The sequence below is a fragment of the Equus przewalskii genome, chromosome 17 (assembly GCF_037783145.1).
Source record: "Equus przewalskii isolate Varuska chromosome 17, EquPr2, whole genome shotgun sequence".
Lineage (NCBI taxonomy): Eukaryota > Metazoa > Chordata > Mammalia > Perissodactyla > Equidae > Equus > Equus przewalskii.
In genome coordinates, this window is record NC_091847.1 from 54,704,760 (window position 1) to 54,776,848 (window position 72,089).

General features: G+C 40.9%; 2 long non-coding RNA genes and 1 pseudogene across 3 annotated transcripts; 2 read left to right on the forward strand and 1 right to left on the reverse strand.

Annotated features, from left to right (window-relative positions):
- The first annotated feature begins 5,935 nt into the window (after positions 1-5,935).
- On the forward strand, positions 5,936-50,873 carry LOC139076711 (uncharacterized). Of its 2 annotated transcripts, none has more exons than XR_011528600.1 (4): positions 5,936-6,159; positions 25,500-25,616; positions 48,963-49,011; positions 50,707-50,873. It is a non-coding gene; the product is annotated as an uncharacterized lncRNA (long non-coding RNA). The 2 variants fall into 2 exon arrangements; XR_011528599.1 differs by lacking the exon at positions 5,936-6,159 and adding an exon at positions 9,661-9,799.
- A 60-nt stretch (positions 50,874-50,933) lies between these two features.
- On the forward strand, positions 50,934-55,967 carry LOC139076712 (uncharacterized). Its single transcript, XR_011528601.1, has 3 exons — positions 50,934-54,039; positions 54,477-54,587; positions 54,667-55,967. It is a non-coding gene; the product is annotated as an uncharacterized lncRNA (long non-coding RNA).
- Positions 55,968-58,238: 2,271 nt separating this feature from the next.
- Positions 58,239-59,510, reverse strand: LOC103554409 (tissue alpha-L-fucosidase pseudogene; annotated as a pseudogene).
- Between the last annotated feature and the right edge of the window lie 12,579 nt (positions 59,511-72,089).

Here is a 72,089-nt window from a genome sequence, read left to right on the forward strand (position 1 = left end):
CCTCCCTGCAGGATCATCTGAGACTCCTTGTAACCTCATCAACTTCCCCTCTGCACGGTCCTCCTTCCCTCACTCCCTTACAGGCATTGCTTCTTAGAGCACTCATCACTGAGCCCTCTCCATGTAAATTACTGTCTCAGAGTCTCTTTCCCAGAGAAGTGGACCTAAGACTCACCTACATTTCCTATGGCCTCCACTCCACCGTTCTGCCCCAGGTGAGCTATAGGAGCATCAAAAGGGGACTATCACAATAACTGTACCAGGCAGATCCCTGGGTGAACCTCCCTTTTTCTTGGAGGGACTGAGCAAGGAATTAGTCATGTAGACACACAGCAAATTTGCTCAGAAAGGGTCTCTAAATCCTGCTCTCGAAGCCCTGGGGTCAAGAGCTGTCCTGCTTGTTAGCTTCTCACTGCCAACAGTCTCTAGGGGTGCAAATAAAATGAGCACTGGCGTCAACCCAAGCTCCAAGACTGACTGACTTCCTGGACTTCAGAGGCCATGGGATGCACTCACAGGTCAGAGCTGAGGGTTTTTTGCAGTAGCTGCAGATGGCAGTAGCAGTGGTAAAACAGAGCTCTCTAGTTTAGGATGGAGCAAAGACACCACTTTGTAGGTGACCCTCTGTGATCCAATGCTTTTCTTTGGGGCTGGGCTCCACCATTAATCACATACAAGAAATCACGGGATTGAAACAGACCCTACCTGCTCTGGGTTTGGTGATTGGGTAACTTAGCATCCTCTCCTGGATTTGCAAACACTCCTATGAAGCCCATAAAAGCTGACAAAGTTAGAAGGATAAGATAAGGCCTCAGAGGACACCACAAAGAAATGTGTTATCTCTCTGTAACAACTGTCTTTGTGAAACATATACTGGAATAGATTGCAGCAGGACAACTTGGTCGATAAAGACTTTGAGATTTAATGGCCCACATAAGGGAACGTTTTCTTTAAAATTAGAGTCAGCTATTTTCCCCAGTAGTACAATGATTGTTACACATTTGTAGACTCTGAGAACTCCCTCTAGATGGGATCTGCTAACCACTGCCCACTCTAATGCCAACGATTGATTGACTCAAGTGAAAAAGACTCCAGGAGAAAAACCTTTAAATATCGTCGTGAATGGTGGGTTCCTATCCTGCTAAACTTGTTTCTCTGCTTCTCAGATATCATCTCCTCACTTCAGCATTCAAAAAGAATTTACAGAATGAAATCATTCCATTCAACTGGTAAATCAGTGTTTCATGGAGACGGACTATGTAGCAAACTCCTCTGGTTAGGCAGGATGCAGTGCTGCTCAAAATCAAACCATTAAAATAACTTTTTTAACTCTTGCCATTAACATTATTTTTGTCAAAATTAAAGCAAAACTGTAAAACTTCCCAGGTTGCCCTCTTGCCTTGACTACTAGGAAACTCAGAGCCAAATTATAACAATTCTCAGCTTAGGTTTTCTGACACTATCTCTCTTTCTTTCCCACCCCATCTTCATTCTCTCTCTCCAACACACAACTGCAAAAATTTTTAAAAACATTTTTAAGAGTTTACCCTGGTAAAAAAAATGGAAAGCCAAGAAACATTCTGGAAACTGTAACTATTTGTGTCTTTTTGGTCCAATATTTTCAGGCTTGTATGGTGGGGGCAGATAAGTCATATACAATTAATAAGTGGGCAACAAGGAGAAGATGTCCAAGTTCAATATCTTTCCAAAGACCAAGAATTTGAGGATGAGTGGCCGAATATGGATTCTATCTCCACCAGAGAAAGGAAAACAGTCTCTTTAATTTGGAATCCATTTTCCGAAACTGGATAGATCTGCTCCTCAAGCAATCCCATCAGAAAAATTGTGCCCTAAATCTTCTTTGAACCACTGGGTTTAAATCAAATTTAGATATAAAAGGTTTCATTTTACATAACCTATATTTAAAGCACCTATTGAGTCTTCAAAATGATTTGCTGCAATGCCTGCGTTTTTGGTGTGAGTCCAACTTCTTAACCTGTCTAGAGTTTCAGTGATAAAAGTTCATATTAACTTACGTAACATGCCAGCGTTGAACGTTCTCAGGCTAGTTATCAATGTTCTCTGTGTCTTCAGCATATTCAGATAAGATGAACTGAATATTTATAAAAAGTGACATTAATTGGTATGATTGCCTATATCAATACCTCAATCAACTTTAAAATATCCTTCCATATTCTATGTATGCTGGAATCCGAGATAAAGGAATGTACATGTCAGGATGGCATGGGCTCTGATGTGGTCAAATGTAACCCTGCACACCTAGTTACTTGACATAATAAAGGTTTATTTCTTATTCATGCTAAGTCCCAATGTGAGTCAGCTAATCCTTCAGGGTAGCTGCCCTCCAGGCTGTGACACAGGGAGTCAGGCTATTTGTATCCTATAGCTCTACCATCTCAATACATCCTCTGCTTTGTAACATGGCAGGAGAAAAGAGAGTCAGAGAGTTGCTCACTGACTCTTGAATGCTTCAACCCTGGAGTGACACTTGCTCATGGCCCATTGCCCAGAGCTAATCACATGGGAGCACATGGATATTCAGTGCTCGTCCACGTCTCTGATTCAGGGAGTTTTCAACATTCTAAGGGAGTGTGCAAACGTGTTGCACCTGACTCTGTGAAAATGTGGGTTCTATCAATGTCACTGTTTTCAAATAAGGTCTTATTTAATGGGACGTATTTGAATGAATATATAACATCCATGCTTATAATTATATATATAAAAGCAGAATATAATGTTGTTTCATAAAATAACTCCTTCTCCCTTGGAGTAATTCTTGTGTGGATAGTAAGATCACTTTTTGTAAAGGCTTTGTTTTATCGTTTGAGTCATAAGAATTGAAGACATACCCCATGTAGGCAGGAAGTAAGGTTTCACTCAAATAAGAGGCTATTCATAGTGCCAGGCACCAGAATTCTAGCAGTCTTCTGAGAAAGAAGCAAACCTCTCCTCTTTGAAGGGAAACCAGCATTGAGAGGCATTGCTCAGGGAGGCAGGAGAGTGAGAATGCTCTTCTCAAAGTGGGTAACACTATCAAGAGATTATCTCCTGCATGTTGGGAGGAAGGACAGCAATAAGCAGACTAAAGGCTAGGGAGCATGATTCCAAAGCAAGGGACTATTAGGATGTGCTGACCCTTTAGAATAAGAACATAAGAGTGAGGGGGAAGACTCTAGGGCCTGGGACCTTGCTCACTACCTCAGGGTTTGGAAAAGACTCTGAAGATCTCAGTCAATCTCAGAACTCTTGAGGGAACCAAGGGCTTGGTTTACCTTTCAGCCAACTTTTAGAAAGGAAGCATAAAATCGTGTTAATTTGGATGGAGATTGGAATAAAGGAAGTGAGAAGACCCCAATGGAAGGCTACACTCTAGGGGGACAACAGCAGTGTGCAAGTTGTTGAGTATGGTTGTAATATTTGATGCTCCAGGAGGAATCGGGGGAGTGGGAGGTGAGGTTGGGGAAATGGACAGTAGCCAAATCATAGATTTGCTCCCAAAGTCAATGTAGAGACATTGTGGGATTCTTACCAAGACAATATATGAATACTTTGTCACCTTCGAAACATCAGCTGAAAAGCTATCATAGTCTATTAATGATTTGGGGAATTACGGCAGTGGTGGGGATAGAAATCAAATATTTAGTGATAGGCCACAGGACTTGGTAAACTATTGATGATGGGGTGAGAGAGTTGTAAGTGAATCCTGTTGACTTCAGATTTGAGAGACTGGGTTTCAGCCTTGAGAGATTGGGTAATGATAGGGCCATATTTACTGGGAGAGAGCAGAAGCAGCCTGCATGTGGAGGAGGTAATGGGCCAGTTCTCTGCCTGGTGAATTTGAGCTAATTGTAGGATAGAGCAGATACTACACAGTCGTTGTTTGAATATGTGAATTAGTTACTCCTTTAAAAAGAAAAGTAATGACTATTTCCCAAGATCTAGGCTCCATACAGAAAGAGTGCTGAGGTCTTGTGAGTAGTGTTATGTATCCGTTAGAAATTAAAATAGCAAAGGCTCAATTTTTATTGAATGTTGTCCTCCACTAAGAGTTGGAGGCACTCCTTATTACTCAGATCTTGATGCAGTGTTCTGCCCTTTGGGTTAGACCTCCTAGTTTTGACTGCTTAGATCATAACTGAGTTTCCTCCATCCTCTGGACTCTGTGCCCATACCAGCTCCTATAAGCTGGGTTTAGCACCCACAACATCCACCCAATGAGAAGGTCTTTTACCTAGGCTCAGGCAGCTTCTCATCTGTCCCACCTAAGATCTTGCAGCCCTGATAATCATCTGACTGGCTTCCTATAGCCATGAAAGAGACACTGCCTCTGGGTGTTCACAAGTAATCATGGTGTGGTTACAAATCACTCCTACTGAAGTAATGTTCATCAACTACATTAGGACTCTCAAAATAAGTTATTGTCCTCCTCCCCCAAACTTCAGTGAGTCACCTAATTCAGTGCTGAATACATGAAAAACACTTAATGTTTGTTGAACGAATGGATGGACAATAAATAAATTAAATGGGAAGCCATCAGAAAAATAAACTTCCTACTACTCTGTTAATACACCTTGTGCTCACATACTTGTGATTTCTCAATAACCCCCTTGCTGACGATGTGTTGTTGTTATGTGTTGTCAAGTTGCCTCTGACTCCTGTTGACTCCACGAATGAGTGATGTCCTCAATGTCTTGTCAACAGCCCTCCTCAGCTCCTTTAGACTCATGCCCATGGTCTCCTTTATGGAGTCAATCCATCTCATATTTCATCTTCCTCTTTTCCTGCTGCCGTCTACTTTTCCCACCGTTATTGTCTTTTCCAAAGAATCTTGCCTTCTCGTGATGTGCCCAAAGTAGTACTGCCCCAGTTTCATCATTTTTGCCTCCAGCAATAGTTCAGGCTTAATTTGCTCTAGTACCCACTTGTTCACCCTTCTAGCAGTCCAGGGTATCTATAGAGCACTCCTCCAACACCATATTCCAAAAGAATGCATTTTTTTTCCTGTCAGGCTTCTTCACTGTCCAACTTTCACATTCATACACAATAAATGAGAATATAAGCATGTGGATAATCTTGGCCTTGGTCCCTACTGACACTTCCTTACACTTGGTGATCTCTCCTAATTCTTTCATTGTTGCCATTCTGAGCCTCAGTCTTTTCATGATTTCTTGGCTATAGCCTCCATTTAAATTGATGACTGAACCAAGATAAACAAAATCTTTAACAATTTCAATGTCTTCGTTGTCTATGTTAAAGCTGTGTAGTTCTTCTGTGTGTGAACTACATGCCAATGATACATATGGCTTATCTAGTGACGAACACAAATTTAGTGATGAACACAAAGTTAGTGGTGAACACAATTTTCACCAATAACTGACTGGAAATCACCAAACTCGTCATATGTTTACAGCCTAAGAGTTCCACATACACGTGTCAAAGGAGAGGGACAGGCAGGTCAACAGCCTTCTCATCTGTCTCACCCAAGATCTTGCAGCCCTATTTGTCATCTGACTGGCTTCCTACAGCAATAATACAGACACTGCCTCCAGGTGTTCATAGGCAATCACTGGGGTTGACAGAACTTCCTGAAAGAAGTACAATAAAACATCTTTTTTACAGACATGGAAAACACAGCAGGAAAAGGAACAACACATTTTTAATTGGAAACATTCAGATTTACTCTTAATTTAATTCAGCTGCCCGGCAGCCATGGTTAGATTTGCATCATGATGTATCTTCAGTACTATCTATTTTCATAAATGCAAACTTTCCTGAATATGTTTCTGATGGATCTTGACACTTTAAAATATGTCCTATTGTCCTTTTCTGTGCAGTAGACCAAGCATAGAGTGTTCACTCCTATATCATTGTCACGGTACTATCAGACCAGATGGCTACTTCATCACAGAATCAAGAATTAGGGATAATTTATGCTGTTCCTTGCTCTATCTAGAATGTGAAAATAGAAAGCATTTGCTGCACACATACTCATGAAGAGCAGCTCGACCTGGCAGTAACCACCTGGTCAGAGGACATTTGCTGCTCTCGCTGCACTGCCCTAAGCAACGTGATTTCATCCCACGGAGCCTAAGCTCTCAGGTCAAAGCACGTGAGGCGTTGCTTGATCCAGTAACCAAGGTAAGTCTAGAGAGCCTCTTTGTTAAGGAAAACAAGTTGCAATAAAATAGTTCTAAAATGGGAAAGATTATATCTGAACTCTCCATTGTTTCGTATTCAAGGATTTCTCCCCTTCATAGGAAAAAAAATACGAATGTTGGCTTAATATTCAGAGCAGTTGTTTTTGTGTCTGTGAACATTAAATGCTAGAAACGGAAGAGCTGTTTATCCTCAGCCTGCTGGAGAACAGTGGAAATTTCTCTCCATTGGTCTATAAATAAGCAAAGTCTGAACACACCCTTTATTGGGAGAAGAGCCACAGCGACTCATTACACATACCAAAAGGCTCCTCGGGATTCCTTCCTGTGATATTACCACATGCAGATGAAGGCACAGAGAACAGCTTGTCCTCTCAAATGATCAAACGTATCTAACCCAAGGACCAACTGCATTCCTTCGGCGAAAGAAAAATGAGTATAAAATCATAAGCATTTCTGGTTAACAGGTGATATTGTTTAGGAAAAACTAGGTGAATCAGAGAAGTATCATTTAACACAGGCTCGGAAGTGACAAATCAAATGGGCACAGGTTTCTTTGTTGTGTAATCACACATCATCAACAAAGAAATGTAGGGCTTTTGGGCTTTGTCTACACAGTACCAAAATCAACTGGTTAATTCAGTAAAAAATAAAAAAAAAAAAGGACTCCCCCAAAATATCAGTTAAGATGCCTGTTTGAATTCTACAAACCAAAGATCAGGTTGCATTAATTTTTTAATATATCTATTATTTGTGGTTATGAACACGTAGAAAAGCCATTGAAAATGTTTCAATTATATGGGCAATATAATCCATCCTTTCTATTTGAATAGGTTTAATTTGTTCATGTGTATTAACATTTTCAGATTCAATATCCTGCAAAAATGGACAGCTAGACAAGGGGAATTTAGTTGTGTAGGCAAAATTAAAAGGCATCAGTGTGAAAAGTAAGAGTAGAAAGAAAGCTTAACAAACTGCAAGAACAAGAGGCAGCTAGCAATAATCGTGTTCCCTTTCCAAAGAAAGAACTGTATCTGCTATTCCCTGGGCATGATTTGGGGCTTATACTCATATAAACGATGATACCTCTTCCATCGATATCTTGGATTATTACCTGTGTCTGGGAGAAATTTTATTGGCTGCTGCAGTTCATTGAAAATTAATTGATATGACACACTTACTCTACATGAACTTGGAAAAAAAGTCTATTGAGTGAGTGATTTAATTCATTTTATGTTAATTATGAATTATGCCAGGAAACACTATTATGGGTGGACTCATCTCCAGCCCTCAGACTGCGTGTGCGAGCAGTTTGTACTTCCGACGTTCTGGATACCCTGACATTGACTGACTGGCTAACACCTGAAGAAAGGCGTCAGGCTGGCCTCCTCACTAATATTTGCAATGTGGCATGTTCTTAAACAAATTAGGCCAGGAGGAGACCGCAAAATGGCCCACTTATCTTTATTTGTAATTTAACCAACATTATGAGAGACGACCTCCAAATTGGATAATTAAAAATATTTACTCACACTCTGTATATTTTAAATAGTCTCCTAAGAGTTCCATAAAATTGAAAGGAGGCGGGTGGGGGCCCTGCTGCCAAATCAAACGGAAAATGAAAGATTACTTTAGAAAGAGAAGGTAAAGAGTTCCTGGCTGCACGTTAAGGCCGCATCCTGAAGAACTCTTTATTTTCATTTCCTGTTCAATACCGCTGATGAGCGCACACTAGTACTTTTATTAAAAGGAGTCCATCAGAATGCGGGTAGTCGTTATGCAGGAGTGGTAACTCACATAATGGGGGATGGCATTTCTTTCCACCGTGCTGCTCGGCTGGTTCTAATAGCAACCTGGAGCTCAATTTCCTCCTCAAGAACATTGCATTTCATGTGGAATGTCAATTATTAAAATGCAGTGTCCCGTGTCTTACTTCGCACTAGATGAATTCATTTGCAAAACTTGCTAATTTATGCAAATGTCCTTAACCTGTAACTGCCTGGAATCTATTTCATCCTTTCTAGCTTTTGGCATTTGGAGCCAAATGCAGGAAGGAAATCCATTAATGTCGAATTTGTCAGTTCTGTCATCATTATATTGGTTATCGAGTTGTTTAAAAAAAACACACACACAACCACTACCACCAACAGATAAAATGTGTTATTAAGTGGAAGCCAGGCAATGGCTGGAACTGAAAAATCTAGAGATTAAATTAAAGATAAACCGATATGAGAGGATCTTGTACCTGCATGTCCTGACATCCTGAGTAATGTGAGACGCTAACGACCTCTTTTCTGGGAGAAACTAACTGGTTAATAACCCAAGGAAGGTCTATCAGCTACTGACTAAGACAGATACAGATAAGTAGTCAGATAAGAATTTCTTCTTGAGAATAAAAACCAAACCGGCCTTGGTTTTAGTAAAAAGGAACTGTACACAATTTTTAATTTTTGGCCATGGCTACATGTAAGACAAGGTAGCAGAAAAGGGATGTTTGTCAAGAAGTGGATTGCTGTGGGTGCACGTGCATGTGCACACATGTGTGTGCATATGTGCACGTTCAAATATGGGGGTACAAGTGTGCCTGTGATGTTTCTGTGTCTGAATATGTGTTCCCACAGATACCCCATACATCAGGCCTTGAGGTGTTCCCCAGAATGAGTTGGGTTTTGTATGTTCTTACATCAGTGGCACCATATTTTAATCAACTCTTCTGAAGACACCCTGCCAGTGTTTGCTGCCACTGGCCTGATTGACAGTTACAGTCACTTTTTATGAACAGTGTTGAAAAAGAACCTTCTGCAAACCTCAGAGCTGCTTTTCCTTTTCCTTTTTTTGAGGTCAGGGGAAGGATTCAGATTCCTGGCCTGGCTTCTGAATCCACAGGAAATGGACACATCACATCATTTTTATTCAGTGTTCATTTCAGCAAGTTTCCACAGGCCATTGAGCAGTTGAGCAACCTGGATTGGATTACCCAGGGAGTCTTGACCGGAAGCAGACGATCACAATGTGTGTGTGTGTTTTTGCGTGTTTGTGATATGCACAGGTGAGCTCTAGTCTGGACCCCCACCCTGGGCCATTGATACAGGATCTCTCCATCTAGCAGCCCCTCCAGACTCCTGCATCACACAGACCACCCTCCATTGTCCTCGCTGATTTCTTTTGTGTGGCCTCTGACTTACCTGAATCCATGCTACACATACATGATCACAAACTGGCCTCATAAACTGCTCTTCTGACTTATGGGTTGTATTTTCCTCTTTTGAGTATACCAGTAGTTGCAAAGAGGCTACGGGGCATTTGTGGTGGATATTGGGATGAATTCTTTCATCCATAATGGATTCCAAATAAAGAGAAAAAAAAAGAATCTGTTCTCGGCAAAATGGACAATCACCACTTCAAGGAACCTGTCCAAACTCCAGAAGAATAATACAAGAGTACATATTTAATCGCTCACTTTGCTCCTGCTCCTTTCAGAACCATGTCTCTTTAAATCTACTGAGGAAGATATTCCTTCTGGCCCACAGGATGCCAAAATGACTTGATGATTTATTTACTCAGCACTTGGCAGCCCATAGTCCCCATCGTGGCTGAAGCTGAATTTTATGAGCCTTCCCCTAGTGAGTATATTTTAAAGTTATATTAAAAATATGTTTTTTGAAAACCTCACTCATGTTTGGCCCAGCCTCAGGCCCCGAGAAGACAGTGATAGAAGTAAGGAATTAATATTGCTAAGGACCTAGCTGGTGAAATTTTTATTGTGAGAAATTAAAAAAGTGTTAAGTTTTCATTGGGGGAAGGAAAAAATGATATTCAGACCTAAATGTGTTAGTGATATTAAATACGACTTTTTCTATTTGTAGCAATTCACCTGGTCATTCAACAATTTATGGGGCTTCTACTAGGTTCCAGGAAGTATTCTAGGCCCAGGGGACTTTGGTGAGAAAGACAAGCACTGCTTCTCCTCTTCTGGAACAGGCAGAGAAGGGAGATGAATGATAGACAAGCAAATAAATACTGTAGGTGAACAGAAGGGTTTCAAATCACAGGAACAGTGTGTCCCACATAGTAAAGAGGGCCTCTGAGCTGAGACCTGCCTGAGGTGCAGTGAGTTTATGGGTTTCCCTGAGAGGATAGCTTCTTTAATGTCAGAGGACCTGGCGAAACAACTTCCTGGAGAGCTTCACTTTGGCAAAATCCAGGTCAAAAGAAAAATACATTGTCAAATTCAAATAAAGGGGTTTAGACCAAGAAATGGAAATTAAGGAGACCAAGGTGGTCAGGCGGTGTGGTTCTAGAAGTGGCTTTGTAGTTTGGCACTGTGGATTTAAACTGTACGTGATCAGTGATTAATTGTTGTGAAGGAGGCCCAAGTTTTACGAGGTCTGAAACAAAGCCAGAGGGGAAGGGGTTTTGTCAATGGGTAATAAAAAGCGACACTGCAAGGATGAGAATCTAAAATCCCGGTCAATCTTCATCAAGAATTATTAACAGTGATACTTCATACTTGCATGACACTTTATGGTTTTCTGAGAGTACAATTCAAATTTTTTTTATGTCCTTTGATTTCCATGAGATTCCTGTAAAGTATTAGAGTAGTCCCCTCTCATCCACGGTTTCACTTTCCCTTTACCCACAATCAACTGTGGTCCAAAAATATTAAACGGAAAATTCCAGAAAGAAACAACTCACAAGTTTTAAATTGCACGCTAAGTTTCATGATGAAATCTCGTGCTGTCCCTCTCTGTCCCCACTGGATGTGCATCATCCCTTTGTTCAGCATGTCCACGCTGTATATGCTACCGGCCAGTTAGTTACTCAGTAGTTGACTTGGTTATCAGATCCACTGTCATGGTATTGCAGTATTTGTGTTCAAGTAACCTCTATTTTACTTAATAATGGCCCCAATGTGCAAGAATAGTGATGCTGGCAATTTGGATATACCAAAGAGAAGCTGTGAAGTGCTTCCTGTAAGTGAAAAGATGAAAGTTCTTGACTTAATAAGAAAGAAAAATATCCTATGCTGAGGTTCCTAAGCTCTACAGTAGCTTCTATTACAGTATATAGTTATAATTGTTCTGTTTTATTGTTAGTTATTGTTGTTAATCTCTTACTGTGCTTACTTCATAAATTAAACTTTATCATAGATATGTATGCAGAGGAAAAAATATAGTATGTATAGGGTTCATTACTATCTGTGGTGTCAGGCATCCACTGAGGTTCTGAGAACATATCCACTGTGGATAAGGTGGAACTACTGTACAATCTTCCTGGTAGGTGAAGAAACTCACAGAAAAGTCATACAGCTTAAAAATGGTGACACTGTTCTCTCTACCATGGTAAGCCATTCACTCATAAATGCAGATCACAATTTTAAAGGAAGTTTTCTTTGCAATTACATTACACTCTGCGCCTGTAGCCAGTTGAAAATGAAAACTTCTGGCAGTCTATTATTTTGTTCCTAGTTCAATCCATTTTTATGTGGATTTTTAAAACTGAAGTTATGTCTTCAAAGTGCGAAAACAACCACTTAAATAAGCAAATTGGCAGGGAAAATGCTCAGATTAGTCCTGTCGACCGAACAAGCTATTTGAAGCCGTGGTTTGCTGTGGAGTCAAGTAGGCAAGGATTCAAGTTCAAGACGTAGTCTGGCTCTTATTGCGGACACAGTGAGCTAGATTTTACTTCACTTAAATTAATACTGAAAAATAAAGTCAAAGAGAAGCCTGGGATTATGTCTGAGTTAGGCCAGAAGTTATCAGGGGCCTTGTTACTCTTAAAAACTGTAGCCAAGAACAACCACTAAAGCTGAGACTCACATATGAACAAATGCAATCTAGACCTTTGCTTAAGAACTACTGGCCAAGGAATGAAAAATTAATAATTCAAATTAAACTCACTTAAATCATATTAATATCTCTTTTTGGTAAACAAAGATCTTTTCTCCAAACATAAAATTGCAAGGAATTTATCACTCATAAAGGAGTAGATGTAATTATTATCATATAACATTAATCGTGTGTCAAAAGAATTTTAGTGAATTTATTGGGTACTAATAATGTACAAGTCTCCGGCATAGAACATGAAATTAGACACTTTCCTGCCTATTTCCTACTGACCATAATTCAACAGATAGACACAACTCAACACTCTTAAGCTGAGTGAATCATCACCAGTCAACTTACGAGTGATCATCTTTAAAAAAGTTCATTACTGTAACTTCTCTGCAACGTGGTCTTCGATGCCCAGGCCCGCTAAGTGAGATTATTTCATGAGAGAATTATGTGTGTGCTAGTGTACATTTCATTGAAGGTACTCAAGCATAAATTTGAGTTAGGATTACACATATTTTGTTGTCCAAAAGTATCAAGGGAGAGAAAGTTCAATCTAGTGAGAAAGGTCCCTTCCTAACTGTCCTGAACACGACTATATGCTATATTGAGCTGTTAAGGGAAATGTGGGTAGGGGCAGACCCCACATTCTTGAGAATGTGGAAAAATTCTCCTGATCTACTTCGGTCAGGGTTCATGGTACTCCTTCAGGTGACAACAGATAGATTGTGGACTCCACTCACACCGTGACTCACACTCTGAAGCAATCTTGGATACACAGCTGCATCTACCTTCCGGAGGACAGCTCCTCAAGTGGTTGAATGTCTGGATCTCCTGGGACTTTATAAAAGATGTTCTCATATGGGGCCAACATCCTTTGATTCGTTTTCTACCCTTTGGGACTATACTGAATCAGTCTCATCCCTCTTTCACATGATGGCTGACTTCTTTGGTTGTTCTAGAAGATTCTAAGTCAAAGCTCCAGTGGGGCTAGGAGTCTTAAGCAAGTGATACCATAGTATTGATGGGAAGGTCTAGCTTTGGAATCAGCTAGAACTGGATTTGAATCTCTCAGCCTATCCAATTTCTGTGTGAACTTAGGCAGTTATTACACTACTCTTTGAGCCTCAATTTCCTTATTTATAAAATGAGAATGATCAGGCCTACATTATAGGACGTTATGAGAATTAAATGAGAAAACAGCCCAGTACTAAGTGCTCAAAACCGTGAGCTCCCTTACCTCTGGACTCTCAAGGACATTGCCTTATAAATATACCTTGATCTCATATTTCATGTCAGGTCACAGATATGCAAAGTGGATTTTATGCCTCAGTTTCCTCTTGCTGTGTATTTCATCTGAAATTTCTAAGTACTTCACTGGTATAGTGAAGTCTTCTTCCAACATCATCCTCGGATTTCTTCCTCTGAGCCACTGTATAGATGGAAATGTGTAGAACAGTATTAACTTCCCTCAAATAAGGGTTAACTTGAACTCACTCATCTTATCCTGTAGCATATGGCACACTGGGGAATGGGCCACCATGTGTTATCCTCCAAGGTGATATTAAATTCCATTTTGCAGTTAAGACTTAGGATCTTTGTCACACTAAAGTGCCAGTTCAAAAAGGAAAAAATTGGGACTAACAGTTATGAGTTCTGTTGTTTATACCATGGAAAATAATCAAGTTGATTTAATTCATTCATTATTTTCCCATCCAGGGCAGCTTTGTCACTTCCACAGGGACAAGGATTTGCTCTCTGTGATTCCTATAGCACGGTGTCTTTGCCTAACAGTTCTCTAGACAGGATCAGTGTGGTTATACTCTCGTTATACGGGAGTTATACAATGGAATAGGGGGGAGTTATAGGTAATCCCTTCTTTTGAACTAGCTTGAAATAGAAATTAAATGGGCCTTGAGCGTTTGTGAATTGCAGTGTTTCATTGGGGCCATGGAACACTAAGTGAGGCTCAGAAACAGGGTGTTAATTCAGGCCTAATCATTTAATTCCACTCTGTTATGTGCCGTATTTATTGCCCTCCTGGATCTGCTTTCTATGGGCTGATAAAGAGACAGCGATTCTCTGAAGCTCAGTCAGGGACCATTTTATTTATATCGTTAGTTAGTCCAATAAAAGCACTGGCTTCAGATTCCTGCTGTTATTTTCTCTTTTGTGGCCCTGTCATTAGCTATGAAAATGCTGATGGGGTTTTCATCTCCTGGGCTATAGTTGCTTTACAGTTGAATAGGGGCTTGTAAGGAGAGATGATGGTCAGGACCAGATTGACGGTAGAAAAGTCAAGTTTGGTATAACCAGATACAAATTGACTGGGAGTCAACTCAGGTTTGAGGAGCAAACGTGAACTTTTCCTTTAAGAGTGTTGAGGTGAAAATTTGATTGACATTTTTTAGTCTGAACTTAGACCCTTTTAAGCTGCGATTCTGTTTGTGAACAGAGAGGATTTAATCAAAAACTTGTTGCAGCTCTTTCCAAAGTGAAAATAGTTCTAATTTCACACAAAAGGAAATGGACGCAGCTCTGAAGTTGCTTATGTATGTCAAATGACGATGGAAAACAAACCAACGAAATGCAATAGGATCGCACTTCAGATCCTCTTTTTTTAAAAATAGCTTTAACTGCATAGTTTAATTGATTAATTGATTGTTTGCCTAACAGTCTTGTAAAGTGTTGTAAAGAGGCCCAGAATAAGGAAATAATGGGGAGAAACAGAGCTACGGAGGTCACTTGAGTTAATGAGATGGCCATCAGAAGATAACACAGGTGCATTGACATAGCATCCTGTGTATCACCAGTGCTTCCAATGGAGTTACTGTGTAGTTATCCGTGTAATAACAGATATTATTTCATAGTAGATAGGCAAGCTCATGTCTTCGGTGTGTAGTACACAAATGAAGCAAATCATTATTGTTGGTTCCATACTGAAAGATGAAGACATTTTGAGGACTAGTGGACCTCTTGATTGCATCATTTTAAGTTGGTCTAAAGTATGCATTCAGCAAGTAAATGTGGAAAGTGTTAATGGCTGCTGGCTCCTGTAACTACGCAGGTGTTCAGATGTTTGGAGCAATTAGCTCCAGAGAAAGTTGTATTTGAGGAATGTGATTGAAATTACACGAGCAAATTTGTTTGGAAGTATAAACATCAATATCTAGAAGTTATCACATTCTCGCTGAAAGATAAGAAATTCGTATTCATTCATTTTGCCAACAAAGATTTATCAACTGCTTTCTATAGGAGATAGACAGCTAGAGATTTAGGCCATGCCTCTAAGCACTGGATAAAACCTGACGATCTAGAAATTTTACCAGTTCCAACATGGCAGAAACAGGTGGCCGAAATTTCACAACCCAAAAAGCCATCTGAAGTAAATAAAAGGAGCCATTTGTCTAATTCTCCTAAATAGATATATAGATAGACCCCTGAACTGTGGAACATCATTACTAGGTTATTTCCTAAGTCCTTGTCTGCTCCACTTTAATGCAGTGTTCTTTAGCGTTGTTGGGGGGTGGGGGGCGTGCAGGAAGACGATGCTGTGTATGGACCCACCTGATGAACAGTAACAACACTTAGTACTTTAGAATTTATTAATCACTTTCTTGTACTTTTTCACATTTGATGTTCAAAACAAACTTGTGGAGTTCGTAGGCCAGGGATCTTCATCTTGCATATGTAGTAATTGAGTCTCAAACAGCCCGTGTGGCTGGCCCAAGGTTGCCTGTTGAGAAAATGGTAGAGTCAGTTCTCATCCGTGGTCCAGTGCAATTCCACTAAATCAAAATTGAGAGAAGCTGTATAAAAGGATGGCAAATCGCCCCACTCATGTCCATCACGGTTCTTTTTCTGTGCTAAGTGCCAAATCATGGATTTTAGAGGGGAAAGGAGCAAGGGTAATCAAAACAGTCTCAAAGAGGATGTGGGGAGTGTGTGGGAGGGGGTCAGGAGAGCATGGGAGAGACATTGGAGGCTGATGGAATGGGGAAGGGGGAGGGAAGTGTGGTGGATGGATGGTGCAGTATCCTGGGGGTCAGAGAGTATGTCAGGCACAGAGGGTTTGCAGAAGGTAGCACTGGGAAATATGTACTGAATGGTAGGCAGTGCTCAGATGGTAGAGGCCTTGAACGCAAGCTCAAGAGTTTGTTTGAAAGAAAGCAAATAATCACTGAAAACTTTGAGTAGGAGAACGATGCCATAAAAAAAAAAAACTTTGAGTAGGAGTATGAGGATTAGTCCAATGGTGTGCAAGAAAAAGTAGCTATTGTTGGCAAAGACACAGTTATGACACCACAGAATTGTCCAAGTATGCGGAAGAAACTAACACTGCTCAAGAGCGTGTACAACCACAAGGATTAATAATTCTCTGGTGATTAGAAAAACGATTTTTCAAACGTTCTGAAGTATTGACATAAATTAGTCACAGCTGCTCCCCCTTCTTGAGAAATAGCTCTAAATTAAACTTGGCTTTCAGCAGACATGAAAAGCAAAATTAGGCGATCATCTAAAATCCATGGCAATGCCCTATACTTAATAGGTGCTCAATAAACTTTTCTTATAATTGTGATGAAAATATTACCCAATTCAATTAAAAAATCATATTCCTCTAGATGTTCAGCTTTTTCAGATGTCATTACTTTTGTTAAAATATGATTTCTAAGGCTGCTTTAACTCTCCTATGTATGTTTTATTTTATTTCTCTTTTCTGTGTATTTTAAATGTATGGGTGTAGATTAAATAAATGCTAAATTTGGAGGCAAATAAAGGATTTTTTTCTTTATGAGCTGAGTGACACTGAATAGGATAGTAGTAAGAATAAAGGAACAAATTCAGTATTTCTAATTGAGTCTAGAATCTTTGATATAGAACTTCCATAAAACATCGGTATTTGCTAAGGGTCACAATTTCAATTAATTGAACCACATGGCCTTAAGATAAGCGAACACTGCTATTCCTAGAGAGCCTTGGGCTAAATTATGAACGAAGATAAATGAGCTTTTAGAGGTACCTGACACTGCAGTATCAATTGTCACCCTGGCTGGGTAAACTTGGTGAGCACGTTCCCTAACATCTCTGGGCCTGTTTCCTCATCTGGGAAATGAGGATGATAGAAGTAGTGCTTGCCCTCACACATAAACTGTACAAAGGTCCGTCACTCTTATGGTTCATTCCCTAGTCCCCTCTGTGTGCCCCCTGCACTCTACAGTGCCCAGCACCCTCATGATGTCTTCTGGGCAACTCTTCACACTCCCCTTGCCCATATTACAGGTTACCTGTCCTGAGTTCCACCTCATCCTACTCAGTGCCCTAATTTTGGCCATGTTGATAACCTGTTGCACACCAAGATGTTAATGGATGTTAATATACCTATTTACCAGCCTTTCTAGACAACGTGTTTGCATTTTAACAGGGCTTAAAAGCCATGAGCCATACAGTGAAGATGGCATTAGTTTTAGGTTCTTCAGTGGGCCAGAGAGGAAGATTCTGGAGGAGCAAGATGGAAAGAGGGCCTAAATCACACCTACACATAAGGGAGGCTGTGGGGGAGCCTGAATTCCTGGCGGTCTCTTACTGGCTCCATAATCAACACCAACGTTGTAGCTGCTCCAGCCATAAGCCAGTTTCCCTACTGAGGTCAGTCCTCTGCACCAGGAGTTCTTTTCTGGTTAATAAAATATGCTGCCATCCCTTTCACATTCAGCAAACGTGAAGGATGCCCTTGTTGGATTCAGCTTCTACGCTTCCTCCCGGCTTTATAGCAAAGAGCTGCAGCGTCTAATGTTCCACATACAATAAGGGCTCACTGGGTCCTCCTCCTGCGTTTACAAACACAGGCATTTAATCTGCAGGTGTGCTTCCCATTGCTGGAGAAGGGGGCTGCCCTGCATCTCTGCCTGAGGGCTCTTTCCACTCAAACCAATTGTGGCACTTGCTTCCCTCGGCCCTGGAGCCTACCTACAGCTGTGCTTACTCAAGTGAGACTGTAATTTGCTACAGCGTGCCAGACTATTAATAGACAATTATTTATTGCAAATCGGAACCATTTATACTGTTTACTGGCTGACACAATGTAAAATTTTGATCCAAATGTTAATGTGTCCATGACATTGCATAATTCTGTTCCATGCCACGCTTTTTCTCTTCTAAATGAATCGAATTTGCAGTACAAGGAAATGGCATTTTTAATGGATGAATGATTTACAGCCTCAAACTTATAAGGCTATTATTTGTGTAACTAAGGGAGAATTGACTAATTGCAATAACACAGCAAATTAGACAAATTTAGGATTGTACTGGGAATAAATTCTTAGGGAGAAAATGAAAATAACTCACAAAGTTCTTAAAGGGTAACTGAATAAATCTCAGTTTAGCTTTACAGGGCAATTGTATTTGGGGGATAAGATCAGGTAGCTTTGAGGCCAAACAGACTTATAAATATTCAATTGAGTAGAACATAGATAAAAATTACCTCTTCATAAAGAACCATATGTGTAGGAGAGAGCACTTCCAATTCTCCAAATGTTTACTGAAATTGCCTACACAAATGTTTTCAGCAGTTGGGTGAAAACAAAGAGTTTAATAGTCTTGTGGATTTCATAAAAAGACACCAATTTTAGCATATTTACCTTCTATTTGTTGAGCATGCAACACAATGTCAAGGAAGAATGATTTCCTAATGGAGGTCTTCATGATTTTTCAAAATAAAAAATGTGCATCAGCAAAAATAATATTTCTTTCTTTCCTAGGTATTCCTCTTGGGTTGTTTATATCGATTCCTGTTATTCTGTTACCTCTGCCCGCAGAGAGATTGTTAAGATAAAAAGTGCCTCAACAAGGCTCTAATTAAATCTTTGAGAACTATACTGGGATGCCTGGACACAAGGACATTCAAAGTGAAGAGTCCGTCTGTGTTTCAGTCCAGGTGGCTCCCACAAATTAATGATGAGAGAAAATGGATTTGTGAGGTACTCTAAGAATAATAATAAAATATTTGTATGTCTCTCCAAATTATATACAAAATGGCCTTTTCTTCTCCAGAAGGCAAGACCCTTCCCTCACTGGCTTTAGCAATCACTATCTTGGGTTTTTATCTTGCTCCCTGCACTAGTCTTATTTCCTTCCAGTCTGTTCTCCACAATTTAGCTTATGATCTTTCTAGACTGTGCTCTTGTCTTGCTTCTCCCCGGCTGAAAACAGTCTCCAGAATGGTCAGGATAAAGCACAGGCACTTTAGTATGGTGCACTCGGCCCTTGTGACCCTCATACCCGATACCTCTCCACTTCCTTTTCTACTGGTCTCCCTCTGCCTCTGTCCTCCCCTCCCACAGCAGCCCGCTCACCCTACACATGAACCACATGCTCCAGACGACTTGCAATCCTTGGAACAGGACGTGTGCTTATCTCTAACAGGGGATCTTGGCACATCCCATTCCCTCTGCTTGTGATATCCTCCCACTCTCTTTGCTTAGCTCTTCCTGATGCTTCAGGAGTAGGTTCAGATGACATCTCTGGGAAGCCTTTGCTGAGCCCCTGAGCTGTCGGCTGCCCCTGCTTCTCCCATCACAGCTCTTCCACACCCAGCTGAGAGCCCTGCTTCTTTCAACCACCTTCTCCACTGGGCTGGAAGCTCCTGCAGGGCATCAGCTGTCTTCCTTACTGGACTTGGCCACAGAGTAAACACTCAGTAAACATTTGAGAAATAAGTGAAATACCTACTGAATATCTCCTTTGTCCCAGGTGCTGAACAAAGCCCTGGGAAGAATGCAAAAAATTGATTTGCACATGGTGTCTTCTCTCAAATAGAACATTTTATAATTAAGTAAGGGTGATATAAGAATCCTAGAAATAACAAAGTAGAATATGATAAGGGCCACAGGAAAGGCAAGACTTGCTATAGGGTTTTAGAAAATTAAGATTCTTCCTTGAAAAATCATTATCTTGTCTTTGTTTCTCTCTCACTCTGAAATCAGGCAGACCGGGAATTAAATCCTCATTCAGCTACTTACTAACGATGTGCCCTTGGACAGTTTACCTTACCTAAGCTTCAATTTCCTCATCTGCAAAATGAAGATAATAATATTTACCTTACTGGGGGCTGTGAGGATTAAGCGAGATTGTGCAAAGGGCCAAGTGCACAGAACAGGCCCAGCAAATGGTGCCGGGAATAGTATTTCAAGAGGATGTTCTCTCAAGCCTGTTCCCCTGTCCTTCAGGTTTTATTATTCAGCACCTCATATTTCAGCTATGAGGAGGGTATCTTAGAGTAGGAGCCTTATCTTCATGTCACCAATAGCTTGTTTTCAAATTAGGATGCAATATACTCAGTTCCGTCCAATATAAATTGTAAATTAATACTTGGAAGGGCTGTCCTGCTACTAACAGGCTTTAATTTGGGTCTTTTTGAAATTTTAAAGACTCGAGGACATAAACCATAGCTTACTCTCTGCAGAGAGTCAAAGACTTGTTGAATTTGAATCGGAGAACTTAAAAAATCTTATTTATTTGTTCGGCACATATTTATTGAGTTCTTGTATAGACCTTCTTGCTGCATCCATCTTGTCTTCCACAGACCTCTATCTAGACTGGAGAAATGTCGACGGGAAATGGGAAGCAGTAAACAACTACAGCAATTGTAGACGACAGTGATGTAATGACTGGTTGAAATTGGATCAGACTTTAGTACTAATTGTACGGCCCATGTCAGATTGAAGGACCAAACCCCATTACTGTAACTTATACGATAATTGGAGCCAAGACTATTGTCTACCATATTAATAGTAGACCCACGGGTATACAGTAGTCAAGAATTTGGGTTGCAAAATTAGACAGATCTATACAGCTGTGTGATTTTGTACAAATTACTTAGTCTTTTTAAACTCCAGATTCTTCAGCCATTTCATGGGGATTATAAAACCTACTTTGGTGGATTACCTTGTGGGTCAATTGAGATAATGCATACGAAACAGTAACACAGTAAGACCTCAATGCATGGGGTTTTTTTATTATCATTTTGAAGATAAGTCATGACATCTGTGGCATTTCAAAATACATTAAGTTAAAGAAACTTGTTTGATAGAGAAGATTTTTACATTATTCTTACTTAACTGAATGCCCAGCCCATAATCATGGCATAGCGCGATCTTGCCTTCCTCCTCACTGCCAAAGAATGGGTCAGGTGTTAAACACACAGGCAAGAAACAAGATCAGTGGACCCCAAAGTTCTAACTAAATCAATTTACTTATAAATAATCAGCTTACTTATAAATTTCACATTACTTATAAATAATGAGCTACCACCTTCAGTGCCTGTGACATTGCTTAGTCTTGCTTTCTTAGTTATCAAGCAAAACTGGAATGCAGAAATTTTTTTTTAAAAAAAGGAAAGAAAAATTTCTTAGGCTCTACCTCAGAGAAGCCAGGAGAGCAGTTTGGCTCAGGCCTCTGAATTCCAGAAGAGCCTCAAACCAGTTTTTGAGCATTTTTTCTATTCTGTAACCATGAAGACACACTGACAGGGTTTAAAGAACACACATATCAGACAAATTTCAACCTGGGTCCCCATATTGGGTCACAAGGCTTGCAGCACACTATTAAGAAATGTTACTTACACATCATTTAAATATCTTTGGAAAAACACAATTATCTCATCTGAAATATTTTGTGTTAAAGACATTAAATTTGTTAATTTTAGTAACTGAAAATATGCCATAAGTTTTGTAACTCTGTTTAGATGCTTCTTCACTTTTTAATACTTAGCGCCTCTAAAAATAGAACTATCTTGGCCACTGTCTTAACATGTAAGAGATCACGCCCTTTCTAACACACTTACCTGGTTAGCACCTGATTTTGATCAACAGGAGGAAACTACCCCCTTTTCATATTAAACATATTTATTTTGCTTTCACATCTCATTCAAGAAGAGAAACTGTAAGCAGAAATATATTGGTTAAGAGGCAATTTTTAATTGTGTCCAGTGGAAGAATTCCTTGGGAATTGAGTAAGGCTGTGTCACTGATGTATGTCAAGAGGAATTCAGATTTTATATTATTTGTTCTAAACCAGAGCATTTTGCTTATTATTCATAATACATGTTGAAAGCAGACACCAAAATGGCTCATTTGGAGCCTTTTTGTGTTTGCCCGCTAATGCACATTAATGCCAGTACACATTCTGTATTACAGATCCATAAAATGCATTTGCATAATATTGAAATTATAATCCCAAATGTGTAGTAAAGACCTTTATGAAAAATTGTTACTGCTCAGCTACTATACAGTGGCTAATTTTTAATCTTTAGCCTCTCAGCTGCAAGTAAAGATGGGGTATTCTTTAAATAAAAATCTCAGGAGTAGGAGCCTGGAACTTAACTCTCCCCTCTTTCGAGTAGAATCTTTTTAGGTGGAGGAATATAATATCTAAAGTGTTGAACAGTTGCCTTTACAGTGATTCTGGCCTTTTGTGGACGTCTTGACTTTCTAGATTAGGTTGAGAAGTATCTCTAATTTAGCCGCCTTGTATCAGCAACAGGATGAGTGTCTCTTTCATTACGCCACTGAGGGTCTCTTCCCAGTCAGTGAAGAAGCCTTCTGGAAAAGAATCAAAATGTCTGAGGTGGCAAATATTTTAGCCGAGAATACCACTGGTCACTGTTTCTTGAGTGCCGTCTCTGTGCTCTGTGCTCAAAGAACTCTCATAATAATTCAGGGAGGTTATATATATATATATATATATATATATATATATATATATATATCCTTTATGATGAAACAGTCTAGAGAGGTTAAACACTTGCCAGGGTCTCTCACCTCTCATACCTGTTAACTCCCATCTTCCAAGTGCTGCCTCCAACAATAGTGTTAAATACAGAAGCTTGACTCTTCAAATGATTCCACAACTGTGTTTTCAAGTAATTTTCAAAGTTCCAAATGAGGCCTTCCAGAGTTAACATCACTTAGTTATATTTCTATCAGGTCGTATCCACACAGATCTTAGTAAGGGGAATCCCAATGGTTGGGCTGAGCTTTCACCTTGTGCTCAGTGGGGCCCAGAGGATGGTTCTGGATTTCCTCTATGGAAATGGTCATCTCTTGGCAATGGGCCCCTCTTGCCTTTTCCCACGGTCCTAGGCAGAAGTTTACCCTCTGTGCAACCTCAGGGGGTTCTACTCAATTCACATCTGCAACGTGACCAAATTGTGAAGCAAGGACGTGTTCTCTGGTGCCGTCTCACCAAGCTCTACCTCCTTCTTCCTCTTTCTCTCTTCTGAAAAAGTTTACAATTGCAAGAAGGAGAAGAGAAAACCAGAGTCAAACAGGCCTGTCCTCGCTGGATGGGCACCTTATGCTAGTGATTTTCTACCAAGGACCGAGAGAGAATAAGAAATAAGACAAAACAAATCCTCTACTTTATTTAGGGGATTTGGTCTGGAAAAAAGTTTTCTTATTTTCCTAGTCTTTTATTTTATTTTATTTTATTTTATTTTATTTTATGGATATTACACGTAAATTCAAAAGGTATAATAGTTCAAAAGTTCCTTTTTTTACTGTGGAAAGTAAGTGTCTTTTCTACTTCTTCAAACAAACAGTAGCATATTATACATGATATTCTGACTTGATTATTTTCATTTGTTAGTGTCTTAGAGATTCCTTTTACAAGGGCACATAGAGCTGTCTCTTTCTTTGAACACATCTGTGCCTTGACTTATTTAATTAGTCTTCTTTTAACAGATATTTATGCTTTTTCCAATTATTGGCCATTACAAACATTGCTACAATAAATCACGAATTCATAGGTTATTTTGAAATGTGAATAGATCTGTAAGATAAAGTCCTGTGAATGTTACTGAAGGGACTCAGGGTTTGTGAGCTTTTAATTTTGGTAGATTTTGAAAAACTTTCCACCATAGAGATTGCACCAATTTATACTCCTCCTCCTCCAAGCCACCACCAGCGATACAGAGAGAGTGACGTCGTTGAACCCTTTTGGTCAGGGGTTTATGGTAAGGAGTGAGTAGGACGTGAGAGAAGACAGATTCAGACGAGTGCTGGATAGAGCCCTCATGGATGGCAGCTGGACTGCTAGCCTGTTCCCAGGCATGGGACAAAATGAGAAAGACTGGGAAACTCTTGACGAGCCCATTCTCCTCATTTCAAACTACTCTGAAATAAACTCAAACATATGGCTCTCCTGTCTGCTGCTAAAAATCTCCAGGAGGTAAATTCCACAGCCTTCTTGGGTAAACTATTTGGACTTCTCACAACTCTTCTGAAAGTCAGGACATTTTTCCTTATGTCTAATATAAATCTTTCCTGCACACATCCACTTGCGAAAAACGTGTGCTAACATTTCCCCAAAGCAATGCAAGTTCAACTAGCTAGACAACATGATGCTATAATTTCATGGCTAAAGTATGTACCCTTCTTTTTTTTTAATAGCATACATCCCCTAAATCATTTTGGAAACCTTTAATGCGTACCCAAGGGATAGCATGAGTGTTTTCATTTTACCCCATATTTGACTTAGCTATGGACTTCATGGAGACTATGTGTGTATACTTTAAATTTTTGCCATGCTTTCTTGTTTTATTCTTATCATGTGTTATGATCATAGAATTATGATACTTTCTTATTAGGTTGCTGATTAGCATCGCTTTCTTAACACCACTTCTGATATCAACTGCTAAAGGAGACAATGTCACTGTAACTGACAGGCTTGTAGGTTATTTCTGAGTGTATCTTTCTTCTTCCGTCTAGATACAGTAACTATTTTAGGAACATTTGGCATCCAAAAAATTCCAGCATTGTGCAAATTAAAACATCTGCTTATACTTTGACACCCTCATTCTTCAAAGGTTAGTTGGATTTGCGGTTGCTTTGTTCAACAAGCCTGCTCTTAGAGCCCAAGGATGCACATTTAATTATTGGGAGGATATGTTTGACAGAGCTGTGGGGGAAAAAAATTACCCTTCATATTCAGACCAGCATTAACATTTTTATAGAATGAGATTGCCTGAGAGTCAAAGAAGGGGAAACTCCAGGAAAATAAATATGAATCTATTTGGTCACTGGTCTTCTTTTACTGATTTACACGACACCAACCAACGACTCTTTGCTCTGTTGCCTAGAACTCATCAGTTTGCTCTCAAACTGGCATTTCTGATTTCTGCTGAGGTTAAAGACAGCAAAGTAAACTCTGCTTCCAACAATAAATAACAGAGGGAGTTATTCTTTTCCTTCAAACAGGCTTTAGATCACAGCAGACAGCTACAACCAGGTGCATTTAGCTACATTTGTCATTGCCACGGATGCAAAACACGTAAAGAATCTGCTGCACACCGGTCTCTATCCAGCTTTTTTCCACCTTAAATATTCTTCCATCCCCAGTTGTGGTTGAACCATTGTCACCCAACACCATAAGGGAGGGCCGAGGTGCCAGTAGTAATGGCAGCATCTCCTGATTGGTTTGTTTATTTACACAGGTCATTGGTGCCAGACAGCAGACTGCACGCTGGAAGTCTTTCTGTATCGCAGGCCAAAGGCTGGTAATCTCCCCGGGCAATGCTGAGATAACACATGTCAAGAGGCAGCAGTGGCTGGTAAGCCAACTCATCACTCACCTCGTCCCACCGCCCTCCTGGCCCCCTATTGTTGCAGCCCTTTCATTGCTATTCCAGAAGCTGACAGACCTTGGCTGTTGGACTGGGAGGGAAGGGAGAGGAGAAGGGGGAATGCATAACACATGCAGCAAGAGGGATGTGGTGAGGCAGGAACCAGCAGGTGAACAATGACTCATTTGGAAACCTGCAGCTGGGTGTGTGTTATTTGCATATCAGGGACCCTTTGTTAAAGTGGCTTGCCCAGCTGTGTGAGCGCGCATCGGCGGGGGGCCGGTCTGAGGCAGGAGATGAATTCTCACAGAGAGCAGGGTTCCTTTCTATCTAATTTGTGCACAAGTTGAGGGAAGGTGCTCTCATTGGGAACCTGCTGCAGAAAAGCTGCGTGGTTCTGAGATTTATTCTCCTCCTGCCAAGTATATTATTTCCAAACTCCCCTTTTCAAGATCTTGCAAATTCCCTTGAAAAATGATTTCACAATTTAATGAAAACAACAGTGAAACAAAAGCCACGTTGATGGGGGACAGAGGTAAGGTTGGCTTTGAAATGAGTGACAAACCTCGAAATGAGGTGTGCAGCTTTGTATATTAAGCGATTTCTCTGCGGTACTTTTCCAGATGTGATGGAATACATTTATTTTTGTGCTCATCTGAACTGAAATAATACAAATGAGATACTAAAAAGATATCATTACGTGCAGAAGTAGGCAAAGAATTTAGAATCCCAATTTTGTAAGTTCACAGCTGTGCACGAAGCAATTCGAAACTGCTTGGAGTCTGCAGGTTGCCCAGGAACCTCTGTCAAGCTCGTATGGACCAGTGATGATCGACGTGTGAATCCTGCATGTTGATAGTTCAAGTCTACTTTATTTCAGGCAAAAATGAATAGCTGGTAGTAAGAAGTCTGTCTCCACCGAAAGCCTGCAGTACGGCTGAATACAGTCACTGCGGTAGTGCAATAAAACGGGATGAGTTTTAAACTACCAGATGGTACCCTGTACAGTGCCTGAAATAAAATGGAGAATTAGGGTGCCCTAAGGTGTGCACAGGAAAGGCAATTACATGAAATAAATGGGCCTCAGGCCTACAGGATGCTCAAGTATGCTACACAGGAGACAAATAGTACATCTGGTGAACAGATTTTATCACACACTGGAAAGCCATAAAGCACGCCGTGGAATATCGGATCCCCGTCTCACAATGACATTCTACCTGTGTTGATATTCAGTGCTGTTTATTTTAAAAGGTGGTGTAATCTCAATGATGTGTTTTAACAGCCTCCTTAACATCGTATTCTACTCCGTACCGTTTTTGGAGCCACAGACTGATACAACACCACAAGATTTTGTGGACAAATAGCCACCGCTGGCCGCACAAGATCATGTTTTTATTTCATTTATCTCATCACTGATGTGATTTTAGTAATAGGATTATACTTGTCAGCACTCCCTGTTTGGGAAAATGCCAACATATTTTTGATGCTGGTTCCCACATCTCCATTTCATTGTCTGTAACCTCAGGAGAGTTTCCCTCGACACCCGCACCCCTTTTTCTTAATGTTCAAAGAAAAAAGAGATTTTAGGAGGTGGGGGTTTGCCAGGAGAATTTGTTGGCGTGGAGCCCTTTCTTGTTTCTTTCTCCACAAATGCAAATCTGCTTTCTGTTTGAAAATTGTGTGTTCCTTTCCTATTGTAAAAGAGACTGAGGAACACGTAAGGTTCATTATTGTTTTAAGAGTTGCTGTAATAAAATCCTCTCAGTACTTAAAGATAGTTTTAGTGTCCCTCCTAGGATTCATTCTAGCTTTGATAATTGGGTAATTGCATCCCCTCCCCCACCAATAAATATTTTCACCCAATTAAGTTTAAAACTATAATAAATTTTAAAGAATTATAGTCTAAAAATTCACACCCTAGACCCGGTCTTAAGTATGAATAGTTATCTTAAGCCGTGGAGCACTGCTGCCTGGTCACATGCTTCCGTGCGTTCTGCGCAGCGTCCTGGCTCCTCGCCCCTGCCGAGGGCAGTGTGGCTTCCCTGGGCGCCAGGTTGGAGCAGGGGAACAGGGGATAGCTAGAGCCCTTCACTGCCGGTGTGGTTTTCGGAGAAGCAATCCTTCATTTCCACGTTCCAGTCCTTTGTTTCCAGACAGTATTATTCAGCCATTCATTCATTCATACCCTCTTTCGTTCATTCATTCATTCATTCACTCCGTTCAGTAACTTCTAATGGAGCGATGAGGCGCATGCGTGGAGTTGAGCCTGGGTATGGACGGGCGCCCAGGATCGACAAGGTGGCTGCTCGCGCAGAGCTAACCTTCCACTCCCTCCCACTTGCTCCAAATCAGTGCGTCAGGATCCATCTTCCAGGGCTTTATTACAAGTTAAGCCCTCTGTCGCACAAAAGCATATTCTCTCAATGCCGAAGGGCAGCTACGTGACACAGGGCACTAGCCACATCGTTTGGACGTGTAATACATGCAGAGCAGCACCCTGAAGACAGTTAAGGTTCACACGTCAATCTCCAGCCCACTAGAGACGCACAAACCTCCTGTGCCTTCCGTAACAAAATAGGAATTCAATCACAGCCCCCAAAGCCAGTAGCTTTTGGCAACACAGATCGCCTGGGGCGCTGGAGCCAACAGCAAGGACAGAAGGTCACCGCTGGCACATGGAAGCTGAAGTCTGGGAGAAGGGAAAAGAGCAGGAGACAGGCAGGGAATGGATTTCCCGGGGAAGAAAGAGAACCAAAGGGGAAACTCAGCAGGCCCAACTGGCGGAGAGGAGATGATGGCCTGTGGACTCTGGGAAGAGGCAACCCTGAGGGCGTTGTCCAGATGTCCACCTCTTCTTCCCACCACCAGAACTTTCCTCAGAGCTGCTCCTTACTTTCTTCCACTCCACCTCCTCCTCCTAGGCCAGCCGCTACTATCATGCTGCCCCCAAATGCCCAGACGTGCTCTTCCCTCGTCACTACTGCCTTTTCCACCAGCAACACTTAGCCATCGCTGTCCCATTCCCAGAGAAGCGCCTGGTGGCCCTGGATGCCCAGGGAGTTGTCCTTCAGATGAAAGGTCGTGAGAGAACAGTGACTTGAAAACACAAAAGCAGTGGTGTGAAGTCTCCAGGTAGCATGGTTTTAGGTGCTGAGTTCTATTAAGGAAGACGATGCCAAATGATAATATGAAGTTGGTGAAAAAATTGTGAGATATTTAGAGAAACTTTGGCTTCTAAAGCTTTATCTGAATTTCAAGAATTTCTGAGGACAACAGGGAAGTTGTTTTAAAAATTCAGGATTATGATACCTGAAAAAAAATCAGAATCTAGTCACCTTTGCTCTTCAAATAACTTTCTGATAGGTAGGGGGTTGGTGGTGGCAATTGAGGTTGTCAAAGAGGAAACATATAAATTTTGAAATTCAACAGCTGAGCCAGAGTGAAAACCAATCTGGTCTTTGGTTCATTATATCATATGCAGAAGCGATCAAGATGATGGCAATAGTACTTCATGTTTTATTCACTCTCAAAATATTTCACTTGATTTCAAAGATCTCATTTGGGGAAATACAAGTAATGCATGTACGAAAATAATCTATTTCAGCGAAGGGCAGGAAAAGATGACAGGGAGGCATTTGTAGGGAATCTCTTTTGTGTCTGGATTCAATTTTTACCCTATTCAGATTTCTCATCAGCTCTTGATAAAGAGTACAGTTAAGTTTCAGGCAAGGGTAGGGGATGACGTGGATGGTTACACGTTTCTAGGAAGCTATGAGACAAGTGTGGGGAGGCAGGAGTTCTGTTATGAAGTGTGTAAGGTTGTTTCAATGTCATTTCTCCAAAGGCGGGTTGGGCCACAGGTGGCTGCTTGCTGCCCAATGCCCATCGGTGTGTCACCTGCTCTGAGGGCAGGGTTAGCTGAAGAAAGGCTCAGACCAGAATTAGCCAAGGACCATCCCCCACACACAGTCCAGATGGAAGTAGCCTGAGCAGATGTGGAGAAAGGTCATCTCTGTGGCAGCCATCGCTAGGCGCTCTGCCAGGGAGGCTGTCTGGGACTTAGTGGACTGGATGCAAGATGTCAGCATCTCTGTCCTGCACTGCTGCACCAGCAATCAGTGAGTCGCGCCTGGCTTCACAGAGCAAGGCGTTCCAGCATGATGGATAAAGCCAGAGTGGATGGGTCTAACGCCTCCTGCTGCTGTTATCTAGCTGTGTAAACTTGGGCAAGTTATTCCGTCTCTTTAAGCCTCAGTTCTCCACTCTATGACGTGAACATGAAAATAGTAATATTTTCCTCATAAAACTATAATGAGGAATAAATGAGATAATATGAATAGAGTGCAAAGTACCTTGACTGGTTCATAGTAAGAGCTCAACAATTTTTAGCTATTCTTACAAATAATAACTCTGTAGACAAGGATAAATGGATTAGAGGTATAGAGAGAAGGAGGGAAATGAGGCTTTCTTTGGGGCATTATAGAAAAGCAACAGAAGGCATATAAGAGAAAAGAGACTTGAAAGATGCCAGCATGGGTTGGAGGACGTGCAGGTGGTAAGAAATAGACTTAGATTGGACCCACTCTCCACCTGATGTTACAAAGTTCTCAATCATTGAGGAGGCTCATCCAAGGAATGGGGATCCTTTGGGATAGACAGGAACAAGTGTTGGGTGTGGGAGAGTAAGTCAGAAACCATTCTAGAAGCTGGCTAGGTGACAATAAGTAATGAGCATTGTAGGGCAACTTACTCAGTAGTTGTTGGATGTGGTGAGAGTTGGTTCACAGATATCATGGTACATGTGGGTATAAAGACGGGGGAAGTGGGGAGATGGGTCCAGGGGGTAATTGTTCCTAATTCCTAATAGCCATTAGGAAGGAAAGCAAAGCGAGGACAACTCCAGATTGTCATCACAGGGATGTTGCCAATGCCATTTAAAGGTCCTTAGAGACCACAGGATCTGCAGAGTCTCAACATGTGGATGAAAGTGGGGCAAATGGAAAGGTTTCGGGGTTGTTGGAAATTGGTAACGTTGAGGAGCAGGAAGAATCTCTTCAAAGGGCCTCAATGAATATAAATGGCACTAGATGCTGGTATTCAATTTTTTAAAGGTGACAGAGTAACATGGATTTTAACTTGCAGGGAAAACAAGAAATGTAGTGAAAATATGTGACTTGATTTGACCTAGAGATAATTCCAAAATGTTCTGAAGATAGAAAGGTTTGAAAAACTAGCTGATGTGTGAGAATGCACCAGCAGTAACGTTGGATGAAGCAGAAATGAAACCAGACTGTAGAAATACGTTGATGCCAATTCCATTAACTAAACAAATCTGAGATTTGTAAGGCTTTGAAATCAGTGAAAACCTTGTTATATATAGCTAACTTTTCAGTGCTGGATAGGAGAATGATAAGAAATGGAATTTCTTGAGACTATACACAGAAGAGAAATAGGAAGAGAGAAGCTAACTATATGAAAACAACCTCCATAAATGAAAACTCCATATGTGCATACTATATTTCATAATATTATCTTGCATAATAATATTATAATATTATACTATATTTCATAATAGTATAATATTATACTATCTATTTTCTCACCACCCTTTCTCATCTTACTGTCTTGAATTCTGAGTTCTGTCTTTTTGACTCCACCAACTCGCTTCTTTCAAAGATCAATTGCCAAATCCACTTACCTGTGTACATACACTCATTTATTCAATGCATATTTACTAAGCGTTGGCTACATATAGGGCCCTGTACCAGATCTTCAGTGATATAATCCCTGCCCTCAGAGAGTTTACAATCTGGGGAAAAGGCAGCTGTACAAGATTAATAAATATATAACAAGACAGAAGATCAATATTATGAGTACTATAAAGACAGTGCTTTGAGGGTATGGAATATGAGGCAGGAGCTATGAATTTTCACTAAAGGGCTTCATGGGCCTTTGGGATTTCAACAATGAAAACAGGAATGTGAGAGGATGTTCTCAGCAGAGGGACAGGAATGAGCCAAAATGTTTTGAGGAAATGACAGGAAGTGGAAAGGTCAGGGAAGTGGAAGAAGCACCTTCCAATTGTGGAAATCCTGGTATGCCATCTGATCAGGTCTACATACTATGAAGATATTGCTCTTGGCATTGTGGGGCAAACAGAGAGAAAAATAGTCCTGGAGTGAGATGACGATGCCCTGAACTGAGGCTGTAGCAGAGGGAATGGAAAGGAGGGGCTGTGTTTGAGAGCCACTGTGGAGGTAGAATCAATGAGACAGAATGACCTGTTGGGTGTGGGGAGTGAGGGCAGGGTTGGAACCAAGATTCTTTTCGGAGTTCTCATTCTCTTTAATTTCCCTCCCATATGACATTGCTTACTACTCCCGGCTTTTTAAAGCTTTCTTCTTTTCTTTTAAAGAGGCAGCACTGTGCTGCTTCTCCTTCTGGTCAGAAGCAAAAACTTAACAAATGATCTTTGGTAAGAAATTTGGCTCTTCATTCCAACATCCATCTCTCTAAAAGATTAAGTGATTTATGTGACTCAAGTCAAGTTTGAGATCGAGACCATGAAACTTATTTACCAAGCTGAGTTCCATCCCCCAGGGAGTCAAAAGAGGAAGAGATTTGGTTGCAGGTGTGTACAGATGTGAGTTTGGAGAGTTGAAATGTTTCTAAGACTGTCGGCTGGAGAACTTAATGCTTCATACCAGCAGGCAAAAAGAGTTTAAAGTCATTCCCAAGATAGTGAGTTTTAAATAAAGATATGATTTGGAATGGTCAACATATAAATCTTCTTACCAGGCTTCAACTTGAAGCATGAGTTTGATCCAACAGACTGCAATGAGTCTTTAAGAGCTATAATGGCCCATCATGTCAGAGGCTATTTATGGATTTAGAGAGTCTTCAGATATCTGGATCTTGTGCAAGCATGATAAAAGCTCTCTGAATTTTTTGCCCAAATAAATGAGTGCTTAGCTAGCTGCATTTCTTAAATTAAATGACTCAGCTATTGTTCACGTGTTGTAAAATACCCAAGGGTCCTAGTCTACATTTTGGAGTAATATGCTGCAACATTTCTGTTGGAAGAACAAAGCAGTTTGGGAGCTGTAGGAAATCACTAACTTCTATTTTTGTTTTGCACAGTGCTAACTTAATAAGAAATATGCTGCTGAGTACAGGTTTTTACAACAGGCATTTCTCAGTGACAAACAGGGGTGATGGGAGCAAAATAGTCTTGTATTTAAAAAACTGATTTGAGACATAGGCCAACAGTCTTAAGAACCAAACATTTTGCTAGATTCTTAATTGATAGGACTTATAAGCTAATGATTGTATAAATGAAATGTCGCCTGTAGAACCATTGAGTTCTCTCATTCCTAGGAAGCAGTTGAAGAATTTTTTTTGCTATCTCACAAACTCTCTTCTTTGATAAGGGGAAAAATTAGTGTTTTTTTCCTCTGTATCTTCATGAAATACTTGTCATGATATGGAATTAAAGTACCCCTCTTCATTCAATGTCTGAAAGAAAGTGTTTTATAAATAACTTGTGGTAAATAAAGCTTTTTGACAAGTAGCTGGTACTGGAACATCCACCTCTGCCCGAGGACATTCAGGCTCCTCATATCTTCCATGTGCCAGAAGCCAAAGCGCTTTGGCTCACTCAAAACCAGACACCAAAGGTTTTCTGATTTGTGTCAGACAGGTAAATCTAGGGCCCCAGGGATCATTTCTTTAGGGAAAAAAAAAAGCTTTTCCAATCTATACTTTTTGTGAGATCGATATTGAGGAAAAGCTGAACATACAATATTTCTTTCTTGGTTTTGTCCTGTAATGGTGGCCATGTTTGGAGCAAAGTCAGAGAGCCTGAGGAAGATGGCTGCAACCATCACCCCTGCTATAGCCTTCCAGGCAATCTCCTAAATCCCCGGGAGAAAGGCAGAGTTCTACAGCTTGCTGGGAACTAGATGTGGGGACTAAGAGATTGAAATAAGTGGGGGAAGAACAAGAGGGCTGTATCTTCCACTTCTGCCAAAGTGACCCGTCCTGCCTTCCAGTCAAGCCCTCCTGGGTTTGAAGAAGGAGTCGTTGCTTTACTTATCAAGGAAAGATTCAGTTTTTCTAAAGAATCTAAATATGAGAAGCCTCAGCTTCTGTTTGCACATGATTTAAGTGACTAGTCAGAGAACATTAAAAAGCCATATGTAATGGAGGATCCCCTAGGAATCGTACGGAATTCCATTTCAGTCAGAATTCTAGATAATACAAGCATGCATTTAAAGAAAAGTAGAAAGTTGGTATGTTGGTATGGGGCAGCAGAGATGAAGACTTGGTTGCAAAGGGAAAAGGGAATCAATTGAAAAAGCTAAGTCCTGAGTGCTCTATAGTGATGCTTCAGGAAGAGTCTAGAATCTCCTGTAGGGATTGAACAGCTTTTCAGGCATATGAAGCCATAAACATTTCCTCACTTGTGAAAACATTTAATCTCCAGGCAAGAAGGGAAACTCATGAGTACCTTCCCTTAAGCTTTCTCCAATCCAGATGTCTAGGTGAATGCTTACAGGGAGTGGTAAAAAGCCCTCCTTGAGTTTTCCAGCCTCTTACTAATACTGTCCTCCAGCGTGGGACCACCAACTCCGCCTGGATTCAGGGCTCAAGGGATTGGCAATGGTGTGCATAGGTCTAAGGGGTTATCTTTTTGTTCTGGCCACTAGAGTTACTTGGGGAAGGAATGGGCACCAGCAAAGACCATTGAGCAGAGAAGGGGCATGACTAGAGCTGTGTTCTAGAAAGATCATTCTGGCAGCAGTGCAGAGGAATGTATTAGAGCAGGAAGAGGATGATGGCAGGAACCATAGTCATGCTTCAAGTGACAGACAATGAGAATTTGAAGGAAGACAGTGTCAATTACCTTGGCCCACCCATGACTACAGTTACTGCTACCAAGAGCAACCATGGGCCCAACAAACCTCCATATGACCCCAGACTATGTCACACCCACCTTAGTGACCTCGGTGTCTATGCCTAATTTCTCCCATGAGATTCTCCACACCTTCCTCAGACATGAGTCTACGTGTCATAAGCACGTCTGCCTCTAATAGATTTTAATGTGCATTCCTTCCCATAAGAGACTTGTGGTGAATTTACAGTTTTCGCACAGGGCCATTTCCTCATCCTGCTCATAACTAAACCCAGAAGATCTTCTTTACCTCTATCACATTTAACTTCTCATCACAAAGGCAGGTGGTGCAGGCCCAGACTCATAGTGACAGCCCAACAAACAGCCTCTCTCATTCAGGACGAGTAAGAGGAGGAGATCCTACAGCCAAGATCAGTGTGGACTCATGCAGTAATAATAAAATGATTACAGCTTTGTGCTTTGTACTGAGCACTTGCTTTGTACCAGACTCTCGGCTGTGTTTTATGTATTTTTTGTCATTTAATTCTCACAACAACCCTAGGAAGTGGGTATTGTTAGTATTTCTATTAAGCAAAGAGAAAACCAAGGTTTAAGTAAAGTTCAAGAAACCTTCTTAAATACATCTTAAACTTATACAGTATTATATGTCAATTATAACTCAATGATACTGGGAGAGAAACACACAGTCTACTACACATACAAAAAAAGAAAGCTACTTAAAGTTCTACAGGTAGTAGGCGGCAGAGCAGGGGTTCAAATCCAGGTCTGTCTTACTCCAGAGCTCAAGCTCAGCGACCTTGTGCCGTGAAGAACATTGGCTCCTAGTCATTACCTGCACAGACGCTAATCTATTTCTGGTCCAGCCCCATGGCGTAAAGTCAGACTAAACCAAACTGCAGGCCTTTCTTCCAGTCTAATTCAATAGAGGAAGAAAAGCCTGTCCCAAGTCATGAAAGACTCTCTTAGGTTTAATACAGCACTGGGGATCTGGATCTTGGCAGAAGGCGGTTGATCAAAGGATCCAGACCAGATGAACTCACCACAGCGTGGGCCCAGCCAGATCCCATGAGAAAGGCACAGAATGTACTCAGCACCCAGATGTCCCTTCTTCCGAGGTTGGTAACTGGACTCATCCCAGTCACCTTGCAGGGACTTCTTGGCATAGACAGTTTCCTGTCCCCCATTCATAAAACTTATGAGCCAGTAGACAGTCTTGGCAGAATTATAAAAAGGCTCAGGTGAGGTTTTGTACCTGAGCACTGATGATATGCAATTTCCCAGAACATGGGGCAGTCATGTCTGCCAAGGGCAGTGGGTCCATCAGCCAGGGCTCCAAGATCAAGACTGTACCTGCCACAGTGAATTGTCAGTTAAAAAAAATCACGCAGTCCCAAATGAAGAAGGTACTCCTGGTCATCAGTTAAGAGCACACTACAAAGAACCTCTAAAAAGTCTGATGGCATAGAGAAAGTAAACAAAAGATTAATATCCAACATTTGTATGCAAGCAATACATCATTAATGATCATTATGGAGAACTTGCTTAGTTCAAATGAGGTTCCAGAAGACTGGAAGCATTTCACTGTAGCACCAGTATTTATAATAGCCACCCTGGGGAACAGCAGGCCCATCAACTTGACATAGCTAATATGCAAGGTAATGGAAACAAGTAGAGGTGAAACGGAGCCACACGGACACTGAATTATCTTGGGAGCCAAACTCCATGCAAATAATTAGACACTGTCCTGTTTATTAGCAGAGTGGAGAGGACGCTCCTCAGACACCTTAGGACACATTTTAACTTACCATTTGAAGCTGGCACATCAAGTTGGCCTGCTGCTTAAAATCATAGCAAAGAACGCTCTGTGACACTGACGGAGGACAAACAGCTTCTGATGAAAGTGGAGGAGGAAGTTTCTTGGTAGGGTTCAGGAAACAGCATGATGTCGGAGAAGAGGGTGGTTTGGATTTTAGTCCTAGTCCCAAGAGACTCACTGTGCAACATTTTTCAAGTCACTTAACCTACCCTTTTATGAGTTTCCTCGACTATCAAATGTGGATAATATTGCTAAACCTCCTGTCTTATGGTTTGTGTAAAGCAAAATAGAAGAGCCTATTTTAAAGTGTTTGTAGAACATAAAACAGGGGAGGGAAATGCAAATGGCTCAATGAGCCAACTGGCATGCATGGAGGGCAGGAGGGCACAGTGGGAATTCTGCAGACTGGCAAGACCTGCCCTCTGAAAGGGCCCTATGGCTCTCTCCCAGTGCCGCCTTGCAAGAATGCGGGCCCGGTGTATCCTTCCCTTTTGTGTGTGTGTGAGGAAGATTGTCCCTGAGCTAACATCGGTGTCCATCTTCCTCTATTTTGTATTTGGGACCCCACCACGGCATGACTTGATGAGCAGTGTGTAGGTTCACACCCAGGATCTGAACCTGCAAATCCTGGGCTTCTGAAGCAGAGCGTGCAAACTTAACCACCACGCCACCGGGCTGGCCCCGGCTCCTCCCATTTTAAAGCAAAATTGGAAATAGCATTTTTTTAAATGATACATCTCTCAATTTTAAAATGTAGCAACAAAACCAAAAATTTCTAAAACTCTGTTCATGCAGACTGCATCCTGCTCACGGGCTATTAGTTTGCAGTCTCTCCCTAAGGAATCATATGGTGTAAGAGCAACCGGAAATTTTATTAGTTGCTAATAATAATAATTGCTAACGTTTATAAAATACTTGCTATGTACTGGCCACTCTTCTAAAAGTTACATGAAGTAGTCCCAGGAAGCCCATGAGACAGTAATTTTATAATCCCCATTTTGCACGTGTGGAAACTGGGTGAGATTATCACTGGCTCAAATTATCTGAATTTTATGGAAGCCTTAATTTTTTTTCTTTAGTTCAGCAGAGGGTGTGATGTAGAAGTCCCCTATTCTCAACTGTTCTTAACAAAATCCTTCGCTGTGACCATTCCAAGGAAATATTTTCTCAAAGCGTGGTTAATTGTAGATATTGCCTATAAATAAATTCAGAGAATTTGTCCATATTTCCTCTCACACATTTACTTTTCTTTATCTTATCCTGGCCCATGGAGTTAGTAAATTGGATAAAACTTACAATTCACTTTTATTTAATGGGACAAAGCAGGGAATGGCTAGGGAAGGCAGTTTCTTAGCCTGACTTAGATGTTAAAGTAAACATGAAGTGGAAAAGGTGAGTCGTACAATGTCAACTCCGTCCCAACTTCAAATACAAGGTCATTGAGTCTAGAAGTAGCACCATAATGTTTCATCTTCTTGTTACTGTGAATTAAAGACTCCACCAGAAGTCTTTTATCCTGGAAAATATCTAGAGAGGGTCTTCAAGTTCAAGAAAGGTATTTCCAGGAAGATCTAGGAATAAAGACAAAGGTCCCCTACTGTGGAGGAGAAGGCCTCTATCTCTCTGTAGGCAATTGGATATCTGGTTGATGAATGAAACATGGCCTTATTGTCCCTGTCTCCTTCTCTCTCAGTCAACCTCTGTCAATATCTTTGCTTGTTAGCCTCACTGCCAGAAAGTAAATGAAGAACGGTTGAAAAGCAATGTTCTTTGTGAAACAATTAGCAGAAAATGATCATTTGTTGTGATGATTCGAAAAGGACTAATGATGGAAGAAATTTCCGTTAACCTACAATCCTGAGGTGTGCAGAAGCCTATTGTTTCCCAGTTCAGTTTGTATTCCTACCCCTCCTCACCCTCCGCACTCTTTTTTTTTTTTCTGCTTTATCTCCCCCAACCCCCCCATACATAGTTGTATATCTCAGTTGCAGGTCCTTCTAGTTGTGGGATGTGGGACGCCGCCTCAACGTGGCCTGACGAGCGGTGCCATGTCCGTACCCAGGATCCGAACCCTGGTCTGCCGCAGCAGAGCACGCGAACTTAACCACTGGGCCACGGAGCCGGCCCCCCTCCCCACTCTTATACTTCTGTTTTCTGGCCCCAGCCATCTCCAACATTCTCTTGCAGTATGGAGATGGAGGGCTCCCTGGCCACAGAAGACAGTTAAAAATATCAGAAGGAGCTGGCAAAGGAAGGTCATAGCAAAGGGAAGTAAGAAATGGAAAATTACCAAGGGTCAGTGTATGGCACTTGGGTGATTCTGGTGCACGCGAGTGACCTACGTGGGCAGGAATGAAAACAAAGTGGCCAGCCCAGACGTCGAGGAGCCACAGTGCATCTCCTCCCAGTCCATGGGGCTCAGGGCTTTTACCCCTTCTCTTCCCATCACAGGCTGAGTGTTTCCCCAAGGAACCAGGGAATTAGAACGGGATGTATGTAACCCCCAAGGGAATGTGAAACAAAGGCAAAACAAGAAAAGAAACTTCCCTTCAGTTGCCCGTCACCAAAAGGGCATTCATTCTGAGAAGCAGAGAGAGTTCTCTTAAATGGGGTTTCCTTGGCCTGTAAGAGGGAACTAGTCAGTGAATTCTCAGAAGCAGTGACAAAGAGTCTTGGGATTATGACAACGTGTAGGTACCTTTGATATTAATCATGAAAAAAGAAATGGTAACCACTAGAAAATTCCCAAGGATGGGTTATATTGGGACAAAGGGGAGATGGTACTGATTTTTTTTTTTAAAGATTATATTTTTTCCTTTTTCTCCCCAAAGCCCCCCAATACATAGTTGTATATTCTTCATTGTGGGATCTTCTAGTTGTGGCACGTGGGACGCTGCCTCAGCATGGCTTGATGAGCAGTGCCATGTCCGCGCCCAGGATTCGACCATCAAAACACTCGACCGCCTGCAGCGGGGCGCGCGAACTTAACCACTCAGTCATGGGGTCGGCCCCATGGTACTGATATTTTTTAAGTGAGTAACACACCTCCCCTCTGCACCTCCCAAAATGCAAGCGGTGGAGCCTGTGGGTCTTCGGCTTCTACATCACATTTGACTGTGTCAGTATGCACAGAGCTTTGGGATGTGCCCAGCACTATGCTGGGTGTTTCTCTGAGTGGCCGTTAAGAGAAGGGCTTTTTTCATTAAGCAAAGGCACCACATTTGGGAATGGAGCTAGCAGGGTCAGGAGTGGTTTTCATGATCCTCAAACTTAATGGGGAACTTATGTCCTGGTCCTTGATTCGAGACAGGAGAACTGTCTTGTGCACATTCCAGAAGTGGGCATCCCAGAAAGTGAAGATATTTAAGGCATCTCAGGTATCACAGAAGTTTTGGGGCTTTCAGACAGCTTGCAGCCCATTGCAGGCCCAAACTTAACGCTCTGCAGAGAACTAGACCCAATTAAACTACGGACTGCTTTGCAAGTACCAAGTTTCGTGCAACTTCCAGTGAGGAGTAGAGGCAGGCACGGAGCAAACTGAGCTGATTCAGGAAAGGGAAAAATAGATTCAGAATGTAAAAAACAGGGTTCTTTGATGGGCTGAGGAACTGACACATGGAAAATGTAATGCATTATTGACAAACACGTATGCTGGCTGCAAAAATAATTAACACAAGCAGAAAAGAAATAGGAATGAAATGGAGCAGAAAGACTTTGAAAGATTGTGAAGTGGTCGCTGAAATTGCCAAGGTAATGTCAGAGAGATGATTAAGATTTTCCAATAGAACAGGTGAATAGGTAGTTAGGAGAGTGTGCTGTAAACTAAGAGAGAGTGGATCATTATAGGAATCTGCACGGAGGTACTAATCAGCTTTTTATGTGCAACTCTGCCGTGCACATTTTAGCAGATGGAGGAAGCTCTTAAAAGCTGATAGCTAAACTGAGTCTGACTGCCTTTCTCTTCTATGAAACCACCCTAGAATGGGTACTTGCTCCAAGTGAGCACTGCAGGACCAGTTCTCAGAATAGAATTCCAGACATATCAACATGCTCACAAAGCAAAGATACCTGCAAAACTCTAGGACCAAGGGAGAGGAAGGGGGAGATACAGGAGGTTTTAGTCTTCCTAAGCAGAGACGCCTGGATGAACAGGCTCTAAGCAGATAAGCCGGAGGCTCAGTAATCAGAATTCAAAGTGAAGATCAAGTGGCATCGAGGAGAGATTCTTCTGCAGGCCAAACTGTACGCATGCATGCAGGCACGAACACACATTCTTGTAGAAACTGTAATGCTGCCATAGCAAAAACAATTAGATGGTGGATTGTGGGTATGTTAGAAGGGAATAATTCTTCATGATCAGAATGACTTTTTCGCTCATTCAACAGAAAGAGACTCTTACTTTTTATTTGTTGGCAAAGCCAAATTAGAAAATATATATATCTTTACAACCATAGGAGACAAATGAGTGATACCAAATATCACTAAAAATGCTATTAATCTATAGTGATATAAAATTACCATCTCAGCACAAAGAAAGCCTATATAATCTGAATTTCTCTAGCATCATAAAAACGAATGAGAAGCGAAATTGAGAGTAAGTGTGCTTTTGAGATGCTGTTAAGAGTTACATGCATTGTTAACAAATGTGGCTAGACAGACTGGTGATTTACCTTGAGAAACAAATTTATAGAGACACAGAAAATTTCCAAATGGGACCAACTCATTGCTCTTCTCATTGGATGATGATGCCTTTGAGGGTGTTATTCTCCTTTCTTAGATATTTAATTGTGACTGATTAGCCATTGGCTTTATGGATTATTTCCCCCTGTTTTCATTTGCTCATTTTCTGTACATTTCAGAAGCCAAAATTAGCTTGGGTGGGGTAAGAGTGTGCAAGGAAGGGGATAGAGGTCAGGGGTTTCTTTGTTAGGCACCAGAGGAGCCTGAGGGATCCAATTGGCTAGCCAGTGAAGAACACAAAACACTGTGGCTCCATCACTAGGAGACCCTTCCCAAATCTGAACCAGGCTGACCATCTGTTAGCCTTCCATCATCTCTTTCTCAGTCTAGGGGAGTGGAATATCTAGAATGTTTCACAAGCCTCAGGAAGAGCTGGAAGAGGGTAATGGGCAGGTCAGAAAGTACAGGGAAATGGCATTCAGCTATTGACGAGGTGGGAGGCTAATGAGGATATGGAGGTGGAGAGGCTGAGTAAGGTAAAAAGAGAGAGAAATGGGAACAGGAGGGAAATGAATGTTTTTACATCTTTCATATATAAAAAAAGAAAAAGTAAAACAGGAAACCGACCACCATCACCACCACAACCAATAACACTTTGGGGAAACTTAGAAAGGGACATGTGACATTTTAAATTGGTTTCAAAGGTGGTATTGGAACAGCATATTAAGGTGGTAAAACGTTACCACCTTGCTACCAGTAACCTCAATTTGCTGCTAGCCAGAGGGAAATGCAAGGAATGGTAATGATAGCTTTTTCATTTTTGTTGGCTGCCTTTTTCTACAAAGGTTTTAACAACTATATTGTAAGACCACATGCAGGAAATCCTGTGAGATGATGAGGGGCTCTTACGTAGAATCCTGTTTTACAAATAGGAAAATATGGTTACAGAGCATACAGTCTCCTGCCCAGGGGCACATAATGAGAATAAGTTTAATCCAGAAATAGAATTGAAGTTGGTGGCCTAGTGGTTAAGATTCCGCGCTCTTGCTGCCTTGACCCAGGTTTGTTTCCCGGTCAGGGAATCACACCTCCCATCTGTCGATTATCATACTGTGGCAGCTGAGTGTTGCTGAAAGCTATGCCACCAGTATTTCAAATACCAGCAGGATCATCTATGGTGGACAGGTTTCAGTGGAGTTTCCAGACTAAGACAGAGCAGGAAGAAGGACCTGACCACCCAGGTCAGTGTGGTCCAAAGAATTTGGCCATGAAAACTCTATGAATAGCAGTGGAGCATTGTCTGATACAGTGCTGGAAGGTGAGAGGATGGCGTAAAAAGATAGAGCAAGGTTCTGCTCTGCTGTCTGCAGAGTAGCTAGGAGTTTGAATCAACCGGAAGGTACTAACAGTGAAGAATTGAAATCTCACTCCAGTCCGTTGCTCTTTCCATGAAACTGAACCAGGCGCAGATTCCCAACATTCCTATTGGCAGACACTAGCCCTGAGAACACGGGGATGCTGGGCATGGCCCTCTGTGTCCCAGGAGAAGTTCCAGGGACAGATCTCAGTTAGTGGCACCTGAAGCTTAAACTTACGGGACACTCTTTAAGAAAAAGAATTTAAAAAGATGAATGCAAAGTTAGGTATGAACAGGAAAATTAATTTGAATGAGTAAAGAAATGGCATCAAATCAGAAATCTTATAAAACAAACAAATACTGAAAATTTAAAAAATCCAGAAAAATAAGACTTTATTTTCATTAATTAAGTACCTGATACAGTTCTATAATGCTAGTTTCCCTACATTTTTTCCCTTCATACTCTTTGCTTGCCTCTTTCTACAATAACAATTTTGTAATATTTCCTAGAAAGAAGATAGACAAGGAATTCAGTCTTTCCTCTAGCATGGTTGATCAAAATGTGTTTATTACTGACAGTTTCAAAAAGTGACTTTTTGCTTCACTCCTTTATTGGCAATGCCAAATCTGTAAATTCCTCAGAAGTTTCTTGCCTGAGAGGTGTTTCTTACCTGAGGCCCCAGCTTTTGGAGATGGTAGGCCTCTGATTGAGCTGGGGACTCCCTCCTCGTACCCTACCACCCAGCCCTGGGTCCTCACCTCCCCCTTCCTCACCAGGCCTGACCTGGGGAAAGGGGGTCAGGACACCAAGTGGCCACCACCAGTGGTAATGAGCAGAGCCTGGTTCAGATACTTGATGCTGAAGGCAAAGATGGATCGGGATGCTTAAGGTGGCCTACCAGAAGAAGCTGTCCTTAGGGGCCATGTGGATGGAGAAGTTATGCCCAGCCGGCTCGCCCAGCCAGTGGCCCCAGGACTACCACAGGCAAGGGCAGTGATGCCCCTGAGCTGAGGCATCTTTGTCTCTTTGCTCTGGTGACTGCTTTCTCCTGCAGGTAACACATGAACCTTGCAAAAGACCTTGAATTTTCAGCTTCTCCAGCTATGCCGTGACTCCACTTTTAGTTGGCCCTGGCCACATTACGAAATAAAAGGCTTATTTCCGGGACCTCACTTTCTCCTTGGAGCATTTCCTGTTCTGGGAATGTAACTGCAGTGGAAATTCACAGATGGGGCATTTACGATAATAAGTTTTGAAGCTCAAAAGAACTTTTCTAACCAATCAATAACTCCCAGATTTTGATCAATCCTCTTAGAGGACAGACTGAATTATCTTTCTATTCTCTCTATAGTAAGTAATTACAAAATTGCCATATAAAGAGTCCATCAAAGAGAATGCAGCCAAAAAAAAAGTATAGAAAAAAGGTATTGTAACAGTGTGACCCCCCTCAGCAACCCCAGAACCCAGAGGAGATACCCCTATCCCTGAGATACCCCAAATCCTATGGGGACTTGCTCTAGGCTTCCTAGTGGAGCTGATTAAGAAATGCTTACCTTTCAAATAAAGTGCTTGAGTACCACTTAAGGTGCCCCATACCTTGAGTGACTGAATTTAGATCAGAAATCTTTAAAACAAAAATCCTCAAGATTTTAAGGAACGTAGCTGCCACTGTGGGATTCCATGGAACCAGTAGGGAAGATATTGTGATGTTGGAGGATTTCCCTCAATTAAGTCAAGAAATAGATACACCTATCACACGTATGTCTAAAATCAACATCAAGTCTGAGCTTAGCAGGTTTCGATCATCTACCAACTGTATGACCTGTAACAAATTTCATAACCTTTTTATTAGTCCTAGTTTCCTCACCGATTAGAAAGGCAATGATGCTATGGTTATAGTTAGCTGAAAGGATGTGAAAGCATCTATCACAGTGCCCTACATATGGTGCTTAATAAATGTTACTTCCTTCCTATGGCTTTACAGTATAGGCTCTTGAATTTTGCAGACAGCTTTCTATGGTGTCTTTCATCTTTACTAAATGCTCCATTTATGTAACTTGAGTTCCTGCTGAAACCCTAGAGACCCCATTGTTCTTAAGACCTTAGTAATTCCTGACTTTTGCTTTATCTTCTTCACCCAAAGACCAAGCCCTGAACTCTTGCTTCCACCGTATAGTGCCTGTTTTGTGTGATGTTGACACTAATCCTTAGAAGAAATGCGCTGACAATGTTATGTCACTTCTTCATGTAGCTTTGATGTTCGGTCTTCCTGAAAGGACTGGCTGCACATCTCGAGGGGAGGATGAGGCATCATGATACAAACTGACCACTTCTTCTCCTACTCAGACTTTGTCAGGCTGCACATATTTCTACTTTTAGGAGTGCCTGCCAGCAGTTAGGAGTCATGCACTTGCATATTGAGTGGTCTGTGCCAAAGCTGCCCGTGTCTGATCAGATACCACGTGCTCTGTTTTTCTGAATCCTTTCCTTTGAAATGGATGCTGTAATGCTTCAAAGTTTTCTGATATTCAGCAGTGTACTTTTCCAAACCTCTTCCTGAAGTAGGTCGATTTTAGGGTCTGCAGTAGAGTTTTTATCTGCTCTTGGCTGTTAAATGTTTCTGCCTCATTTACTATTATTATTTTTTAAATTCTATGTCTGCTCATAGAGGGGGCAGTTTGCTGGGGAGAAGAAGAAAGGTAAGGTAGGATTCTGGCTCAAAACAAGTTGATTAAAAAGTGGTGATTTTTTTTCGGATCCTTGGCCTCACTCTCAACCTGAGATAGTTGTTTTCAAGGTGAAAGGAGATGGCCAGGAATCAATGGGCAGGCCTGTTGGGATGTAAGAGTGATCAATGTGGGCACAGTCTGTATCAGCAGTGCCTTCTGAATGCAAAGGGAAAGAGTACCACATCCTGGCTTCCTTCAAATTGATCTGTGCTCCTAAACTTAAAGGAACAAGGAAAATGCTCACAAGGATTCTAACTTGAACAAATAGGCTTGTGGCATTAGATACCACCCTGAGGTCTTTAGACTCAAGGCACTGGCTAAACTTTCCTTGCTGATAAATGTTTTGGTCACAAAGTTGTACCCAATTCCGTTATCTGTGCAATACATACAAGCTTCTTTGGTTTGTAGCAAGACCATTTGTACTAAAGTTATTAAAAAATCACTGATCAATTACTAAGATGTATCCTCCTAAGAAATAAATCCCTGTCGTGACCATAGAAGTAAATAGACTACTCAAAATAACTTGGCAATTGAAGGAAACCTTGGAAATAATCTAATCTAGTCATTTTACAGGTGGGAAAACTTAGACCCAAGTTGCTCATGTGATTTGCTGAAAGAAAGTTAGCACACTCTCGCTGTTTGCAGACAACATGATCTTATATATAGAAAACCCCAAAGAATCCATTGGAAAACTGTTAGAAGTAATCAACAACTACAGCAAAGTTGCAGGGTATAAAATCAATTTGCATAAATCAGTAGCATTTCTATACTCCAGTAATGAACCAACAGAAAAAGAACTCAAGAATACAATACCATTCACAATCGCAACAAAAAGAATAAAATACCTTGGGGTAAATTTAACTAAGGAAGTGAAGGACCTATATAATGAAAATTACAAGGCCTTTCTGAGAGAATTGGATGACGACATAAGGAGATGGAAAGACATTCCATGTACATGGATTGGAAGAATAAACATAGTTAAAATGTCCATTCTACCTAAAGCAATCTACAGATTCAACGCCATCCCAATCAGAATCCCAATGACATTCTTTACAGAATTAGAACAAAGAATCCTAAAATTCATATGGGGCAACAAAAGACCCCGAATTTCTAAAGCAATCCTGAGAAAAAAGAACAAAACAGGAGGCATCACAATCCCTGACTTCAAAACATACTACAAAGCTACAGTAATCAAAACAGCATGGTACTGGTACAAAAACAGGTGCACAGATCAATGGAACAGAATTGAAAGCCCAGAATTAAAACCACACATCTATGGACAGCTTATCTTTGACAAAGGAGCTGAGGGCATACAATGGAGAAAAGAAAGTCTTTTCAACAAATGGTGCTGGGAAAACTGGAAAGCCACATGTAAAATAATGAAAATTGACCATTCTTTTTCACCATTCACCAAAATAAACTCAAAATGGATTAAAGACCTAAAGGTGAGACCTGAAACCATAAGGATTCTGGAAGAAAACGTAGGCAGTACACTCTTTGACATCAGTATTAAAAGGATGTTTTCGGACACCATGCCTTTTCAGAGAAGGGAAACAATAGAAAGAATAAACAAATGGGACTTCATCAGACTAAAGACCTTCTTCAAGGCAAATGAAAACAGGATTGAAACAAAAAAACAACCCACTAACTGGGAAAAAATATTTGCAAATCATATATCTGACAAAGGCTTAATATCCTTAATATATAAAGAACTCTCGCAACTCAACAACAAAACATCAAACAACCCAATCAAAAAATGGGCTGGAGACATGAACAGACATTTCTCCAAAGAAGATATACTGATGGCCAATAGGCACATGAAAAGATGCTCATCATCGCTGATCATCAGGGAAATGCAAATCAAAACTCCACTAAGATATCACCTTACACCCGTTAGAATGACAAAAATATCTAAAACTAATAGCAACAAATGTTGGAGAGGTTGCGGAGAAAAAGGAACCCTCATACACTGCTGGTGGGAATGCAAACTGATGCAGCCACTATGAAAAACAGTATGGAGATTCCTCAAAAAACTGAAAATAGAACTACCATACGATCCAGCCATCCCACTACTGGGTATTTATCCAAAGAGCCTGAAGTCAGCAATCCCAAAAGTCCTGTGCACCCCAATGTTTATTGCAGCACCGTTTACAATAGCCAAGACGTGGAAGCAACCTAAGTGCCCATCAACAGACGAATGGATAAAGAAGATGTGGGACATATATACAATGGAATACTACTCAGCTGCAAAACAGAACAAAATCATTCCATTTGCAATAACATGGATGGACCTTGAGAGAATTATGTTAAGTGAAATAAGCCAGCGAGAGAAAGATAATCTGTGTATGACTCCACTCATATGAGGAATTTAAAATTATGGACTAAGAACAGTTTAGTGGATACCAGGGTAAAGGTGCGGTGGGGGGTGGGCACAAAGGGTGAAGTGGTGCACCTACAACATGACTGACAAACATTAATGTACAATTGAAATTTCACAAGATTGTAACCTATCAATAACTCAATAAAAAAATAATAATAATAATAAAAAGAAATAGAATTGATGATGGAAAAAAAAAGAAAAAAAGAAAGTTAGCACAAACCAGCTTTGACATCCAGATGTTCTGATGTCTGTTTGAAGTCAAGACATGATATGGTAATATGTGTACACACACTGGAGGAAACTGGAGGGGACTGGAGGACATCTATTTGGGCTAGGTGCAAACATTTATTGCGTTTTCTTTATATTTTATTACTGTGATAAAAATAAAATACAGAGCATTAGAGATGGATATTAAATATTGAATTTGTAGAAAACTCAAAATAAAATCTTTTCCAAAGTTTTTAATGAGAAAGTTGAGCTTGCTTCCACACATGTAACTGTTTTATACCAACTTTTATGTTTGAAATGGATACAAGCAAGTCTTGATCAAGTCTTTTTAACGATCTCTTCAAATTCTTGATAGTCACCATTGATGAGAAACTTTGTTCGCACAAGTAGGTGATAAAAAATTTAAAGCCAGTTTTTTACAGCCATTCAAACATTTACAACAGTTGAAATTATCTTTAAAGAATCTAAGAGCTCTTCCTTTTTATTTTCTTTGACTGATGTAAATGTTGAAATTTCTTTTGATAATGGAAATGGATTTCAAATCCAGTCAAACTTTTCTATTCCAGTATTTCAGAAGAAGGTGGTTGAACCCGCAGAATGTGCACACAGTGCTAGAGCCCTTGGCCTGCCACTTCCGGGGACCCCATTTAAAGGGCACACGTATGCAAGTGGGCACAGGTATCCAGTGAATATGAAGAAAGAGGCCCAGGGCTACCTTCTGAGCTGTGCCTTAGAAGAGGTCCACCTGGTGTCCCCACTTCTCCATCTCTCACTCTCAACCCAGGCTTGGACCACACATCACACTCCTCGGGCCCCTGGAACAAGGGAGTCTCTAGAATCTCTGCAGCTCCTTTTCCCACAGTGGGCAGCAGCGTGCTCTGCAGCGGACGTTTGAGATAGAGAGTGAAGAGCGCTTTCTTGGCAGTGCTCAGTGCATTGTACACAAGCTTGTGGCCTTGGCCATCTGCAGGGACATGAGGCGTGCCATCAGAGCCCCTCAGGCTGCTCGTGATGAGTCCTGGACTGAGGACCAGCTTGGGACCTCAGTTACCCCAGGCCTCAGATGCTGAGGGTTCACTCGCTTACAGTGCTCTTACACCCGCTTCATGGCGCGGCAATCAGGAAGCCCAGAGAGGTACAAATGACTGGTCCAGGTCTGAAAGTGACAGGCTGGACTAGAATGAATGAGATTGTCCATCACTCAATCTGTGTTCTCTCCCCTTTCCAAGGTGCATCTCCATTCATAATCTGGCCAACAGACCGTCCTGGAGGATAGAGGTAACGTCTCCTCAGTTCTATCAGTGGTCCAGCAAATGTGATAGTGTTACTTCTAACTATATTACACTGCTCTAACGAATGGTAGTCCTAGAAATTAATGCCATTAGTATCCAGTTGGAATTTTATTTTACAAATAAATTAATACTACTAAATCCTATTATACCCACGGTGAAACCACACAGGTATTACTGCTCTCTTTCCCCAAAGGCTTAATGTCAATGAGACCTGCACCACTGACCACTTTAAAAACAAAAGTCACTATGGATAGAAAAATGAAATCGAGCAATTTCTTTGATCATTTTTTCACACAAACACCTTTCGTTATCTGGCTTTGCATACGCTTCATCCATTTCAATTCCCCTGGGCTGAGCAGTTTATGTTGTAAAGAGCTGCAGCCTGCACTAAAAATGCCCTTCTCCCATCTTTCTTTTAAAAAAGAAAAACATCTTTTTCTGTGCCTGGTGAGAAGTGCTGACTGGACAGCCCTGGTGGCTTCTGTTTACACTGTGAGCAACTGCAGCACAAATCAGTACCAAGTTTCTCTTGATTTCTGCCCAGAACAATATTATCCTGCAGGGACCCGCTCTGGGGGTCCAGAAGGTGATATATTTCTTGCTGTTATATGTATGTGCCCAAGAGAGCTCTTTTAACCCCTCTGATACTGCCAGAGACAGTAGTCAGTGATAAAGTGGAAGGGTGGCACCATGCCACCATACTCTTGTCATAATGCATTAGCAGGACACATTTATTGAGTCCTTATTGTGTACAAAGCTATGTGTTAAGTACTATCTGCTAAGTCTATGTACCAACTACTATGTACTAAGTCCATGTGCTAAGTCCAGGATAGAAGAAATAATAATAAATATTTGCTGAACATTTCTTATATGCCGGGTACTAAATCAAATGTGTTACATGCATTATCCTACTAAGCCTTACCATGATCCAATGAAGATGTTATTATCCCAGTTTTATTCATAAGCTTATTATTATTCCCAAGATTATGACACCTTGATGAAAAGGTTCTTCCTAACTACCCTATCTAATGAAAGTATCTTTTTCTCCATCTCAGCACCTTGTTTTCTTCATAAGACTTATCATACTTTTTTATTTATTGGATTTTTTTTTGTCATCTCCCTCACTGGTATGTTGTATTTCATCAGGCTAGAGGTTGTGTATCTTTCGTTTCACTGCCTAGCAGAGATGGGGGACACATGTATGATTTCAGTAATTGTTAGATGGATGAATGAATGAATGAGTGAATGAATGAATGGATAAAACCAACAGGAAGAAGTTAAATACTCTCCCAAGGTTGTAGTGCTAGGGAGTGACACATCCATACTCTCTTAAATATGTGAGAACCCCGTTGGGAATCTGAGGTGTAGATACAGCAGGCAATACAGAGTCCTGTGAGGGCTCCACCGTTCTGCTCGCTCACCGTGCCGTGTAAACACTATACAACACACATTCTTTGCCTGCTTTACTTGCTCAGTCAGCAGTTCTGCTTGTATCAGATAACTACAGCCACAATGATGTCATACAACAAACCACCTCCAATTTCAGCGGCTTAGAAGAATAATCACTTATTCTCACTCATACGTTTGGGTTTGACAGACCCAGGCTCAGTTCAGCTGGTCTTGATTTCAAGCTACAAATTGGGCCAAGATTTGCTCTGCATGTTTTTTTCATCCTCTTTAGACCACAGGCTAGCCTCGAAATTCTCCTCTCATGGCAGAAGCACAAGAAGGACCAGCCAACAGCACAAGGACATTTCCAGTCTCTGTTTCTATCACATCTGCTAATATCCCACTAGGCAAAGCAAGTCCCATGGCCAAGCCCAACACCAGTGGAACAGGAAAGTACATTCGTCCATGAAGTTAGGGAGGGGAGGGAGTCAGGGGTGGGAGTGAATATTTGCTGAACAATTATCTAATCTACCACACATCCAAATCCAAATTTACAGGGTCAGTAAATATGCCATTAGGATGTAGTCAAGATTTTGCCTGAGACAGTCTGCTCTAAGCAGTTTATGTGAAAGAATACCTCCATGGCTCCTACTGTACAAATATTTCACATCAAAGCATTACCACTTGGCTTCTTGGTCAGCTCCCAGCTGATTCTTGTGTTAAACAGTCGTGACTTGCCCAATGAGGGGCCTTGGTTTCCAGAATCAGTTCAGCCTCCGTTCTCAAGAAATCTCTCCTTCTTTCTCTGACTTGTATTCTGTGCTCTTTGAATTGCCTGAGCCCCAGAACCTTCCGTTTATTTGCTCTCTCCCTACCTCACCCCCATTTCCAACTCTCCTGTGTTCAGACTTCTCTCCTCATCCCAGACTACTTCTGGAGAAGATCGTGATGGCTTTGAAAACTCAAAGGCAGCAGAAACAGAGGTCCTTTCTTAACCCCCTTCTCCTTCTTCCACCTCAAATTACGTGTGTGTGTGTATATATGGTGTGTTTGTGATACACCCTGTTCTTATCACTGGTGATAGAGCAGACGTTAAACACACACAAACAGCACTCACACGCACAGCGCTTGCCCTTCCCTGAAGGACCCCTCTCTGGTTGGGACCCCTGGTGTCTCTAGTGTTCTGCATTGCCTTTGGTCTGAAATAGTCACATAGACACTTTCTTTCACAGGGACACTGACATGGTGTTTAGTCTCATGTTTAATTCTTCAAAGTCAATATTTGTAGAAAACATAAGCACAGCATGATATTGCCTTGGAGTTGTTGATTAATCCCTCTCTGAGGCTTCCCTTCTGTACGTTTCCTCTTTATTTTCAGCTCATCATTAGTCCCATAATGGGGTATGTGCCTGTTCCTGTGAGTGCATTATCTTGCTGGCCCGAAGCCTGGTAAGGAGTGTGGTGAACCTTTATTCTGGATTCAGTCATACACACCTCCTCCTTTCCATCCTACTCCATAATCAGTAGGAATGACTTATCTCAGCATCCTTGGGAAACAGAGACCAGCCACAGACGCTGGGGAGAGGTAATGGTGGCACTGATGTAATCTCCAACCTAGACGACAGGGATGCTTGTCACCTGTTCAGAAAGCTAAAACGTCACCATGAAGTAAATAGTTCTTTGATACCCATGTCACATGCAAAGCAAAGGAGGCTCATGGACAGACGAAATGACAAATAGGAGTCACGCTGTGAACTGATAGGAGCCCTGAACGAGCTTCGGGAATCTCTGCTTCTCAGGGCTGTGAAACTCTCTCTTGAGACTTGGCCCCATGAATCTTTCATTTTGCAAAGCCCACTTCAGATGACCTTTAGATGGGAGCAAGAAGTGGAATTGAGAGAATATCAGAAAAGTTGTTCTATAAGAGAAAGGTAAGGCACTTTCAGTCTCCTAACAACTTTCCATTCCTCCTTGCTAGAGGTTTAAAGAAATTTTAATCGCAAATCCTCTAGGCCATTGCTTTCCCAACCCATCCACTACAACGTGGAATAGAGAATTTTCATTTTTGTGTCTGTTTATACGATTGCTTATGTAGCCTGCAGACTAATGTAATATTAATCAGAGAAATGTAACATTGGTTTCCTTCAAATATTAGGGCTTTTCCCTACAGTCATGCATCACTTAACAACGGGGCTATCCATTTTGAGAAATGCATCATTAGGAGATTTCATCATTGTGCAAACATGATAGTGTGTACTTACACAAACATAGACAGTATAGCCCGCTACATACCTAGGCTATATGATAGTAATCTTCTGGGGCCATCACCACGTATTCCGTCTGCCATTGACCAAAATGTCATTGTGCAGCGCATGACTGTATTTTATTTTCATTTCCAAATTGTAAAGTCTGAGCCTCTCAGCTCGGGATCAGTAAGTTCCACGAAATTAAACTGAGTAAAGTGGCTCATAGAACTTGGGACAATTATAGCTCTTACAAAGCTGAAAAGAGGAAATTTTGAGTCAAGGCCATACAGCAAAGCTCATGTTAAATGAAAACTCCATTAAGTTTTGTAAAATCTTTTTGCTGGGTAAGAAGTAAAAAATAATTTAGAAACCAGTGAAGAAACCTAAAAGTCTTTTGGACAGGCTTCCCCGGGCAGAGGCCCTCAGCAAGTTTCTACCTGTTACTGGAAGTCACAACATCTAATGTCCATCAACTCTTGAGTCTTCTTTATGCCCCACCCAGAGCTCACAGTCTGTCTGTTTCCACTTCCTCTGTGCCAGCATATCTGTTAATGTCCCAAGTGACTTCCTTTACAGCCGTGTGATCATCTGTGTATTATTAACTAACCGCAAATTAAAGTCATTACGTGGTGCTTAATTTTATGTAACATTTCTTTGTAATGTGTACAAAAGAAATTTATTTTAACAGGAGTTTAGTAAATAGCATGCGCCATGATTAATTAGAGAATATAATGGGTCTGTTGATTTGAAATTAAATTCAGCACAACAATCCTCTTTAAAAATAATTTCTTAAATGACATTTCAAGGTGTGCGAACCTTTAAAAAAGCAAAAAAGCGAATATCCTGCATCTATGGTCTTCAAGCACTGTCTCACATCTCTCTGTTGGACTTTACCTGCTGGAGGAGTCACTGAAAGGAACAGCAACATTCAGAGAGCTGTTTTAAATCCTTTTGGGAACAAGATAGAGTGTAAATGAATAAATGAAAAAACAAGCGAATCTTTAAATATGTGGAAGTCAGTTGTAGCACAGTGTACCTCAGTCCCCTCCAGCTAATGTTCTCTTCTTCTTCACGCACACCAAGTGCTTTCCTGCCTCGGGGACTTTGCACTGGCTCCTTCTGCCTAGATATCTCTCTGCCTGGCTTTTCATTTGACTCAAATCCCAGAGACTTCTCTGACCATCCGAGCTTAGGAAGTTCCTTGCCCCAGTCCCTGTCACACCACTGTATTTAATGTTTTATTCGCAGATATTATCTGCCTTTGTGTTGATTCACTGCTTTTCCTCCACCTCCTCCCAAAGAAGACAAGATCCTTGAGAACAAAAACTTGTCTGCCTTCTCCTGCCTGTACCTCCAACACCTCGAACAATGCCTGCCAGGTTAGTTGGTGCTTAATAAATCTTTGTGAAACGAATGAATGAATTTCATTGCTCTCACAAGCCCGTATAAATAATCATGCTCCTGATGGACAGAAAGCATAATTCGCTTTACAAGTTTTCTTGAAGAAAAAGAAAGAGAAATTTAGTATTTGTTGGCTAGACATGAGCTGCATTGGAAGGAAATGAATAATTAAAATGTAAACAAATTAAACACCAGGAAGGGCAGGAATAAAGGTTGTAATTAATTGCTTAGTTTGCACAAACACCAAATACCAGCTGAGAAGTGAAACTTTCAATCAGTTGGCGCCTTCTGTCTTTGCAAACCCAACAACCAGTCTGAACTGTTCCCATTAAAATAACTTAGCCAAGCCACTATCTTTGCTGATAACAAACTAAACGATGAGATGCTTCTTTCAACTTTCTTGCATTTAAAACAGGATTCTTAGGGTTGACACGGAGTTTCACTGTATGGAGATGTGAGGAAGAATGAGAGGAGAGTGACACAGGAATGTAACAAAGAGTTTCAGACTGAAGATAAAGACTAAGAGGTAGAAATTTCTATGTTAAATGTCATACTATATTTCAGTTTTATCCTCAAAATACACCAAAGTCTCTCTTTCTCCCTAGACTCTGTGCCTTTGAAAGCTGTTCTGCAACTCAATATGAAGTCTGTATCGAACCAATGGGACTGGCCTAGCAGTATTAATAAGATTTATTCCCCAGTTGTGAGTAGGATCTGGAAAATGTTTATTTTCTGATTTTCTCGCTGTACTTAGAGCAACCAGAATTCTGGGTGGCTCAGTGTGCAATGAGTTACAGTTTCCTTATGTTCAAATCCCAGCTCTGCCATTTACTAACTGTGTAAGCTTCACAAGACACATAATTTCTCTGAGCCTCAGTTTTCTTATCTGCAAAATGGGCCTGATGTAACTCATGTGGCTTAAACCGAAAGCACTTGTTTTCATGCGTTGTACGCGTCAATCCTTTTACTTATTATTTTTGGATTTTAAGTTATACTTTAGAGAGTCGTTCCCATGCCAGGTTATAGAGTAATTCACCCAGATTTTTTTCCCTAATATTTTATATGTTATATTTTACATGTAAATTTGCCATCCACTTAAAATTTGTCCTGGTATACAGTACAAGGAATGGCTTCAATTTTATCTCTTCACATACGGCTATCCAGTTATTAAAAAATACGTCTTTTCTTAACTAATTAGGGATGTCATTTTTATCATATACTAAGTTTTTATATGCAATTGAGTCTATTTCTGAATTTTCTTCTGTTTCCATTCGTCTGTCTATTCATGCATTAATACCAAACTGTTTTAAATTTAGGGGTTTATTAGATGTTTTAATATTATACTATTTCTCTTCTTTTTGAGGGATTTCCTGGCTATTCTTGCATGTTTATTCTTTCAAACAAACTATATGGTCAATTTATCTAGCTCTAGGAAAAAACCTGATGACAGTTTTACTAGAATTGTGTTGAATGTTTAAATAAACATAAGAAGAACTAAGATCTTTATAATGTTGAGTTTTCCTATGAACATAGTTTATCTTTCCAACTGTTTAAGTCTAATTTTATGTCTTCATTCATGTTTATAATTTTCCTCACAGAGATTTTGAACATTTCTTGTTAAATTTACATTGAGGTATTTTGTTTTGTTTTTATCAGACACATGGTCTTTTCTTCCATTGTATCTTCTGTAGAACTGATTTTTGTTTTTATCTATTGATTCAGTAATCGTATTGTGGTAGTATTGGTATTAGTGTTCTGAAACTGCTGTGTAGGTAGAGTGGGATAAAGCAAATATATATATATTGGTGTCACCGAGAACTTGGATTTTCAGCTGGGATGAAAGCAGACACAAATGTAAGATCAATGAAATTAAGTAAGAATCCCACAGTTCTGAAAATAAATCTGGGGTAGCAATACTAATTCACAATTCGTTTTATGTTTAAAAAGTACGCGTTTTCTTGCCAGCCCTGGTGGTCTAGTGGTTAAAGTTCAGCGCCCTCACTGCTTCGGTGGCCTGGGTTCATTTCCCGGTCATGGAACCACACCACCCATCTATCAGTCTGTCAGTTGCCATGCTGTGGCAGCAGCTCACATAGAAGAACCAGAAGGACTTACAACTAGACTATAGAACCATGCACCTGGGCTTTGGCGAGAAAAGAAAAAAAGAAGAAGATTGGCAACAGATGTTAGCTTAGGGTGAATCCTTCTCAGCTAATAACAACAACAATAAAGTATGCATTTTCTAGTTCTATCCACTGAAAAGACATGGAAACAGTGGCTAAACCAACAGCAATGAGAACCCCTGTAATCCTGATTATATCTGTAAATATTATTTCCCACCAAAAGGAACCAAGCCTCTTGGAAAGATGGCTGATTCCATGTCTGAGGCAGGAGGTTTATTAAATGAGTCTGGAATATCTTTTCATATGAGGTAGCAATGAAGATATGAAAAACTATTAGGGCTCTGTCCAAAGGATTTGGGTACCAGTTTAAAGAAGATCCAGCTGGCCAAAGATGGGATCGTTTGTGCATCGGTAGGATGATAAATGCAATGGATTGAAACATACCAAGTATATATTTAAATCTGTAAGTTCAGTATGATACCAAAAAACTAAACTCATTAACCACCTTTAGAAGATGCTAGGGAACCAATTCATTGTGTTAAAAAACTGGTTTCAGAGTAACCCAATTGTCAAGGCGAAGCTTCCCTTTATAGAATTTTTCTAGCTAATAAATGAATAAAGAACGATAGAATTGGGATATCATCATTTTTGCAAACTCCTAGTGAATTAATGGATCTGAGCAGTGACCACCATGGCTGCTCACATCACCAAAGGGAGACAATCAAACATTATGTACCTCCTAAAAGAAGTGCAAACACTATGTATGAAATATTCCTTTCTTTTGCTGAGGAAGATTCACCCTTAGCTAACATCTATTGCCAATCTTCCTCTTTTTTTTGCTTGAGGAAGATTATTCCTGAGCTAACACTCTATTAACTGTTTAAGTCTAATTTTATGTCTTCATGAGTGTTTGTAATTTTCTTCATAGACATTTTGAACATTTCTTGTTAAATTTACATTGAGGTATTTTGTTTTGTTTTTATCAGAAATGTGGTCTTTTCTTCCATTGTACCTTGCTCTATTTTGTATGTGGGTTGCTGCCACAGCATGGCTGATGAGTGGTGTAGGTCTGCACCCAGGAACCAAACCTGCAAACCCGGGCCACCAAAATGGAGCACACTGAGTTTAACCACTTCACCATAGGGCTGCCACCTGCATGAAACATACTTGATGAAATAATGGAACCTGAATCTTATCAAGAGTCTAGATCTAAATACCAATTTATAGCTTACAATGACAGAGGAACACATTAAACAACATCACAGAGACACAATCAGCAAAATCCAAATTGTTGGAAACCCCAGGACAAGCAGCCAGTTTCTTCAACAATAACTAAAAACAAATTGCAAGACAAAAAAGAGAAATGGTAGGGAGACCTATAAAATTTTTTTGACAAGCACACTTATGTATTTAATCATATTTTAAGTGGCAAAGTAGAATCACATCCATTTTCTTAATAGTATCGCTGTAAACTGACTGAATTTTAGAGCTCTTGGTTTGCTTTGGAAACTTCTGAAGAGTTGACCATTAACAGCTTAGCAAGCCTTTTCATTCCCCTCCAGGCTCTCCTGCACTGGGATGGGGGGGGGGGGCGGTGTCTGGAGTCAGGAGAGGGTTGGTGACAATTGATGCTAAATAAATAGCATGTGGTTGAGCTTGCCAAACTCTTTCCATCTCCTCCCATAGGCAACAGGGTGACTTGGCTTATTCTTTAACTAAAGTCATTAAGTAAGCAAGTAGGCTTATCAAACACAGAGAATGAAGGGAAGTTTCCATTGTACATAATTTCCAAAGGTAGGAATGAATGAACTCAGAGCTTAATTATTCAGTACCTTCTTTTGCTGACCAGAGAGAGGTATGCTAGCAAGGGAGCTCAGATACTGGGTCCATTGAGACATCAGTGTAATGTACTCGGTCCCTTTGATTAAAATGTGTTGGAAAAGCCATCCTCTCGGTGGGGAAGAGAAGTTAGTTTATTATGATGATGGTACTATACAAAGAAAATCAAAGAAGCAAACATCAGGCAGTGTCCCATTCTTCATGAACTCCAATAATCACTCCATTCCTATCAGCTTTACAGTCAAAGCAAACTTAACTGGGTCAGCAGGAGGTGGTAAGCTGGGCAGGGAAATGAGGAAGACTTTATCCAGATCTGTGGACCACTTCAGCTCTTCCTGGATTCCCAGAATTCTTACCTTTGTTGTTGAGGTAGTCATGGGAGACTGAAGGTTAAGACTCCTGATCCTTTTGAGATATACCATATAGATATCACATTCTTCTCTGATTGTACCCTTGATGGTTTAGATGCATAAATAACCTCCCCAGTGATGTTCAGCCGTTTCCCAACAGCAAAAAGCCTTTCTTGGAAGATGGGAACAATCAGTCCATCTTTAGTTGGTTCAATGTTAAGAAGATAGTTACCTCCCAAACTTACTGTCTGAACGAGTTCTGAAATGATTTCAGATTCATTTGCAATGTCAGGCATGGCCATGTCCCCATGATAGCCCCAGGATGACTTGTCAACAGTGGTACATGTCTCCAACTTGTGATCTAGCAACCTCTCTGGCTTGCATTTATCTTGACAGTTGTAGTATCCTCCAGGGTAACAGGAACATTTCTGGTCCCATTAGTCATTTACTACCACCTCATCCTTGACAGAGCTATCATTGTAAAGCCAAGAAAGAAAATTTGTAGACTTCTGCTAAGTATCAGGACATTTCCACTCTCCATTAGACCAAATCAGGTCAGATTTGTACCTGTTAACAATGTCATATAACTCTGGCATTGTGTTCACACTGACAAAATGCTATGTTTCAAAGCCATTTTTCTTATCAAGTAGGTAGAGTGGATGGAACCATTCTAAGAATGAATGATAGAGTCCATAGCATATGTTCCTCTTCTGAACAGCTGTTCCCAACTCATCAACTCATCAAATCACGAAGGGGCTGCAGGTTCCAGTTCCAAGACACAAGACTCAGCCGGTTTGTGAAGTCTTCTGATGCTTCATTGTCAGGACTACATACTGGCCCAGTGGTCTGGAAGACATCTGCCAACTTTACCAACTAGGTGCAAAAGGCGAGGGTGAGCTGCAGCCCAAAGCCGGCATAGCTGAAGCCTGGTAGGTAGTTGTTGCTCATGAAGTACTGGCACTCGTGCAGCTGCTTGCCCTTCTAGTCCCACCAGAACCACTCACTGCCCCAGGCCAGCACCCAGAGCACAGCCCAGTGCACTAACACCTCAAACTTTGCCTCAGCGCCCAGCTGCCGGCTCTGAGCCCGGGGTTGCCCACTATGCAGCGTCCAGCACCAGCATCCCACCCTCGACATCATCTCTAGAGCCCCAACATCCGCCAATTAAAATTCACCAATCCACCAAATGGATTTTGTTTGGAACCTGACTCATGCAAAGCAAACACTTTGTTATGTTTTGTTTTGTTTTAGGGAAAACAGGATTAGTATGGTGTTCATGACAGCAGATGAGAGCTGCTGTGCAAATCAGAAAGAAGTGAGAGCCTCGGGGTGGAGAATCTGGGGAGGACAAAAGGGCAGGCCAGGTGAGGCAGATGTGTGACCTTCCCACTAGGTGACGTGCTCACAACCTCATTTATCTATCATCTCCAGTTTGCCCTTCAGGGAAATATTTTGGTTTGAATGGAATCTCAAAATATAGGGATCCAGAAAAAAGATTAGCTATATGAAACTGTGCACTCCAATTCAACTAGAGATAAGACGAGAGAGAAAGGAGACATATCTCCCAATTCAGTTCTCCTCTCTTCAGTTATGTTTTATGGAGAACTTATGTCATTCACAAAAGAGACGTAGTTTCCCCAGGGGAGACAGCAGGTGTACATTTTTCTTGCAAGGTTATTTAATTGCTGTCAGAAAGACATATGATTAACAAAACCAAATGCTGGAAATATGAAGTATAGACAATTTTAAAGTTGTTTATATAGTTGATTACAGTATATCATACAATGTGTTTATTTGCCATAAACCTGCCTATCACAGACTGTTTCCACACCTGTGTATCTGCACTAAACAGTCTACTGCTTAGCTGTGCATAAATTCCCTGAGCAAATGGCCAGTACCCAGCAGAAAGTAGCTTTCCCTGGTGACCTCTCAGTCACCTCCTATGCACCAGAGTCATACCAGTGGCTTGACCACCTCAAGCTGGAACCTGAAGCCTGCTGACCTGTAGTGTCCCCTGCTTTGATAAGAGCCCTTTGAACTCTATGGAAGAAAAACAGTATGGAAATGATCAGCCTTTGGGGTTCCTCAACATCCTTTGTGACATTGCTACTCTAAGTAAGGCCCACCATCTGTAATCTGTTGATTACTGTTCAGAGATGAGACAAGCACGGAATTGAGAAGAACCATTTAGAACTGTCGAGAGCCACTTGGCAGCATAAGTTTATGTCTAAACAAAAATGGGACTTGAATTTTGTGTGTATTGGGCTTTTACTCCACTTTGTTATTTTTATTACACTTCACAGAATATCAGGCTGTGACAGATTAGAAATAAAAAAAACAACTGACCCTTCACCACACATAGAGTGATGACCCTATGCATGCTACATCCTTGACACACTCTGACAGCTCCCAAGGGGCAGCCCATGGCAAAAATGTGGATGTAGAAAGATGGTCTTCCCAAAGGGTCGCTCATAGGAAGAAGCAGATATCTATCTACCGCACATGGGTCCATGCCAGAGGTTGGGAGATCTCATGAAACCACCCCAGCGGACCCCTGCTCATAGCACAACCCTTAAGCTTTGCAATAGTAGTAGCAGCAGCTAAGACTTCCATAGGACTTATTACAATGCAGATACTGTCCTAAATGCTTTACACATACCAAGTAACAGATGGTTCCTCTCTCTTTGGAGTGATATATATTCACACTTGTACATGTACCCAAGGAAGTGTAGCATCAAGCCTGTTTACAGTGACTCCTTACATAGCCACGAAAATTTGCTAATGACTGACAGCTTACTCAGGTATTTAAAGACATCATGCCAAATATACTAGAGATAATAATTAAAGAATAGAAATATAATACCCAGGATGAGTTTTGTATTCAGATATTGGCCATCGAGTATAGCTTGGAAAATTTTTCAAACAGAAAGAGCATTCAATTTTGGAAAATATAGGGATAGTTTGAACTATGTTTTCTTTTTTTGCTATTGCTTTTGGAAGTTCTCAGGCATATAACAGAGATTTTTAAAAATGCATGTAAGAGGCAAACACAACTTAAGAAAACTTACGTTACAGCATAGAGACATTATCCAAGACCAAATCTTTCATCTACTAATTTTCTTCCCCTAAATATGTTATAAGACTGAGGAGCATTTCAGGTATTCTGTACTCCTTGTCCAGACGTTGAAGTTTAATAAATGTTTGAATTTTATGAAGTCTGTATTTAACAGACAGAATCTATTTGCCCTCTAAAATAAGCCTTCTCAGACTCTGTGTAAGGGCAGCTGCTTTCTGCCCCCACCCGTGATCTCTGCTGTAAGCGGAGTTACCCCACTGTTGGTGACAGCCAGATTCTCTACTTGGCTTTGGAGTGGTCGAAAAAAGTTAATCACGCATAGATTTTCAGTTCATCATTGTAGGGAGGGATTAAGGAGTTCACTCTGGGGAAATATAAACAGAGGGAAAAATTAGCTCCTCCCTCATCCTTCTGTGGCCTTTGTCCCTCCTCAGGTTCTGGAGACAAACTGGGGCTTGACTCTGGCGGTTAATAGGTGGTCCCAAACCCAAGTGAGCAGGCAGGGAGAGGTTTTCTCCCAACTGACCAAAATCTCTTCTCCTTTGCAACAATTTAAAACCCAGTAGTAAAATAGCGGTGCTGACGCCCAACGATTAATATTCATTGGAAGCCCATAGAATTCCAGAGCCATGATTCCTGCCCTTAATTAACCAGGAATCTCCAGAGAGTCTTCGCCACATTAACTCCGCATGCGCTTTGAGATGAGGTCATGGCTGTAGACCTCCTCCTGAAGGTGGAGGACCAGAGAAGGACAGGGAGGCCAAGGCAACTCAGCCAAAGACAGGTGAGTTAGTGACACGACGAGAAGGACATCTGTTACTTAGTGGGTTTAGTTACTTTTTCCAGAAGAGAAAGCCCAACTTAGCCTTAATATATCCAAAAGTGAATTCCTGATTATTCCTCCAAATCTTTTCTTCCTCCTGACTTCTGTATAAGACGTCTGGGAGTCATCTTTGACACGTTGCTCCCTCTCACTTTCCCAGATCCAACTTGTTACCAAGTCACGGCTACTTTACCTCCGAAACACAGCTCTTGTTACTTCCAGCTCCACTGACTGGTTGAAGCACTCCAGACATGGATTTGTTAAATGCGTGTTGAAGTGGAATGTGACACCAGGAAGACAGAGGAGTTGGGAGGCAAGCTAGATTTCCTTTTAAAAGTAAGATTTTGAGAGGTTTCTTCAAAAGAAAATAAGGAAAAATTAAGCTTGTGGATCACCATATTTGTTTGGATATATTGGGTAGTGTTAGTTGTAGACACAGTAATATCTTAAATATGCACTTTCCACTTCTCTATGTGCAAATGAAATCCTTACTTGAACAAAGCAGAGTTTAAGTTAAATGCATTGTGGTTTAACCACAAAAGAAACTAGTGTTGTAAATAGATTCTCTAGTTTTTCTCTCACAATCAGACTGTTAAAGACAGGCAAATGAATGTTCCCATAATTTTACAGATTGGAAACTAAGGTACAGAGAGGTAAAATGACTTGCCCAGGGTCACACAACTGAGACTAGAATCCGGAATACCCATGCCCATGTTGGTGTTTTTTCCCTGTAGACTCTGCTCATCTGTCTGATGCGTTCTGTTCTCATATTTTAATGGTAAGAGAACCTAAACGATAAAAAGCAATCTAGGAAGTTCACCAATTTAGCAGAAACCTGTGGCACATACACATAGTCCAGAGACCATGTTCTTCTTCTGTTGTTGTGGTTCTAGAGACAGTGTGTGCGCTCCAGGATATCAAAAGCAAAGACTTGAGTAAGAAATTTTCTTAAAGGACAAGAATATTAAAAATAACTATAGCCACAATAATTTGTTAATGAGTATATAAAAAGAAGTAAGTTGAGACATTATAAACATAAAGGGAGAGAATAAAAGAGTAGACTTTTGTATGCAATAGAAGTTAAGTTATCAGTGTAAAACAGACTGTTATATCTATAAGATGTTTGATATAAGCCTCATGGTAACCACAAAGCAAAAACCTATAGAAGAGAAAAAATAAAGAGAAGGCAATCAAAGCATTGCACTATGGAAAATTATCAGTTCACAAAGGAAGGCAGCAAGAGAGGAGGAAAAGAACAAGGAGACTACAAAGCAGCCAGAAAACAATAAGATGGCATTATTAAGTCCTTACCTACCAACAATTTCACTGATATAAATGAGCTAAATTTTCCAGTCAAAAGGCATAGAGTAGCTGGATAGATAAAAAAACAAGACCCAATTATATGCTGCCTACAAGAGACAATCGCCATACTACCCAAAGGTATCTATAGATTTAATGTCATCTCTATCAAAATTCCATTGGAAGTTTTTAAGAATTAGTAGAAACAATCCTAAAATTCATGTAGAACCACAGCAGATCCCAAATAGCCAAAGCAATGTTGAGAAAGAGCAAAGCTAGAGGCATCACACTTCCTGATTTCAAACTATGTTACAAAGCTATAATAACCAAAACAGTATGGTACTGGCATAAAAACAGACACATAAGCCAATAGAATAGAATAGAGTGTCCAGAAATAAACCCATGCACATACGACCAACTAATACTTGACAGGGGAGCAAAGAATACTAAGTGGGGAAAGGCCTGTCTCTTTAAAAAATGGTGTTGGGAAAACTGGATAATCACACCCAGAAGAATGAAATTGAGCCCCTATCTTATACCATATACAAAAATTAACTCAAAGTGGGTTAAAGCCTTAAACATAAGACCTGAAACCACAAAACTCCTAGAACAAAGCATTGGGGAAAATAATGTTCAGTACAGCATTATTCACAATAGCCAAGACATGGAAACAACCTAAGTATCTGTCAAAAGATGAATGGATAAAGAATATGTGAGATACATGTATAGCTGTATAGATATAATGGAATATTATTCAGCCAGGAGAGATAAGGAAATCTTGCCATTTGCAACAGTATGGACGGAACTTGAGGGCGTTATGTCAAGTAAGATAAGTCAGACAGAGAAAGACAAATACTGCATGATATCACTTATATGTGGAATATAAAAAAGTCAAACTCCTAAAAAAGAGTAGAATGGTGCTTACCAGGGGCTGGGGGTTGGGGGAAATGGGGAGATGTTAGTCACAGGGTACAAACTTTCAGTTATAAGATGAATAAGTTCAGGGGATCTAATGAGCAGCATGGTGAGTATAGTTAACAATACCGTATGATATACTTTAAAGTTGCTAAAGAGAGTAGATCTTAAATATTCTTTTTGCAAGAAAGAAATTGCAATAATGTGAAGTGATAGAGGCCTTAGTTAACGCTATGGTGGTCACAATGTCCCAATATAGAAGTGTATCAAATCAACACATTGTATACTTTCAACTTACACAATGTTATATGTCAAATATATCTCAAGAAAGCTGGAAAAAAAAGAAATTTTCATTATTGGTAAAATGAAAATCCTGAGGAGAAAACCCACAATGACTTATTTCTGTGATACTCTCTTGCACATTGGTTCTTTTTGCCCTGAATACAAACCCCTCACTAAATAATAGTTAATATTGCCAAATCTCATCACTTCAAAATATCTACCCAACTATTATTCTCTCTTACAGTCCTTCTTGGAATCAGAAACTGTATATTCTAAAGAAATTCAAGAAGCAATCTGAAGCAATCTAAACAGTAAATCTAAAATTTACGGTTGTACACAGATTGAATTGGGTCACTACAAAATACAATCTTTTTTGTCAGCTCTCTGTAGGCTAAGCCAAGTATTTCTTTTCTCTCCAAGTTCATGTTGTTGAAAAATTTACCATGAGCTTCCCAAAAGCTGGCTCTTAATGCTAAAGTGTACTTGCAGGAGTGCAAAGATAACGAGTAAAAGGAATCTTCAGTGATGTAGGTGAAAATGAATGTTCAAGCAATTTCTGGGCAGCAGAGAAAGACTCCAATGTTTACATAATCCCAATGTGCATACATAGCTTCTTCTATATTTTCCTGCTAAAACTCATCTGGCTTTGCTCAAGACCTCAAATGCAGTGAATTCTAGGCAGCACCTAATATTTATTCATGCCATTGTCAAGAGCATCTTTGCAGTTCTTGCCAAGGTCTGTCATTGAATATGTTTATCCAGCTGCATGGCAAAAACATAATACACAGTCATCATTTTACTCAGTCACCTACTCAATATTTTCTTCTATGATTAAATTAACTCATAAATATTACACTTTTAATGCCAGAAAGCCATGGTTCATCCAGCCAGTTGAATACTTGTTTGTCCAGTTTCTAATGTTGCTGGGCACTCAGTCATTTCATTATAGTGCTGGAAATAATGAAAATCATTGCATTTACTTAATATGCACAATAAACAGAGCAGGATTCTTCCATGAGCTCTTTTATTATGCAGTGCAAGGCCATAGAAGAAATTTTGTCAGAAGCACTGAAGAACTGTGTGGGCCGTGTTGGAAATGGTTTTGGTGTATATAAGCGATTCTGCTCTGATTGCTTAATGCAAAGGACAGAAATGCAAATCTCTATTTGCAGCCGGCACAATTTCTTGTTCAACCGAGGAGAGTTTCAAGGAAACACACATATCTTGGTCTTGCTTTTACTAGATTCATTACCAGACTGAGCTCATGAACCCTGGAGGCTGTTTCCATGTACTGTGGCATTTTTGAGACTTCTTCCTCTAAACACCCACTCCCAGTCTGGTTTTTTAAAGCAGCCTCCAGAAGGCTTTACACACTCATCTCCATAGTAAAAGGATTAAGAGCAAGAATCTGCCTTTGCCCTCCAAGGCTCCGCCTGGTGACAGCAGCATGGTATGCATCTACAAAGATACCTGGCCTGGAGGCAAGAGCCAGGTACCACAGATCCCTTCTCAAATCACCTTCTGCATGAAATATTTATAGCTGGCACTGCAGGGCAGTTAGCTTTTCTAGAATTATATCCAAATTTGCTCGATTATTCTGGGAGTAGCCTTGGTTAGCAATTGCTCATAATGTCAACGCTTTTGGAAACTTTTTTACAGTCATTTTATTGTTTTTATTTCAAAAATAAAACTTAAAGGAGCTTGAAAAGTAGGTTTTTAGATGATCGCACAATGGCCTGAGTTCAGTGGCTTCAGTTCTGTGCATTTTACTTTGTGTGCACCCGCAGAAATTAACCAAAATTAACCCATATTCGACCAAAGACTGTGGATACAAATGAGCCCTAATTTCCTAGACTCCGTGGTGCAGTGCACTAGCTGAAGCGTTTGGAAGGCACTGGCCCTGGGAGGAGAAGAAGTTAAAGCAAACAGCATATGGGCTTTAAAATCTGGAACTATCCAAGACAGAACAAGAAAGCTATTTTCACTTTACTTGTTCCTTTTGTTTTCCTCTAGAAGACAAATGATTTCTAACCACATTTTATTTTCATTTTTAGAGCTGTATCCTGAAAAAGCCAGGTCAGTTTAAAACTACTGGCGAGTTTGCAGCCCTGTCCAATGATTACCTAATGCATTTGTGTCATCTGCTTTCCTTGTTGTGTGAAAACACACTGAGGAAATGTGTAAGTCCACTGAATTGTTCCCAACTCTTTTATTCGCCTTTCAGCATGCTAGTTCCTTCCCTTGGCATTGATATCATTATACATTTGTCAAAGATAGACTGTCACTTTAGGGCCTCTATTATGTGCAAGAATTGGCAGCAAATTTTGCCTCTGGGATTTGCCTATATCCTCTGTATGTTATTGTACTTCTTAGGCATTCAGTAAACTCCATACACCCACTCCTTTGATGTTCATTCCAGCCCCTAAATGTGGAAACAATGACTGAAATTTTGGATCAAAGCATCCCGTAGATGGCAGGCAAAATGCAGCTCTCTGAAAATTCTCTAGAACAGAGAGCACTCCCCTCCCCCCTCAAATCTAGGCCAATAGTCCGTCAAGAGCAGCTCTGGCTTCCCCCTTGCACAGGCCCTGGAGGAAGTTAAAGAAAACAGCTCCAAGGTTTTCGGAAAAAGATAGAGACTAAGCTGGACAGTGAAATGGAAGCTCATGGTCATTTTTAACTACAGAGAAAGCCAACCACTGTTCCCACTGGTTCGCCAGTTTCTTCTCACTGGTCATGCTCTAGTCTAGCACTTCTACTGGTCCAGGCTTTCCTCAGGTTTGGAAAAGTCTCCAGATCTAATTTCTGTATAACGTCAGTCTCACAAGATGGCCCAGATTTTTTTTAAATGAATTTTTAAAAGCAGAGTTAAAGGGTCGATGAATTAAGGAATTCTAAGAGTAATTGAAAAACACCCAGAACTGTCAAAATTTCGATGAGTTACTTTTGCAAACTAGAGTTAGCAGCCTGGAACACATTTCCACTGTTTGCCTTCGTTTTACTCTTGGGATGCCAGTGCAAATAATTACTTCATTCAATTTATTTCACAGGTCAACTTTGACTCATAAAAGCATTAAAGCAGGTAACCCTTTAGGGATGTTGGGAAGACAGATGAGCAAATAGATATGTAACTGTTGTAAGAGAAAAAGGGCACTTCATAAATCCAGGATATTTTATGGTTATGCTTTCACTTTACTCCATTTGGTATCCAGAATGTGCTGGTTATAATTAATATACAATATTGAGAACCGTTATAAAAGTACCATACTCGTTTTAAATATAGTGAAAAAGATAATTGTGTTTGGGGAACCTCATCCTGTGTAAATTAGAATTCCCAGCAGAGTGCCATCATCGAGAATTGGGCTGACGGCTCTGAATGGAGAAGAGAGTCGTCTTAGCATGATAGCATGTGTTCAATCAAAAGGTAGAGCTCCAAGGCGGTAGCACTACAGCCCTTACAACACCATTTTCAGATTGCCTCTCTAAGCGGAAAGTTTTTACTGCCAGAGGTATGCAACAGTGACATCCAGCGGTTGTAGAGATAATTACAAGAGTATCTCATTTCAAAATATAAAGTGTTTTATATTATAATCAAATATTCTGTATTGTCAAATCCTGTCTACATTCTTTATGTGGGCACAATGTAAGTCAATAATTCAGGCTGGGTGCCAAGTAAAGCAAAATGCCCTCTGTTTATTTATCTGTTTATTTAAGGAGTTTTCAAAGTCTGCCGTTCTGCTGTTATTTTGTTGTCTTTTAATTTTACTAAAATTATAATGGGCCTCCTCTCCAAGGGAATCTCTGACCCTCCTAAGCACACTTAGATATTTTCATAAGCAAAAATGAGACTGTGTGCATACCGTGTACACAGCAAGAATGAAAGCTGTGCTAGACCCTACAGTTAAATACTCCAAGGGGGGCGTCTGTGACTCTGAACATTTTCATTGCTGTAGAATTTCTCGAAGGAGTTCAGTAAGATTTTTTCCAAGTCGTTGAAGAAGAACATAAAGAAGAAGGAGAAAGAGAAGAAAAGGAAAGGAAAATAAAGGAGAGGAGGAAGAAAGGGAGGAAGCAGAGAAAGAAGGAAGGAAGAAGAGAGAAGAAAGAACAAGACCACTCATAGATCTTTAGTTAAGTTTTGGCAGTAGGTCCATTTAATGTGATAATATACCTAAAGAGGAAATTCAAAAAGATATTATCCTCCCCCCAAATTTTGTTTTATATTGCACTCCTTCAACTACAGGCAATTAACTGAGTAAGATAAAAAAAATAATAATCATTTTCATTAAAAAAAATCCGAGAACAGCTGCTAGCTGAAGCACCTAGAAGAGCAGCCCTGGTAAAAGGATGCTTAAAAAGCGACCCTTCACCCGTGTCGAGGAGGAACTCTCTCTACAGAAGCCTGTTAGGTGACCTCAGGCTGTAAGTTAGGTTCACATCAGTGCTGGGCACACCAGGTGACGCTTACCAACCTCCCAAGCGGCCCTCCTTCAGAGAGACCAGCATCTTGTGACAAGCTGTTTCTCACTGTTCGATTCTCTCATGTTGGGGTTTTTCCCTTCAACTGCCTGCCTGTTTAAAGTTCTCAAGATGGGGAGAACTTAAAGGTGTCCTCTTTCACTTCCTCCTAAAGGAAGGAGGAAAATCAAACAAAGCAATCAAACGTCTACCCAACTTTAATCAGAAAGTACTAAAATCAAGACATAACTCCATAAAGAACTCCAAATGCCTTTTAGCTAATCTACCCTGTTGTGACCAAATGGTGAAGAACATCACAGAAACTGTTGCATTGAAGGCATGTGTGTGCGTGAAACCTGTGATTTGCATTCAGGAAAGAGCTCTAGGACAAAGAGAAGGGATGGTCTCTGCAAGGGAAGTCTGGGCAATTATTCCCATTGGTGTCAGTGAGAATTAGGGGAGATGGGCATTGAGGCAGAGCAGGTAAATCTGCAGCCTTGAGCCAGGTTCGTTTCCTTTTACAAGGCCTTTGAAGTGTGAGCTGGGTTATCCAGGTTCTGAAGTACAAGATGCCATGCTCCTGTCACAGTCTCACAGCATCTTCACTTGGAGATTCCTCTGGCTTCTTGCTTCTCTTAGTAATTTTCACAGCAGGGTTTTGTGGGGAATATGTGGAGAATTACATGCCCAGATCTCACCTCTCCTTTTAGTTCTGCAGGAGTCTGGCTGGACTAGTTCTTATCTTGTGCACCCTGGAATCCTCATGTGGGCATTTCTGGAGTAGTGCCCTGGGTCCCTCGAAAGTGAAGGCAGAACCTTTCCTTGCCATGCCGGAGCCTCCTGCACCAAGATTGCCACGGCCACTGCATTCCCAGCTCCTGCCAGTCCGAGGAGCAAGAGGCTGGCATGCAGAATTAGGGCCTTCTTTTCTCCCGAAGGAAGAAGCTGCCTTGCAAAGCTTTCTTCGGTGTTTCAGGACAAAAAAAGCAGCTGCACAACATGCATATCCTCTCCTGGCTCACGCCTCTGGCTATAGTTTTACTGCAGTATATAATCTAATAATCCATTTAATTTCTTTAGAAAGATGTTATATATATACAGGTGGCATTTGGATGGAATCACATGCCATAAACCTGTCTGCCCCTCACTGGGCTCTGAATACGGAAGCAGAATCTGTTTTACAGACATTCTAGAATTTTCACATGGTCAATTGGCTGGTTTTGTATTCTGGAACACATCAGAGCATCTACAGGAAAAAAATATATATAAATTCTATAAAATGGTGGCAGGATTTCTGATTTACGGATAGTGCTCGTTTGAATTTTCACAAAAATATTTAGCTATAGGACAATGTATTAGGCGTATTCTTAAAAGTAAATAACTGCAACCAATAAAAGTTCTGCCTATAAAGGGTCCCATCTTCTACTAGTTTTCTGCACCGAGAATTACTACCAGTATAATCATGGCTCCCTGCACACTAATATTTCCTCTGATACAGTATGATCAATGTTGTGGAAAAACATTTATTATATTTCTTCTAGCTACTTAAAGGCATTACTGAATTATGGGCATCGCAAAACGAATCCACTGTGCATTTTTTCTTTATGTGACGTTTTTACAATCTTCATTTTCTGCTTTGCAGCCACTGAGCTATAGAGATCCACACTTTGTCCCTCTTACAACTGCCACTGGGGCCACCCTCTCCTTTCTGCTTTATTACGTCTGAAATGCACTTCATGTGATAACATTCCCTTTCATCCTGTGCCGGACTCTTATGTGAAAGGAAGAAGTTATGAAAGAAATTAAACAATCCATGTTTAATAACAGTTCTTAATCTCCTTACTTAACAAAGGTTAGGAAGTTTAGACTGAGAAAAGGACAAGGGGAGGAGACGGTATTTTACGGAATCATTCCACAAGAGCTGATGGACTCCGAACGGGTGTGGGGTTTGCAGTTTTGACATTTAACAATTTTATTAACGTCTTTGCTTATTATGCACCTTAATCCACAGGATCTGCAGCTGGGAGAGAGTGTCCAGCTAACACCCCGTATCTCAGGCCCTGCCAGGGGATGAATCAATTAGCAAGAGAAGCAATGATGCAAATGCTCCGGGGTCACTCGGGATGCTGTTTGCCTTTTTGATAGAGAAAGCACGCCATAAATAACATCACACCTCAGGAAATCATTCCTGGAGGCCCAGATGCCGGCAGGGCTGCCTCCGAGGACGGAAGGAATCATTTGCTCATTGTGTGTATTTCCCCATCTAAGTCAATGGCGGATTTGTAGTAAAATCAAAGTATTTAAAAGAAGGACAGTGTGTGGTAACGGAGGCATGTTTAGTAATTTTTTTAGTCCCAGAACCCGTGATTTATGACCCAGAGTTACAGCCAACTTTATTACAAAAATGACTTCACCCATAATAACCTTACTCAGGGATCTCTGGAGAATGATGTAGTACCAACAGCCTTATAATCTAGCAAATATTCACCAACAATTCCCGTCTCAGTCTCATTTCCACCTCCCACCACCTCCACCTTTACCTGCTGGGAGAAGTGGGGTCCCAGGCAAGGGTTTGTGCTCTATCTGTGGGGATTTGCCTGAATCAGGCATTTATAATAAGCCAGGACGGAAAGTTGCCTCCTGGGGCTCAGTCACATCTTCCCTAACCTGTGCCCTGAGGAATAAAGAGCAGAAGATACCCACCGACCCTTCGTTTCCTCCCAGCCTGAAGCCTTCCTTCTCCCCGCACTCCCACCCACTCCTCCAGAGCTCAGATCCCCACCACCAGAGAGGGGCTCCCCGAAGCCCCTCCCCCCTTTTAATTGCCATGGTAACCACAAGCTGTGCTAAAACTGCCTGGGCT